Source organism: Aulostomus chinensis, chromosome 2 (assembly GCF_037954235.1).
Source record: "Aulostomus chinensis isolate RoL2024-O1b breed Wild chromosome 2, RoL_Achi_v1.0, whole genome shotgun sequence".
Taxonomy (NCBI): Eukaryota; Metazoa; Chordata; class Actinopteri; order Syngnathiformes; family Aulostomidae; genus Aulostomus; species Aulostomus chinensis.
In genome coordinates, this window is record NC_141321.1 from 5,295,647 (window position 1) to 5,367,194 (window position 71,548).

The window sequence follows — 71,548 nt, forward strand, 5'->3', positions numbered from 1 at the left end:
TCTTGATGGGGGGCCGCAGTGAGGACCACTGCTCCACCCACAACCTTCTTGCTGGGGGCCACAGGGAGGACCACTGCTCCACCGGGCCGCCTCTTCACCAAATCCCACTGTTTGCTTATTTGTTAATGCTAACCTAGTGTTAACTCATTAGCAGGAGGAGGGACTTGGAATTTTGTGATTAACTACAGTCAGCATGAACATTTCTGCTGCTCTGTTAGTTGTGGAGGTCCTGGAGAGGCTTGGTGATTTAACAACGTAGAGTCAAGATGAGTACAGTTGACCTCCAGGCTTATTTCCCTGGGTCAGATGCTGCTGCAGCTTTGGTCATGTGATCATTCTCACAGAAACAACTGGAACGACGTCTCAGCTCCCTCCGTCTTTTACCAACACCTTCAGAAGAAGACAGGCGCTCTAAGCGGGCCAAGACTTCTTTTCTCCGATACAGGAGCGAAGAACAATCGGCTACCAACAAGACCGATGGTGTGTTTTTCATCGGGGCACATTTCTCTTGATTACAATCCCAAAAGTCCTCAGGTTCTACCAGGGATTTAGCAGAGATGCTTTGATGGACTGGGATTTGTATCAAGTGAAGCTCTAATAAATTAACACCTGAATACATGATGGTGCATATCGAATTGTTCATAGGAACACTTTTCAAAAGGGTTCCACAAAACCCAATAGAGATGTTGTCTGAACCGTACATTGAATTCATTTACATTAACTTATTCACTTTGTGTCTGTCAGCTGAAGTGATGTCCTTGCCTCTCCTGGAGGGAATTTGAAATCTCACCAGGATTTCATTAATATTACTTCTTGTTCGTGAGATGGAAGTTCGCTCATCAAGCATCACATTTTTCTTGCTCCAGGCTTCAGACTTATTAACAAAAACGGAGGGAAGGTGAATAAAAATACAAATTCATGGAGGACATGAGATGACGAGTAAACACCTGCAGCCTGGACGAGGCCTCCAATGAAGAGATGTGGAGGAAAAGAAACAAGAACAGACGATGCGATATGACCGTCAACAGTTTACAAGAAATGGTTAAAAAATGGTTGAAATCAAGGTGCAGCACCAGTGTAGTCCAGCAGAGGGCGATCCAGGTGCTGTGTTGGAGCACAGCGGCTTTGAGGCTTGGTTGCCTGACTACAAGGTGGAGGTGAAAGTATTTTTACTCAAATACTAGACTGAAATGTCGGGGTGCAGTAATATTTGACTGGAATATTTGCATTTTAGGAGATGTTGTACTTTTACTTTGCTACATTTCAAAGGAAACATTGTACTTTTACTCCACTGCATTCATCTGAAGCCGAGAGGTTCCAGACAACTCACGCACTGTAACGTGACGGTGGTCCTGAGGCCAGCCACTGGAGAGACGATGTCTTTTCCACGTTTCAGTTTGGAACAGTATTTATTGAAAAAGCAGAGACCAGCAATGTCGAGAAAATTACCACAACAACTAAATTACTGTCATCAGACCTGAATATCTGCCACACACGGAATCCCTCACCCTGCAGAGACCTGCTGGCCACGGGGAAAAGTGGGACATGTCCCGAACGGCTGGTCCAGCAAAAAGAGTCCAAAAGAGGTTTTTTTGTTTTTTAAGAGGCCTGTATAATTTGTGATATACGCGATTATCTTTTAACAAGGTCGCACCGTAGCAGCCTACAGAATGACGTCACAGAGCAAGCAACATGCACAGCATGCTGGGCCAGCCTCTCTCTCTCTCTCTCTCTCTCTCTCTCTCTCTCTCTCTCTCTCTCTCTCTCAGGGAGGCTGTCCCCTGCGTGTTTACAGGACTGTGGGTGTCGGTGTATCTGGCTGTCCGTATCTCAATCAGCCTGAAATCCCAACATCACCCTTCAATGGTCACGGCAGTTCACAATACAAACAACCGGAACTACACCCTTTAACAAAAATGGAGGCGGTGTCAGGGGGGTGAATAAAAATGAACTCAAATCACAAAATAATAAATCGACAGGACTCACACACCGCGGCTAACAACACCACAGGACAAACCCAGTGTGCTGCTAGAACTTCCATCGGAACCGAGAACCCTAACCCGTCCACGCCTCTGGCTCCCCGCTCCTCTGAGACCGAGTCCAGCGACGGTGGCTTCACCTGCAGCGAGTTCACGCCCCACCGCCTCCACCTGCTCCCCCAGGGCCAGGCTTGGCCCCGCCCCTCTCTATGATGCGTGTTGCAGATCGCAGCCAGCCAGAGACTTTCTGCACTGGTGATTTTTTTTTAAAGGCAGCCCGACCCACTTGCATTTTACCCGAACCCGAACCCGGCCTGAACCCGTGGATCCCGTCGGGTTTGTCGATTTGCCGTTGAGAACTCGACCTGTCTGACCTGAGAATGGCCTAATTTTGCTGAAATCTGATTGGCTGTTCGGCTCTCATTCCGACTCAGTCAGCGTGAACGTGATGGATGGAAACAAAGGAGACAGGTGAGAACGAAATGGGTGGAGCCGACAAGATGAGCTTAAAGAAAATAAGGCTGCTACACCGTCTGGTTTTGACTCAGTCCACCATGTGGGTCGACATGACCCAGGACAGGGATTCGCACCTTAAGTGACCTGACATGACACCTGTGCAGCTCCTCTCCTGGGCTGAGTTGGGGCCCAGCAGGTCCCTGCACCACTCACATTTGTTACATGGAAATTGAGAGGTGTGAGGGGGACCTCTCCAGTCCACGTCCTGGTTGATGAAGTCACTCTGAGCGTCACGTATTCATGAATCATCAGCTGGCCTATGGAGCTGCTCTCACCTCTTGTTTATCCTCAGAGACCCCCAGGAGGAACGGTCAGATTCCTCTACTCCTTTGTGGGGGTTTTGTTTCAATCCACAGCTTCAGTCTGAGTCTCCCTCCTGCCTTGGATGGAAGCTGCAGTTCAAACGTTCCAGGACGCGTGTCAGGGCGAGGCTCGCTCTGACACGCGTCCTCTGTCAAACAAGACTCCAACTGTGAGCGATGTTGACATGTGGTTGTGTTTAAGAACAGAAACTTCCAAACAGCAACGTCAAGAGAGACCCCTGATAAAAGCTCTCTACTATGAGCTAAATCCATCCAGCTCCTCCTGGAGCTGCAGCCTGAGCTGCTGCTCCTCCTGCTGGACTGTCTCACCGCATCGCTGGCTCTCTCACAGAAGCTCCATCCTCCAGAAAACAGAAGGCTCCAGAGGAGGTGCAGAGGGTGGTCTGAGTCTCGGGAGGAGGTGCAGAGGGTGGTCAGAGTCTTGGGAGGAGGTGCAGAGGGTGGTCTGAGTCTCGGGAGGAGGTGCAGAGGGTGGTCAGAGTCTTGGGAGGAGGTGCAGAGGGTGGTCTGAGTCTCGGGAGGAGGTGCAGAGGGTGGTCAGAGTCTCCGGAGGAGGTGCAGAGGGTGGTCTGAGCCTCGGGAGGAGGTGCAGAGGGTGGTCTGAGTCTCGGGAGGAGGTGCAGAGGGTGGTCAGAGTCTCGGGAGGAGGTGCAGAGGGTGGTCAGAGTCTCGGGAGGAGGTGCAGAGGGTGGTCAGAGTCTCCGGAGGAGGTGCAGAGGGTGGTCTGAGTCTCGGGAGGAGGTGCAGAGGGTGGTCAGAGTCTCCGGAGGAGGTGCAGAGGGTGGTCAGAGTCTCCGGAGGAGGTGCAGAGGGTGGTCTGAGCCTCGGGAGGAGGTGCAGAGGGTGGTCAGAGTCTCCGGAGGAGGTGCAGAGGGTGGTCTGAGTCTCGGGAGGAGGTGCAGAGGGTGGTCAGAGTCTCCGGAGGAGGTGCAGAGGGTGGTCAGAGTCTCCGGAGGAGGTGCAGAGGGTGGTCTGAGCCTCGGGAGGAGGTGCAGAGGGTGGTCAGAGTCTCGGGAGGAGGTGCAGAGGGTGGTCTGAGCCTCGGGAGGAGGTGCAGAGGGTGGTCAGAGTCTCGGGAGGAGGTGCAGAGGGTGGTCTGAGCCTCGGGAGGAGGTGCAGAGGGTGGTCAGAGTCTCCGGAGGAGGTGCAGAGGGCGGTCTGAGCTTTGGGAGGAGGACTGCAGGAGCAGCAGTGAGTGTCTGCCTCCAGTGTGGGAGGTCCTCCACCATCATGGGCTCCTCGTCTGACTGGTTGTTGACTAATTCCTGCTTCAGCTGTGGAGACGTGGACACCAGGTCTGTCTTCTGTCTCAGGTGCTTGTCCTCAGTGGTCTTCTTCACCTCCTCACCTGCTTCTTCATCAGGGCCCCTGGAGCAGGAAGCGGGTCCTCCTCTCTAACTCCTCATGTTCTAAACGCTCTGCCTCATGCTTTTTAAACTTGTAACAGCGTTCTTGGTGTTTAATCAAACGGTCGAGGATGAGAACGTGTTTGTTCTGACCTCCACTTTTTACCAGTCAATGCACCTCCAGCCGCCGCCCCGCCCCCGACCAGCCTCACCCTTTCACCCCCGTCCCTTCAATCACTCTCTGGCCTGTGACCCTCTCTTGAACATCAGTGATGGCAGCAGTGACACAAGCAAGCGGCGGCTGAACAAATATCTGAGAGTGGCCCGTCGCTCGTCAGGTTTTAGGAGCTGAGACTCTCTCCTGCCATGGCTGAGTGCAGGTGTGAGGTCTGCGAGGAGACTCATCAGTTCTGATGGCGACGTATGAGCTCTGAGCACGGCGTAGCCCCGGGCTGCTGTTCTTACAGGGCCGGTTCTGTCGGCGGGGCTCGGATCATGAAGAGACACGAAGAAGTCCCCTCTGTGTTTTTGAGGCCACCTGAGACTCTGCTGCTCTAACACACTGAGCTGAGTAGAGAACCGTGTTAGCTCATAGCAACCCTCAGCAGGCCACTGCTACTTCCTCACTCACCTGTCCATCACACAATCATTGAGCTATCAATCATACACCTGCCTATCATGTAATCATAGACCTGTCCATCAAACGTCATGACTACAGGGTTTTCAACGGTCCAGATATTTTGACTGTTATCACCCGGCGACTCAGTTCCTTCTGCAGGAGCCTCATCAAGGATTTTACTGGCCAAAGTTCATGCAGGTCTTTCTTCTGGCTCACCGATGAGCCGTGTCCTGGACCGGATCTCCTCGTATCCTGGATCTGTGCCCTGGATCTCAGCTCTGCTCTTGATTCTATCTCCATCCTCTCCAGATACAACCTGGATAAGAATTTGATCCATCGTCCTGTGAACCAGACAAGAGGAGCTGGCTGCTAGTTAGCTTAGCACAATGAATCGCAGTGAATGGGAAGTGTTAGCATAGCTCAGTCAAAAATCAAACACAAGATCCTCCAGAAACATAAATGGCGTCCGTGCTGGGGAGGGTGATGTGTCCCTGGACGGGTTCACTCGTCTGTCACACTGCCTCTTCCAGCGCAGGCTCCACAGATGCCTCGCTGAAGTTAAAGAGACGAAGTCGGCAACTTTCCTGCAGTTGAACAATGTCCCAAGGCAGAAGTGCCGTGTGACACTGCTGCCTCTGCCTCGTTTTATTTTGACCGCATTCCCTACATGTCGAAGCAACACACACGCACGCACACACACACACACACACACACACACACTACTGTAATCAGTTTATTGGCAGAATGAAACAGAATGAATGTTGTGAGTTCACGCGTCCCAATCCAGCTCACCAGCAGAAACCATCAATCAGACACAGACGCCCCCTCGGGCTTCTGTTTCAGGGTTAATTGGATGTTTTTCCAGACTTTACATAGAAATGAAACAGGTGGATTCATCTCAACATTATAAAATACAACACAAAGTTACAATTGTACACAAATGAACTTCAAATTATTTGCTGTATGAACTAATTTTCATGGGTTTCTTATCTGCTGTAAAACAGAGCCTCGGCCAGTTGTTTATCAAGAGGTTACAGAAACAGTTCACATCTCAAACACGGCACCTTGAGGGTTAAACTGTGGTAGAAAGTGACAGCCACCTTTAAAAAGAAGTCAATTATAAACTGCAATCGATACCTTTGGAAATCAAGTACCACAAATGACTCTTTAGTATCTCATCACAACTATTATTTCCAGAATTAAGAAAAACCTGAAAACCACCTTTAAAAAATTCAAGGAGGAACCAGTTTCCAAAGACGACCCTGGCAATGTTTGGGATTCAAATTCACACAAAAATAATGACTAAAATTATATACAAAGTACTAAAAACATTTTACAAGAACTCAAAATGCTGGTGTATTAAAAACACACACATAGAGCAAACACTGTCGCCCACATCAGCCGTCCTGCAGGTCAGGGTTCCACGCCGCCACCACGCCTCATCTCTCACTCCCCTCATCCTTTCCATTCCTTTCCCTGATCCAATTTCTCTCCACACATTTTCCGCGTCGCTCCCTGATCCACAGCTCAAACTAAAAAGTCTCTAAAGTGCACCAAGGAAAACTGGACTGTCAAATAGAGATGGAAGTGCCTCAAAAGAAGAAGAATACAACAAATACAGAGCAAACACACATTATTTTACATTTGGACCAAATGTTTCACCAAATACAGGGTAGAAAAAATGCATGAGTTTGACTGTTCCCGTTTGTGCGCGTCCTCAGTTGGAGACGGTAACTGGGTCTGCTGGTCTTTAGTACTTCGGCACTTTGGTGTAGTCCTCCGTGTGGATGTTCTTGCACAGGCAGATGGACAGGATCATTCCCAGAAGCTGTCAGACACAAACGCCAAACTTTCATGAGTTCACACAAACACAATATTGACTTCCTAAGGTGAACATTTCCACGTGGAGCAGGGTTCAGCTCCGCCAGCACCACGGGCGGCTCAAGCCAAGGGTATCAGCTGAGCCCGGCTTGCTGCGGTGCTGATGTGAGCTGCATGATTGACACAAGTGCCTTTAACGCGGTGGCCACACTGACGCCGTGACGGACAGCTGTCAGAAACAGCTCTCAACCGACATGCTGACATTCAGGATGAGTCGGGAGCAGAAGTGTGGAGTACCTCGATCAGAGCCACCCCCAGGCAGATCCCCAGAACCACACCGATGTTGGTGAGGAGCCAACTCTCCACGCTGGCGGCGCAACCCTGATGAGCACACGGGCAGGTTAATCCAACGGCGCCAAGAATCAAGCTGTCACTTCAGGTCAGAGCGACGGAACCACTCACCGTGTCATACACGGGCCACTCCGGTGTCGGAGCTTCACAGAACCCGCTGTCGGAGAAGTTGCCGGGGCTGAGGGAGACGTTCTGGCAGGAGCAGGGAAACAGCAGCTGAGAGCTGTTGACGATGACCATGTTTCCATTCCAGTCCTGGCGACCGTTCCAGCCACAGCACTCCATCTGCAGAGACAGAGGACCAGAGGGGAGTGACCAGCAGCCCCCAGACCCTCAGGGGGGTTTGGGACAGAAACGGTCCCTCCAGACATCAGGACATGAACTCTGCTGGTGACTTTGATGGCCATTTTTCAGCCTCCAGATGAGATTTGAACACAAATAAGCAACAGTAGAAACAGGCGCTCTCCCTCTCTCTCTCACTCACAGGCAGCCCCAGTGACTCCCTCTCTCTCTCTCCCTCTCTCTCTCTCACTCACAGGCAGCCCCAGTGACTCCCTCTCTCTCTCTCCCTCTCTCTCTCTCTCTCTCACTCACAGGCAGCCCCGGTGACTCCCTCTCTCTCTCTCCCTCTCTCTCTCTCACTCACAGGCAGCCCCAGTGACTCCCTCTCTCTCTCTCCCTCTCTCTCTCTCTCTCTCACTCACAGGCAGCCCCGGTGACTCCCTCTCTCTCTCTCCCTCTCTCTCTCTCACTCACAGGCAGCCCCAGTGACTCCCTCTCTCTCTCTCCCTCTCTCTCTCACTCACAGGCAGCCCCGGTGACTCCCTCTCTCTCTCACTCACAGGCAGCCCCAGTGACTCCCTCTCTCTCTCTCTCGCTCTCTCCCTCTCTCACTCACAGGCAGCCCCAGTGACTCCTCTCCGCTGCCCCAACACACACACACACACACACGTTAAATATTAGAATGTGTGTGTGTATTTGTAACAACCTGTTCAACACACCATCCCTAAAGTTTGTAACCTAAAATAAGGGTGGAATTGTCTCACAGACAAAGACATCCAAAGTCCTGAACCCGTCAATCATCTCCAGCTCTCAGACTGTAACAAAATGACCTCAGCAGTTACTCACCTACTCTCATTACAGCTCCAAACAAGACCCGCACGGATCCTGGTAACTAAAAGAATCTCATTGGTCCATCACACAACCGTCACAGACAATAACAACCGGTGATATTTCTTCTGTCTCAAACATCTCCAACGGCTCAATTGTAATAGGGTGGATGTTCACCCATCACTTGACACATCCAACAGCAAGAACAAACGCACCTGGCAATCGACTGAAACAATAAAACAGGTCACTGATTTTGGTCTTGGCGATGGTTGGCGGCTACAACACCTAACCGCCAGAGAACACACACTTGACTCACCAGTCACCATCCTTACGCTGGTATTGACCTCTTCTTAACCAGGAACCAACCACACAAGATATCACTAATTCAGAATTCCCCCCATCGTTATCGCAGGCCGTGCTCCAGTCACATGCTAAAGGGACGCTGCCAATCAGCCCGAACACACGACGAGATGGCGATTCAACACATCCCTCCTGACAGGTCCAGACTTCCATGGTTATTTTAAGAGAGAGTGGGAAACAGGCAAGGCAGTTTGGAGGGGGAATAACTGCATTTACCATCAATAAAAAGAAGAAAGACAAGAGAAAACCAAACAACTAGAAACATGGAGCACAGATAAACATACAGAGGAAACCACACCTGAATAAGAAAATATCAGCTTCAACTCAATTTCAGTTCCACATTCGCAGAAACACAAGAAAATTTCAATCACAGCAACAAATCTGGTCAATATCTGGCGAACCAAATCAAACGGAATAAAGAAAAGCTACAATGTGCACCATTCAGGACTCAGCAGGGAAGCCTTCACCCCAAGAAATAAATCAAATATTCAGAAATCATGATGCTGATCAATATTCACTGAGAAAGGAGCCAAAACTGAAGGACCTCAATTCATTTCTCAACCGTGTCCAGCTTCCACATCTCAGCACAGATCAAGTCAACAGACTGGACCCAGTAAAGAACTCTCCACTGCTCCCAATCCAGTGCCAAACAATGAAGCACCAGGCCTGCTGAGCTCTACAAACACTTCCAGCCCATCTCCCCCACTCTTCATGAAAGCAAGAACTGAAATTCAACAAATTCCAAGATTCCCAACACACATGAACTCAGCTGCAGTTTCACTCCTCCCAAAACCCAATAAAGATCCAACCTACTGTTGAATTCATGTCCAATGTCCTTAATCAAAGTTAGAGTCCTCCCGTAATCCAGCCAGATGGGCTTCAGGAACGACAGACGAGCCTCCACGAACACACGTCGGCGCTTCCGAGTCATTTATTACTCATCACCTCAACAGGAAGACGCCATCACAGCCACTTCAGATGCAGGAGAAGCATTCGACCGAGCTAACTGGAAGTTTCTACTCCCACATTGGGGAATCATTCATCAACTGGATCGAGATTCTTTACTCTGCACCTTCAGCCACTGTCACCACAAATGGACCAGCGTCACCGAGCTTCACCTGACATGGGGGGACCAGGCAAGGATGCCCACTCCCTCCCTCCCATCTTTACTGAACCATGAGCTGCAGCCACACGCCGGAATCCAAACACTGCAAAAACAACATAAGAGCCGTTTCTATGCCGACGACATCTTATTCTTCCTACACAGCCGTTAAAATGATGAATCTTCCTGAGATGAAGACCTCTTCTCAATGACTCCCACCCAGCCCCCCCTCACCTGCTTAAAATCCTCAAATTCTGCTGGAAAAACAAAACACCAGGGATCGAGCTCACGACTCTCCAAAAACCAAAGCCACAAGGAGGTTTAGAGGCACCACATCTCTATCAGTACTTAGTACTCTATCAGCTCCAGGATATATACACAATAGTATACACACACCTCAGTCACTCAGGCCACACCTGGTTAGACACAGAACAAACTCTGTTAAGACACTCAAATCTCAGACATCCCATTTGTCAGCCCGTCCATCAAACGCCATCCATGTTTCGATGCAGTAACGATGGCTTCAGCTCTGACAGCCTGCTGGAAACTTCACCAATTCACGAACTCCTCCTCTGGGCCATCTAATTTCACCCCATCTGGAATAACCCTGACTTCCTGAGTAACAAAAAACACTCAACTTTTACACATGGGCTGAAAGGGGCATTGCACATCTTGGTGTGATGCTCTTTCTCCCTGGTCTCATTGGCCCACCAGGTCCAGGACTACGGCGTTGGGAACTACCAATATCTGAAATAGCTACAATTTAAATCATCTGTTAAATCAAAAATCAAAATCAGAGCCAGAAATCTGCATCTTCCCTCTGCAACCGCAGATTTAATTGATATTCCCTCCCCGAAGAACTCCTCCCATCTCACATCTTAGAAACACCCTATCTGATGAGACAGGTACCCTGGATGGCACCACCCTGGCCCCCAGCACCACCGTAGGAACCTAGCAGTTCTCTTTGACCAGGACCCTTTAACTCCCACATTCAACAAACCTCCAGGACGCCTTCTTCCATCTACGTAACATCGCTAAGATCAGACACATCCTGGCTCAAGAAGATGCAGAAAAACTAGTCCCTGCTTTTGTCACTTCCAGGCTGGATTACTGCACCTCCCTCCTACCAGGCTGGACTAATAAGTCCCTAAAGACTCTCCAGCTGGTCCAGAACGCTGCTGCCCCCCTGACTAGAACTGGTAGCAGAGACCAGGTCTCTCCTGGACTGCTTCTCTGGATGGCTCCCTGTCAGATTCAGAACAGAATTTAAAATTCTTCTTCTACCATCAAAGTCCTCAACAGTCAGGCTCCTTCATCCCTGACAGAGCTCCTAGTCCCCTACGATCCAGCTAGAACCCTTCACTCCCAGGATGCAGGGTTCCTGCTGGTTCCTAGAGTTCTAACAGTAGAATGGAGCCAGAGCCTTCAGCTATCAGTCTCCTTCATCCCTGACAGAGCTCCTAGTCCCCTATGATCCAGCTAGAACCCTTCACTCCCAGGATGCAGGGTTCCTGCTGGTTCCTAGAGTTCTAACAGTAGAATGGAGCCAGAGCCTTCAGCTATCAGGCTCCCCTCCTGTGGAACCGTCTCCCAGTTTCAGTCCAGGACCCAGACCCCCTCTCTAGGTTTAAGAGCAGACTTAAGACCTCCTTGTTGATCAGGCTTATAGTCAGGACTGCTTAGGCTGGCCCTTAGATCTGCTGCTATAGGCTCAGACTGCTGGGATCTCCCATGATGCACTGGGCTTCTCTCTCCTCCTCCTGTCCTCAGACGTGTTCCTAACTCCTCTTCTTCTCCCCTCATCCCAGATCCTGGTGCTGCTGGAGGAGGCTCCAGACCTGAAGAGGCTCCAGCTGCCACCCGTAGCTCCACCTGCTCACGTCCCCGTCTGTCCATCAGTCTCTCCTCCTTTCTCTCTCTCTTTATCTCTGTCCCTCTCTTTCCTTCTGTCTCTCTGTCCTCCTCCATTCTCTGTCTCTGTCTCTGTCCTGCTCTCCTGCTCTCTCTCCGTCCCCACTGATCCTGGATCTGCTCCACCTTCCTGCTGGTAAAGGAAGGTTCTGGTGGCTGCTGTTGCAGGATGTGCTGCTGATGGAGAATTGTTGGGTGGAGGTTCATTGAAGGAGGGAGGTGCTGGACCTGCTCTACTTGGACAGAGTCAGGACAGAACTTTGGTTGGGGTTTGGTGACACACAAATAAAATTGACTTGACTCCCCAAAATACATAAAATAATATTACAGTGCACTGAATCCAGACCTGTCCATCACCCAGACGCTGACTTCTGGACCCAAATCTGTAAAACATTAATTTCATGACTAAAACAGTAACCTACAACTCATACAACATAAAAGAAGCCACGGAATTCACTGCACAGGGCAAAAATAGAACGGGTTCACGTCAGGCTCACACTCACTGCACACAATGACGCAGACATCAGAATCCACGCCACCTGCCACTGCACACCCATCAAGACTTTTGGAGAGACGTCACTCAGTCACTGTCCCACTTCCCGGGCAGCCGCGTCCCGTTACCTCCCTCACTCTGCCTACTGGGAGACTTCTCAACATTCAGTCTGGACAAAGCAAACAGCAGACTTCTTCCTCATGAAGTGGAAATCAAGGACCACCGTACCTTCGGCTCACTGGAAAACCTGCGCACAGACAACATCTCCCTGGAAAACTCATCACCCCTTCAATAAAAACAGAACCTCCATCCTTGTGGTCCCAACCAACCGATGTTTCACTCCCTGAATTCATCCGCCTTATCTTTCTTGTCTGTCTGCCAATCGACCACATGAACACCCTCACATCCAGACACGGTGTGATGTCCTGAGGGGCTGAGCATCCTCTGGTTGTGATCATCAGTCTGACGCCGTGTGATGAGACTGAGTGAATCAGAACCTACGACTCTAATGTCATAGTGGTAGCCATGGTCATGGCGCACAACGATGACACAAAACTTCCACGGAAATCATAAACAAAGGAGGCGACTGGAGAAGAAGGGAGGGCAACGTGGAACAGAAGCTTCGCCAGAGAGCTGTGCTTGCTCCAGCAGCCCTGCAACACAAGCACGGTCGTTTCTAGAGCGACTCTGTTATCGACATGCCCAGCGTACCGCACCATCAACCGCGGGAAGAGAGGAGTAGACCTGCCGCAACAAGATGCAGACAGAAAGGTTGGTCAAAAAACATGGATCCACTTGATTAAAATGATCAATAACAGCAGCCGCTGTCGATCCTGAGTCTCCAGGATGATCCCATATTTGTGACACTGAGGTCAAGATGTGCCGCCCCTGGTAAAGGCCATCTTGGACCTTTTCTCACATTGGTACCAGTTACCACTGGGACCAATAACCAGAAAAAAAATCAGGGGGAGAAGATGTGAATTTTTTCGATTCATGGATCAGGTTGAACCATTTTAACTGTACGGAAAAAATGTCTTTTCTCATTTTTTTTGAAGAATTTCCAGACTTATTTCAGAGGAAGAGGAGCATTTCTGTTATTTTTGTACTGACAGCAGAAGTAGCAGCAGCAGTGGTAGTAGTAGTAGTAGTAGTAGTAGTAGTAGTAACAGTTCATTGTAGTATTTCTGCAGATGAGCGGTTCTACTCACATTCCTCTGGATGAAGTCCCAGGCCTGCTCGGTGGTCGAGTTGTTGCCTGGGTAGTTACTCAGCACCTTGGATACGATCTTGGACATTTCCTCATTTAACTGAAAGAAAAAAAGGTTTGCAGTGTTGATGGAGTGGATCTCACAGGACGCACAGGAAGAGGCTGCGTGTCCACAGGCGGTCCATGGGTGAACACACGGGAGCAAAACCGCTGCAAAACCAATCGACTCCAGCCAGCTGACACCGCCTCTGCTAGCAGAGCCCCGTTGTCGCTCACATCATCATTCCTATTGTTTGACACCGACTGGAGCACAAGGACGCTGGGGTTTCAGCGGTGACGGCAGACTGATCATCAAAACCACTGAACGGACTCAAGGAGAGAGGGATCAGTGGATCATTCACCACTTCATCAGTGGATCATTCACCACTTCATCAGTGGATCATTCACCACTTCATCAGAGGATCATTCACCACATCATCAGAGGATCATTCACCACTTCATCAGTGGATCATTCACCACATCATCAGAGGATCATTCACCACTTCATCAGTGGATCATTCACCACATCATCAGAGGATCATTCACCACTTCATCAGTGGATCATTCACCACTTCATCAGAGGATCATTCACCACTTCATCAGAGGATCATTCACCACTTCATCAGTGGATCATTCACCACATCATCAGCGGATCATTCACCACATCATCAGAGGATCATTCACCACATCATCAGAGGATCATTCACCACATCATCAGAGGATCATTCACCACATCATCAGCGGATCATTACATCATCAGCGGATCATTCACCACATCATCAGAGGATCATTCACCACATCATCAGAGGATCATTCACCACATCATCAGCGGATCATTCACCACATCATCAGAGGATCATTCACCACATCATCAGAGGATCATTCACCACATCATCAGCGGATCATTCACCACATCATCAGAGGATCATTCACCACATCATCAAAGGATCATTCACCACATCATCAGAGGATCATTCACCACATCATCAGAGGATCATTCACCACATCATCAAAGGATCATTCACCACATCATCAGAGGATCATTCACCACATCATCAGAGGATCATTCACCACATCATCAGAGGATCATTCACCACATCATCAGAGGATCATTCACCACATCATCAGTCAAGCTACAGCAACCAAACCTGACTTTTTCAATTATGAACACGAGTGATGATAACCTGATTATGGCGACCTATCACAGGAGGCTTACTACGTTGACTAATTAAAGATTGTATTGCAATACTATTGTTAAGACTTGAAGTATTCAGGTAAAATGCAACTTTTAGCAGGACAACAGCAGCTTGAATAAACCTGGTCAGAAGCAGCCTCTCTGTTCCTCCGGGTCCGGGAACGTGCCGCCTTCACCGCCATGGAAATCATTTACCATTCCTGGCAAGCGGCTAGCGTGGCTCTCTGCAGCCACGGATACATGCCAGCTCACGAATTATTGAGATTTCTTTTTTATGCAATGCACACAACAGCCAGAACAGGACTATGATGCTAGCCGCTGTAGCAACCTGGGCTGCTGCGCACGCTTCTGCACGTTGCCTCAAAGAAATCACCGCCGTCTGCTGAAGACGTTATTAGAGGGTCGCACCAGGGCCGTGTTTCCCTCGCCATCCTGCATAATTCCTCCTGCCGTGATTTTGGCATGTCAAGTGAATGCATGAACCATAAATTCTTGAATTTCAAGGCCAGATTTCCTTTCATGTTCAGGACTTGAGTTCCACCGTAGTTCTGGATGCAGACAATCTGGGTGGCTGTTGCTAAATCTTTCAGTGGGAGAGCCGAGGAGGGGCTCCAGTGAGCGAAGCTCCGCACGGAAACACAGATTTTTCCTCTTCACAGAGCAGCAGGAGGGGAGGTTCGTGTTGAAACTCATTTTGGCAGAGCGAGCAGGAGCTTCCAGCAAAACACAAAAACCAGATCCGAGAGCTGAATTCCTCCTTCAAATGAGTTTTTTTTATTCAAATGTTTGATGCGAAGACATGCAGCTGCACCAGGAATTCACGACCACCTCTGGGCCAAGAGCTCCTCGCTTTGGTTGCTTGAGACATTTTTAAAGTACAAATCTGAAAACTATGCACAAATGCCAATGAATTAATACTACGACAGCAACAGGCGAGACAAAGAACTACGTTCTCTCGGATGTACTGTAACTGGGTTGACAGTTACAGTAACAGTACTCCTGTGAGATGACAGTACCAAGCAGACAGTGTTTCCAGTTCTATTCCTTAAGTTGTATTTCTTTGTTTTTCTTGTCCGATACATCACATTCCTGAGCCTCCAAGGGTGTAGTCCATGCATAAAGATGCTACAGATGTGGAGCTAGCAGTCGATTTAGTGGCTGGAGGACCGACAATCGTTTATTTATTCAAATTCAGAGAAAATGCCAAAAATTCTCAGCTTCTTCTGCTCCCCAAATATGAATATCTAACGTTCCTAAATTCCACCAAACAACCCGATGTTCTTGAGTCTCACTGGATCACAGTGACGCCAGAATGAAAGCTCTTCAAAGATGCTGCTGATGCAACGACGGCGGTTCCCTGTAGGTGCTTGTTTGAGCCAATCAAGTCATTGAGGGTCGTTTGTAGCGGCCTGTCTTCACAGCATTTCCTGAAATTTGATAGAATAAACGATGAATCCAAGTGCAGCAAAACCGCTTGCACCTGATTTTCCTTAATGTGGGGAATCTAAGAGAGACAAACCCCACCTAGAAGGTGTGTTCTACCTTTCAAGCACTCACAAACAGGTGTCTTGGCTTGGTGCACACACTTGAACACATTATTTCATCTTTGTCCACGTCTACAGCGAATCGATCATCGGTTATTGATACCAAATACTTGTTCAACCATCTGGTCACTGAGAAGCTCATCTAGAAGAAGAACATGTGCACTGCAGCCACTCTTGAGCTCTGACTGGGGCTTTGCCCCCAAGTGTCAGATGCAAACACAAGCGGCATGTTTACCAGCAAAGGGAAAAATCTGTCGCGCTTCATTTAGTGGGCTGGTTTTAATCCCAGTCAGAACAAAAGTCTCCTATTGGCTCTGAGTATGGAAACCAACCCACCAAATAAGTACAACAGCTTCCTTTGTTGCTACACATGCTGCTTGTATTTGAATCATTCTGGCAAACAGACAGATTTGACGTGACAAAGATTCAGTGTTGGAATTATGAAGCTGCATTAATCATTCCAGACACAAAGACACAGGAAAATCCCCCCAGCTGCTGATCGAGGGACATCTTTCCCTGTTGGGAGAAGTCAGGAACGTGCTGCTGCAGGGAAACACAGTATATATATATATATATATATACTGTGAATACAGTATATTTTCAGTATATACAGAATATATATACAGAATACAGTATTGTATACTATTGAATACAGTACTGTATTCACAGTATATATATATATATATATATATATATATATATATATATATATATATATATATATATATACTGTATTCACAGTATATATATATATATATATACACATATATATTCTGTATTCACAGTATATATATATATATATATATATATATATATATATATATATACTGTATTCACAGTATATATATATATATATATATATATATACTGTATTCACAGTATATATATATATATATATATATATACTGTATTCACAGTATATATATATATATATATACTGTATTCACAGTATATATATATATACTGTATTCACAGTATATATATGTATATATATATACTGTGAACACAGTATATATATACTGTAAACACAGTATATATATATACTGTATATACAGTATATGTATACACACAGTATATATATATATACACACAGTATATATATATATACACACAGTATATATATATATATATATATATATATACACACACAGTATATATATATATATATACACACACAGTATATATATATATACACACACAGTATATATATATACTGTGTGTATATATATATACACAGTATATATATATATATATACACAGTATATATATATATATATACACAGTATATATATAGATAGATATCTATCTATCTATCTATATATACTGTGTGTATATATATACACACACAGTATATATCTATCTATATATACACAGTATATATAGATAGATAGATATCTATCTATCTATCTATATATACTGTGTGTATATATATACACTATCAATCGATAGATAGATATGGTTTAAACTGATCTATGTGTGAGTAGGAACAGGAAGTGACATCACTTACCACATCCTTCTGGAAGTAGATGAGCGCACCAGCCACAATCTGAGCGAGGAGGATGAGCAGGAGGCAGGTGAAGTACTGAGAAGAGAGGGCGGTCAGATACAAGCTCCTCAAACTAGAACCTCTGGGGGGGGGGGGGGGGGGGGACCTACACCTGATAGCTGGATAACAAAATTAGATTTCATGTGATATCAATGTCATCCCAACTGTCAAACTTTACAACCCAGCGTGATCAATTTTTCAATTTCTCCTAATCTTAATAGTTTTATTTTCTCTGGAAATGTTTGACGTTTTGTTGTTTGGACGCAACTGAACCTGGATTATTTTGAAGTATTGGTCATTAAAGTGAACCTGCTGGTCTTACAGGTTCCAGGCGAGCGCCACACCTACATTGCTCATGATCAAGTCCAGCACACATGAACACACACATCCACGCCTCACTCACCAGGCCCAGCAGACAGCGGATCTCATAAATGGCCCCCAAGCAGCCCAGGAAGCCCATGAGCATGGAGAACGCTCCCACGCCAATCAGGATGTAGCAGGCGACCTTCACAGGTAACGAGTTATCTGCAGGGACATGGCGAGGAGACCACATGAGGTTGCACCTGTCAATCACCTGCAGCACTTTTGATTGTCATGGTTGTACTTTGCGTGCTGTTTTGATTGACAGTTTTCTGTCTTGTAACTTTAAATCTCTTGTGCAGCACTTTTGTCTCCACCTTCTGGCAGTGACAGTTATTACAATCAACTATCAAGTCTCCGATGTCGTATTTGTGGCTGTAAAATGGTGGACGCTGTGTTTCAGGCATCTCAGTCCTTCACAATAGACGCATTTGGTCTGGTGACATTCTGAAAACCTAGAAGAGGTTCAGTGACTTCAACACGCCGAGCGATCAGCTTTCATCGGCAGGTTCAGCCAGGGTGGATAAACCGCGGATACGAGGGTGTGGCTCCTCATCTCCATATGACAGAAATGTGGTTGGCAACTTAGCACGTCAGAACGTGCTGTCAGCAACAATTATCCAACAACAAAATGGAGAATGTGAAAGCGGAACAAGATAAATCAAGTGCTTGCTGCTGCTGAGGTTCTCCCCGACGGCCGGACGCTGATCAGACCAGGCAGCTGCAGCGTTTACAGGCGGCCTGAACTGAGCTCCAACACTGATGTAGTATTTCCACACAATCTTCTGAAGCGGTTGGTACCGTTCATGAAAGGAGAACTCAGAAACCTTCATCACGGTCCCGCAGGACTAAAAACAGATCCATGATGATGACGATTGCACGTGTGTGAAATCTGGTCGTCTCCTGCCTCCTCAGAAGCGACCCACGCCGCTCTGTTCACGACTGCCATCGCCTCCACAGTTGACAGAGCTCAGTTGTGTGTCGGCTGCCAGGCAGTTTGAGCCACTTACTCACTCTGCTTATCTGTTGGCCAACAGATAAGCAGAGTGATAATGACCCCCCCACACACACACACTCGCAGGACAACTTCTGACTACCGGGGCTGCTCACTCGGTTCTACATGCGTCTCTTGAATCCATCTGAGGAGCTCTCAAGTCCAGCTGTTGCTGATCCCAGTGGCTCTGGCCAGCACAGTAACATGCGTGCTGATCATGAATCAAAGAAATCAGAACCACGTGTGGCTCCATTGTTCCACTTGTGATGTGCGGTCAGGGTCCGACATGATGCAGGAAGCTAAAATAGGGCTTCTTGTACTATTCAAGCCCCGGGGTGGGATTTAGGGATGTCTTTAGCAACGGAGCGTGACGCATCAACAACCCAGGCCCCTTTCTGTTTCAAAACATCGTGTCTGCAGAGGTGCAGAGTGCCAGGAAGAGGAACTGCTACTGTGGTGAGTCCTCCTGGCCTCAAGGAAACACGGGACCCCCCGGGGACCAGTGAACCAGGACGGGCAGCTTGCAGCTTCAAACCACGAGAGAGGGGAGCTCAACAACTTCACGATGGAAAATTAGGCCGGGGGGCAGCCTTCACACACATGATTCACACGTGTGCAGTATCAGCCGGACCAACCCTGGAGCACCGCTGCTGACCTACTGCACGGATGACGCCTGGAGCCTCCCGACAGGTACCAGACCACATTCACAGAGTTCTTCCCATTTGGTTTGGAGGTGCTTGTGTCTGCTGCGGCTGCTCCAGAGCCCTGGGGTGACGGTTCTGGCTGATACCTGGAGATGCAGTCTTGGGGGGCTTTGAGAACTGTCAGCTCCATGGTCACAAATGAACAAAAGGAAACACACTCAACCCTCTCAGTGTCCCTGATCAGACCAGTATCAGCAGATGCAGGATCAGAAGTACCGGACTTGGATCAGGAGCAAAAACTGGATGGGGACAGCGGGGGCATTTCACTTCTGACTGAGGTGGAGACCGGATCCTGCTGCTGCTGCTGCGGTGACTCAGCCAAGGTTCGAGCCCCACCAGGCTGATTTCATCGCTCGCATGCTGCAGCACCAGGCAGCTGACTGATTCACCCTCCACACCCACGTGACCGCCAGGCCCGTTCCAGCATCAATACTGCTAATGTCCACACACAAAGCTAATCTGTCCACTGTACTTCATCCGTGTACCACGTGCGGTTCATGTCGCATGACCACATCCCGGACCTTGGTGAAATCCTGGACCCACGTCCCCCCCTCGCTCCAGCAGACGGGTGACGTAGCGCCGCGTGGCTCTGTGAGAGTGTAGTGGTGAGTAAGGCGGTGAGCGCACTGGGCTGATGTGATGCATGTTGATGCTGCGCAGAGCAGAAAGGACCCAGTGTCTGTGGGGAGGACACCTGCAGAGAGGCCATGGACGAGGGACACAAGCGTCCTCAGTGATGCTGCCTGGTCTGACAGCGACGACACACACACTCTCTTACTGGCTGTCACACTTTCTCAATATCCGTCTCTATATTCCTGGAGGACGGCTTGCCTCTGCATCAACTCTCAGCTCTTGTCTCTGTGTCCCCCCCCCCCTTACCCTCCTGCTCCAATGGCCCTGACGCATCAAGACAGCGTCAGAACTGAAGGCCATCGCTCGCCTTGCACCGCTCACGTCCTCAGTATGAAGACATGCAAACAGATAACGACACACACTCATCGTCCGTCACCTGGAAAAGTAAAACAACCGAACCGCAGCCTGACAGTGTAAAGACCCACGGCGTTGCTGGCTCCGCCCACACAGCAAACTCAGGCCGCTAACATTTCTGACCACAAACAGATTTATCACCTGAAACAGTAACAGTCTGAAGAAAACTAAGCGAAACATCAAAAACGGAACATTCCCGTGAGTCTGAACTGGAACCGTAATCACCTAAGCCCCGCCCACTGCACTCTGAGCAGCCGAGCCTCAGCGCAGACATTCCCAATCTCTGTCAAACGGACACAATGTGCAAACCAATCAAAAATCAAGACTTGCTGTTTTCGTAGTGTTTTGGTTGTACGGGTCTTTGAGGAACGGCTGCAAAATAACAAAACAATCACTAGTTTTTAATTCCAATCAGAAATAAAGATTTTATTTGTAAAGGCCTTTTGTCCTTTGTCAGAGAGTGAAGCTGATTCATCAAACCAATAAAAAACCCCTCAACTCTAAGGCCACGCCCACTTCTGGTCTACTTTCATAAATAGAAGCATTTCTACTGCAAGCTGACCACCAACCAATCATCTGCTCATGTGTGAGAGAAACCAAATCTCCTAACCAGCAGGTGGCGGTAGTCTGCATTCGTCACTAACAAAAGGAAGATGGATGATTATAGATCTACAGACCATCGTCAGAGCGGCACGTTGTAAGGAATAAATACGTCAAAAGGGAATTCCTAACAGACCCGACTTCTCTCTGTGGGGGAAATGAAGGCAGCGTTCAGCGTGCGACCTTCTTGACTTGTCGTTTCCTTTCCGTTTCACTTCTTGAGTTCTGATTTGCTAATCTAAGCGCTCTCTAACAGACGGTCTCAGCTGACATTTCACATGCTGCTGCTGACAGGAGGCAACGACTCCAGCAGTGAGGGACCCACTGCAGAACCTCTGCGGAGACCCGCCGTGGTCGTCCTGTTCATGCGCTTCTGCTCGCTCAGACTGGAGGGAACCACGTTTGGCCTCACTTGTCATGAAAACTAGGAAGGGCAGAAGTACTTTGCTTGTGCAACTGAGCTGGAACTGCCCCGTCAGACATGATCCTGGGTCTGTCATTAATCACTTCCAGTGGTCTCACCTTCAGAATAAAAGCAAACATATTCTGTTATGATGAGAGTTTTTCATGACTGCCTTTTAGAGGCTTATTCTGAAAAATTCAGCATTTTTGTTGTTTGCCTTTCAGCAGCTATGTTAAAATCTCTCACTAGAGAAAGAGAAGGAAGCACGACAGAGAAAGCAATGAAGAGAGATTCCCTGCATGACTCAAAATAATCTTTTACTTTCACAAAGTCCAGAAAAGACCAAGCCTGTTGGACGCTTGTGAAGAACGGTTTCCTACGGTGGACCCGACACCTCTGCAGGCTTGGCACTGACCTGACCATCAACACCTGACCCTCACTGGGGTCACAGTGAGGGTCATCAGACCGAAGGTGGACAGAAGCTGGCTGGGACATGGATTTGTCTCACAGACAGTCAGAGACACTTTAACACAGTGGGAGCCTGCAGCCACAACTTGGCCCGCTTTCAGCTTCTTCAATAATGGCTCATCTGTGTTGGCCTGCAGGCTCACTACAAGTGGATCAGTGTGAAGGAGCCACTGGGAATTAATAGATTTATACACGTGTGGTCCGCTTGGACAGCGTTGTCATGCTGAGTTAAATCAGCAGGCAACAGAACGGAAACCAAACCTCAGTTAGTTTGTTTAGTTGATCAGAGCTCACTGCACAAGGCTGGTTATGATCTCTGAACGAGGAACCAAGTCAGTGGGTTCACGCGTGCAGCTGCTGGCTGAGGCGCTGCTGTGTCCCAGCGGGCTCCGTCCAGGACGGCGCTCCCGTCAACAATTCACACTATCAGAGAGAAGCTGACAGCTCTTGGGGCATCAGTTTGTCTCCTCGTCCAGGAAAGTCTTCTCAGTCGTCACTGTCGTGGACAGAGTGGGTTTTTGTGGAAAATGGGAGTGTTTTTGAAGTCTAGTGTGAGTTGGACGAACTCAATAACTGAACCTCCTCCAACATCAAGTAGATGTTGTAAATGTCAGCGTCATTTGGGTTTATGGGGATTTTAGACAGAAACAGCATGAAGCCCTAGAATATGACGAGAAGGTCAACCTGAGAAGAACACGTCGCAGTGACAAAGATGCATGCTGGGATATCTCTGCAGAACCTCCAGACACACCTTGATACCTTGTCACCTGTGATGGTGGAGACTCACGAGGCTACAGGTCAGGCACCGGAGGTTCCAGGTTTGAATGCCAAAGAGGGAAAATCAAGAATTGGAAATGAAAAACTGAAGGTGATCCTGTGTCTCTCATTTTGTTTTGTCCTCTTGGGGACTGTCATGTCATCCAGACTGACATCACCCGAAGGTCTGCTGACACAACGGGCAAGAACGAACACTGGTTTGGACTCAACTTTGAGAGAAATCACCTATTTTTTTGAAATTCTGACAGCAAACTTTCAATTCATTGCTCAGCCCCAGTTGGAACCGTTTTATTCTGTGTTCAAAGTGGCAGCTGATCAACTGAATCACTACTGCAGCTTCTACCGCCGTCACCCACACCATAGGAAATGAGGCAGACAAGCATCCACTTCCTATTTGTCAAAGATGAAGCGTTTGACACAAAACAAGCAGCAGACACACGAGGCTGAGGGACTTACTGAGGACAACGATGAAGCTCTGATTGTCCAGGAGGAGCCAGAGTCCGAAGCCCATGATGACGGCCCCCAACAGCTGCAGGACACACACACACACACACACACACACACACACACACACACACACACACACACACACACACACACACACACACACAGGGAACAGATATACATCACATTACAGCAGTCTTGCATTTATATTCTGTTAAAAAAGCAAAATGCCCTTGAGGTTGAGTTTTCTGGAGGTCGAAGCAGCCATTAACATCTGCAGCAGTGGCCATTAACATCTGCAGCAGTGGCCATTAACATCTGCAGCAGCGGCCATGAACATCTGCAGCAGCGGCCATGAACATCTGCAGCAGCGGCCATGAACATCTGCAGCGGCCATGAACATCTGCAGCAGCGGCCATGAACATCTGCAGCAGCGGCCATGAACATCTGCAGCAGCGGCCATGAACATCTGCAGCAGCGGCCATGAACATCTGCAGCAGTGGCCATGAACATCTGCAGCAGCGGCCATGAACATCTGCAGCAGCGGCCATTAACATCTGCAGCGGCCATGAACATCTGCAGCGGCGGCCATGAACATCTGCAGCGGCCATGAACATCTGCAGCGGCCATGAACATCTGCAGCAGCGGCCATGAACATCTGCAGCGGCGGCCATGAACATCTGCAGCGGCGGCCATGAACATCTGCAGCGGCGGCCATGAACATCTGCAGCGGTGGCCATGAACATCTGCAGCGGCGGCCATGAACATCTGCAGCGGCGGCCATGAACATCTGCAGTGGCGTCCTCCAGCCAGGAGGCAGCGGACCACTGAGCTGCTCCCAGAACTCCTGATGAATCTGGACTTGTAGATGAAGAATCCTTCCAACTTACCAGCCTCATCCAGGCTCTAGAGACCCCCTGCCCCCCCCAGGTCACAGGATAAACGCCTCGGCCAACTGCTACTGTAAATACTATCAACAGCAGTATATAAAATGCCAGATGGAACAATTACTTCAATACTAAAGAAACTATAGAAGCGACCCTTTTGTAGTACTTGTATCAACTTGCAGCACATTTACTTCGGGCCAGACCCACTGACTGAGATCAGTACTGCATTTTGTTTTGTTTTCCTTCAGAGCAGCTAGAAATACTCCATCTACAAATACCTTGAAGAACACACTGTGTATTTTATAATAGTACATTATCATATGTACATATGTAGGTGTTAAGGGAAAATACTCACAAAGAAGATGAGGTTGAAGAGGAACAGGAAGTACTTGGTTGCGGTCATGCAGCCTTTCCCCATGATGACTTGCCTGCAAACAAGAGAAGACGAGCAGATGACGAAGACGAAACATCTTCACCCAGGTGAGCGTTTGAGCTCCAGAACTCCCCGTTAAGAAGTCCCTTTTACTGGGAAGAAAGACAAACGTTGGATGTCTTTTGTTTGTTACTTTATCACATTTTTAAAAGTTCATTGAAATTAGAAATACAGTTTCAAATCTATGCCGTTGAGACGGGGCAGTCGTGAGTCCAGCCTGGAGGAGGGTGGAACCATCAGGAGACCACCAGCTCGGACAGGTTGCCGCGCTGTCCCGTGCACCTGATGGAGCATCAGCGCCGTCAGCCGTTGTTTAAATGGACGTTGAGACAAACATGACTGGAGGACTGACACAGAGAACCTGCACAACTGGGAAACCCCAGAACGTTTCAGTGACTTCTGAATGACAAGCGACTCTCCAGCGCTCTCCCTGGGGAGCAAGAACACACACACACACACACACACACACACACACACACACACACACACACACACACTTCATTCCCTACTTCCAACTGTCATGTTAATCCCGTCTGAATGAGGCTTAAACTGGCCTGGCTGATCATGATCAGGACCAGGAAGATCAAATCTGCAGGATTACACCCACATAACCAGTAAAACCCTAAATCTCAATCTGTGTGTGTGTGTGGGGGGGGGGGGGCATGCACACCAAGCTTCCTCTGATAGACAGTCACAGTTTCACGCATCGTCATACAACCAATTCATGTGAAGGATTTCCGTCATGCAGAGCTGGAGGCACCAGCTGGCAGTTGGCGGTCTCCACCGGCCTGGCAGCTGAACACAGGCAGACCCGCGAGGGACTCGGGATGTCGTCAAGACTCAAACGTTAACGAGGTGGTTCTGAATAACAGACGGAGGCGTTTGCAGTGATCGGTGGTGACCTCTCACATTTGGTGCTACTGGACATGTGCATGCCTCGATTCAAGCAGCTTCTTCACTGCTCGTTACTCAAAGGCAAAAATCCAGTCAACTCGACTGCTTTGAAACCTGGAATACCACAAATCCAACAACCTGCGTCCCACACACCCAGGACACGGAGCGACTCAACAATCAAACAATTAGACATAAAACCAGAACTGACACCACAGGACAAGCTCGAGAAACGTCAACGTGCAGCATCACAATTCCCCAGAGCCCGAAGGGACATGTTCAAAATGCCTCTTCTGCCCATCCAAACACTCTTCCTTTTGTTTAGAATGTTTAGAACAGACAATCACAACCGTTGGAGGCTGAGGGTTGTTGTTGTTGTTGTTCCTTTAAATGTGACACATTCCATCAGGACCAACTGAACACTGGCAGCAAAGCTCCTGATTCACAAACTGAAATTAATTATTTCTCTTAAGTCAGTAAAACTACTCACTCTCTCTCACACACACACACACACACACACACACACACACACACACACGCACACACAGAGCCAACTGGCTTTCATCATGTGGTGTGAGGGACTGATTAGATTCAACTTTATTGCCATTGCATAAGAAAACAAAATGCAGTTTGGCATGTAAGTACATGTGGTAGGTACATGTGATTTGTCTATAATGCAACAATCTCACAGAAGACACACACACACACACACACACACACACACACACACAAACCAGTGAACAGTTAAAGAATTTGTAGCTGCCTTGACCTGATCGGACCATTCAGGCAACAGCGGCCATGTTGAGCCGTGGACAGCAGCAGACCGTGTCCACCGCCGCCGCTCACACGCTGCCGTGGAAGCATTTCTGTTAGGACAATATGCAAAAAAACAAAAACAGCTAAGTGGGGACGTCACACTAACGCACTCTAGAGGAATCGCTGGTGATGGGGTTGGACATGACCTCCATGCCACGGCTGCGCCACCAGCAGCAGAGCCAAGTTCACTCAGTCTTCAGTAGCAGGACCCACAGAAGTGCAGTATTAGCAAAAAAATACACTCAGAAGGTAGCAGCTAGAGCTTTGATCAGGGGAAGTATCTGGCGTGATCGCATAGAACGCGTCGATGACCTTCACCTTCCCTGAACACAGCAGCCCTTAGTGACCTCGGCTCCTACGTCCTGCGACAGACACGACCTCTGACTGTCCAATAAATCCATGACAATCTGGGTGAAATATGGAGGCACGGCTCAATTTTTCCTCTTAGCAGTGAAGCCCTGCAGCGTGAGCACAGTGCCCGGGTACCCGACCCACATTCACTGTAAATGGGTTACTGTTACAGCACTCTTGTACCAGTTCACTGTCGTGTGTGTGTGTGTGTGTGGGGGGGGGGGGGGGGGGGGGCACCTGCAGGGACAACAGAGGAGGAGGATATGCAATGAGAAAGACTTTTTGGCAAACAGTCGTGCCAAAACCAGATGGAAGGTATTACAGAGTAGAAGTGCGCGGCTGGAGAGCAGGTCAGGGTTTGATTGTTGTATTTCTGACACACGGCCTTCTACTGCTGTCCCCACGTTTAGCAGATCGGTTTTCAATCCTGCAACTTTAAAAAGTTGTTGATATGAAGAGTCAGATTGTGCAAGAGAATAAAAAAAAACATTCAAAGTCAGCTGAGAGATTTGTGCTCTGTCCTTATATAGAGACCATGTGTCAGTTCCTCAGTTACAAATATACAATTTTGAACCGCAGTTTGTAATGAAATTAAAATAAAAATCAGTTATCGATGCTCATACGCACAAATTCAGGCTAACAAGGCTGTGCTAGCAGGGAGATTAGCATTCTCCCCTAGCAGGGAGTGCTAGCTCAAATAGGCTTTGGTTTCCCCTAAAGGGAACCATATCAAATCCCATATTTAACCACGACAGGACACATAAGAGCGCTGCATGTTGGGATGATTTAGCAACGTGGGGCTGTTGTCAACTAGCATACCTGGCCACTCGCCATGCTAGCTGGACCCCGCCGCTCACTGGCTGCCTGCAACTGGGTGGTTGTCGCTGTCAGCCCACGGCCAAAAATGGCGTCATCAGGGTTGCCAACCGTCCCGTATTTGACGCGCATGCACCTGTTTCAGCTCAAATAAGGGGCGTCCCGGCTAATACGGGACGGCTGGCAACCCTAGGCCTCATGTGGGTGGATCAGGTTTAGGTTTGAGTTTAGTAGTTACACGTGACATTAGCGGGACAGCTAACCCTAACTTAGCATGCCTGGCCCCCAGCCAGTAGCAGTGCAACAGCGGCAGCAGGGTTACCTCCTCATTCCCAGACTATTCAGCCCCCCCCCACCAGTCCGTCTGGTTTCTTTTCAAACTGCACATCAATTTTAAATTTCCTACATAATAAACGAGTTTTTTCCATCCAAACCTGCCACATTTTCATTTTAGTGTTTCACTTCTCCAGTACTTCAGTAGTTTTCACTCAAGCATATTTTTGCATCAGATGAAACGTGGAGAAAGGAAGAGGCTGGAATTACATGAGTGACTCAACTCCCCTGACAAACAAAATCTTCTAAAATATTTCACTAAAGATTTTTGCGTGTGTGTGTCCGCCGGTGACAGCCACAGGACAGACGCACTGCTCCTGGGCTGTCTGTCCATATGTCCGTCCCATTCTCATCAGCATAAGTTAACGTCTCTGGAACGCCTTGAAGGACTTCCTTAAAATTTGGTGGGAACCCCCACTCAGACTCAGGAGGCCCCCAAGCATGAATGTCATTGCGTTTGTTGGTTTTAGTTTTAAGCTTCTGTTGTTTCCCACAATATCACGGCTCAACGGGAAGCATCGCTCAGCTGTGGGGGGGGGGGGCATGTCGAGCCAGCAGGGCGACCAGTTGTTCAAGTGGTAAAACAGACAAGACACAACTGGTAAAAATGTGTTCTTTGCATACAATAACGAGTTTTGAAATTTTGGGCTATTTTGTTTCTTAACTTGTGCGCTTTCAGAATAATTGAAATCACATTGATGCGCACATTAGAGGCTGAAGTGGAGATTTAGAGGCGCTGTTCAATTTAGAAATGAATTCAGTTCTTGTTGTCCTACAAGTGGAAACTCATTCACAGTAGAGCATGCAAACCCAGCGTGATGAAGCCAGGACATCGGTCCCAGCAGTTGCACCGCAGTTACAACAAACAACAACAAAAGAGGGTCCGTTTGAGACGTGTTTTGAGCAGCAGCTGGTGAGTGAAGAGCAGCAGGAATGTACACGATGTTCCAATTCATCAATTAACCCCAACTTGGTGAAAAGCACTTCTAAAAACACAGGGACGATGATACTCATGACAGATGCTTGTTCCTACACATACAATAAACACACGACTGAGCAAAAACATCCAGGAACTAAAATAGAAACGTGCTATTCTAATCATTTCCACATTAAGCCTTCTGGCCTGTCTGGAGAACATTATGAAGGCAGTAAATATCATCAAAGGCCTTGTGAAATGGCACTGCAGTTAAAATCCGTGGAGAGTCGAGCTCGTACATGGTTCTGAAAGCAGGCCGTCGGTCCATTTGGACCAAGTCAGTTCAAGTCAAGTCAGTTTTAGTTGTATGGTGCCAAATCAGAACAAAAGTTATCTCAAGACTCTTTACAAGTAGAGCAGGTGGTACTCGGCGGTTTTGCGCTGCATTTTCTCGCAGGCCGTTTGAAGGCAGCCCCTTTGTGCACGTTGCAGCTGCAGGTGCCATCTCTGCAGGATCTCCTTCAGACATTCTGTTTTACTTCACATGCTACGGTGACGGCTTTGTTTCCACGTGGAACCAAACCAAATCCATTCCTGAGTTAAAGAATCACTGCTACCAGAAGTGCAGCTGGCGTGGACGGTGCAACACTCACTGGAAAGTCAAAGCCAGCCGAAACAAAGAAAAATAAGAAACAAGCAGTGAAAATGTAAAGAGGTCTTGACCTTCACTTGGATGAAGTGCACTTAAAGAAGTACGACAACTTTTTGGGAAGGAACAATTATTGTCCATCATTTTTAGTATCACACAACCAGACACAGACGCCTCTCTTCTTTGTGCATTACAGAGCTCCAGACTGCTGATGGCTGACTGCTAGTTAGCTTAGCTGCAGTGAAACACTGATAATCATCTCAAAAGTCATCAAACACTCATCAAAAATGGTCTTGGCCCGCATTCACAAATTTGTGCAATATTCTTCATATTCAGATGCGTATCTGGAACTACTTTCTGACTGGGGCAGTGATTCAACACAGCACCTCATAAAGTCAGCCACCGAAACAATCTGACAACTAGACCGGACAACTAGAAGTGCAACTGTTGCCACTAAACACCGCCAACTTTGTCAGAGAGGATGAGGAGAAGCACTTCCTCTGGGAAAACCAAGAGCCTGCAGGCCTCTGAAGCTGAGAGCAGGCGGGACTCTGACACTGCACTTCATCCCATAAAATAACATTTTGTTTTCTGGTGACTAATTGGCATAACAATACTGCTGTTCATGCAAGCAAAGACTGGAAAAAGTGTATTTGATGATGGAGACCCCCCGGACACCATCCGTGGTCTCAGGAGCCCATCCAGACTCTGAAGGGTTTCATGCAGGAACGTGGGGGCTGAACACAAGGACTGAGCCGCACCGGGAGTCGTCTCAAGGGAGCTGAATCAGTCACAGCACAGTACTGCACTGATGTGATCCGGTAGTACTGTACTGCACTGGTGTGATCTGGTAGTACAGGAGTGCACTGGTGTGATCTGGTAGTACAGAAGTGCACTGGTGTGATCTGCTAGGACAGGAGTGCACTGGTGTGATCTGGTAGTACAGTACTGCACTGGTGTGATCTGGTAGTACAGAAGTGCACTGGTGTGATCTGCTAGGACAGGAGTGCACTGGTGTGATCTGCTAGGACAGGAGTGCACTGGTGTGATCTGGTAGTACAGAAGTGCACTGGTGTGATCTGCTAGGACAGGAGTGCACTGGTGTGATCTGGTAGTACAGTACTGCACTGGTGTGATCTGGTAGTACATTACAGCACAATATTGCACTGGTGTGATCTGCTAGCACAGTATTGCACTGGTGTGATCTGGTAGTACATTACGGCACAGTATTGCACTGGTGTGATCTGGTAGTACAGTACTGCACAGTATTGCACTGGTGTGATCAGGTAGTACAGTATTGCACTGGTGTGATCTGGTAGTACATTACAGCACAGTATTGCACTGGTGTGATCTGGTAGTACATTACAGCACAGTATTGCACTGGTGTGATCTGGTAGTACATTACAGCACAGTATTGCACTGGTGTGATCTGGTAGTACATTACAGCACAATATTGCACTGGTGTGATCTGGTAGTACATTACAGCACAATATTGCACTGGTGTGATCTGGTAGTACATTACAGCACAATATTGCACTGGTGTGATCAGGTAGTACAGTATTGCACTGGTGTGATCTGGTAGTACATTACAGCACAATATTGCACTGGTGTGATCTGGTAGTACATTACGGCACAGTATTGCACTGGTGTGATCTGGTTGTACATTACGGCACAGTATTGCACTGGTGTGATCTGGTAGTACAGTACTGCACAGTATTGCACTGGTGGGATCAGGTAGTACAGTATTGCACTGGTGTGATCTGGTAGTACATTACAGCACAGTATTGCACTGGTGTAATCTGGTAGTACATTACAGCACAGTATTGCACTGGTGTGATCTGGTAGTACATTACAGCACAGTATTGCACTGGTGTGATCTGGTAGTACATTACAGCACAGTACTGCACTGGTGTGATCTGGTAGTACAGTACTGCACTGGTGTGATCTGGTGGTACAGTACTGCACAGTACTGCACTGGTGTGATCTGGTAGTTCATTACAGCACAGTATTGCACTGGTGTGATCTGGTAGTACAGTACTGCACTGGTGTGATCTGGTAGTACAGTAGTGCACTGGTGTGATCTGGTAGTACATTACAGCACAGTATTGCACTGGTGTGATCTGGTAGTACATTACAGCACAGTACTGCACTGGTGTGATCTGGTAGTACAGTACTGCACAGTATTGCACTGTTGTGATCTGGTAGCACAGTATTGCACTGGTGTGATCTGGTAGCACAGTATTGCACTGGTGTGATCTGGTAGCACAGTACTGCACTGGTGTGATCTGGTAGTACAGTACTGCACTGGTGTGATCTGGTAGTACAGTACTGCACTGGTGTGATCTGGTAGTACAGTATTGCACTGGTGTGATCTGGTAGTACATTACAGCACAGTACTGCACTGGTGTGATCTGGTAGTACAGTACTGCACTGGTGTGATCTGGTAGTACAGTACTGCACTGGTGTGATCCGGTAGCACAGTATTGCACTGGCGTGATCTGGTAGTACAGTACTGCACTGGTGTGATCCGGTAGCACAGTATTGCACTGGTGTGATCTGGTAGTACAGTACTGCACTGGTGTGATCTGGTAGTACAGTACTGCACAGTATTGCACTGGTGTGATCTGGTAGCACAGTATTGCACTGGTGTGATCTGGTAGTACAGTACTGCACTGGTGTGATCCGGTAGCACAGTATTGCACTGGTGTGATCTGGTAGTACAGTACTCCACTGGTGTGATCCGGTAGCACAGTATTGCACTGGTGTGATCTGGTAGTACAGTACTGCACTTGTGTGATCTGGTAGTACAGTACTGCACTGGTGTGATCCGGTAGCACAGTATTGCACTGGTGTGATCTGGTAGTACAGTACTGCACTTGTGTGATCTGGTAGTACAGTACTGCACTGGTGTGATCCGGTAGCACAGTATTGCACTGGTGTGATCTGGTGGAACAGTACTGCACAGTACTGCCGGGGTTTGATGTCGATGTTTTTTTCAAGCTGGTTTAAGTTTCTATGTTTGAGTCCATTTCTCTTGATAACCAAGCAAGTCGACTCCATCCGTTTACCAAATGTCACCATCACTCTGTTGTCCCTGACGACCCATGACAGGACTTGTTCACCCAATCATGCAGCTTGAATATTAACTTTTAATTTTTTCCCCCTACATCTGTTAATACAGGCTGTAGAGGCCAGGCAGTCGGACCTCTTCTCCTGTCTCACTATGTAGCAAGTACACACACACCCACACCCACACACACACATACATACACACACACACACACACAAACCTAACTTTCCCTAACCCTGACTGCCTAACCCTAACCTTGACCCTTAAACCTAACCTGAACCTGATTCTAACCTTGACCCTAAAACCAAGTCTTGACCTTCAAACGGCCCTATGAAAATGTGAGGACTGGCTAAAATGTCCTCACTTTCCAAAAATGTCCTCACTCTGTTGGTTAAATACGTGTTCTACTCCTCACTTTGTAGCAAGTACAAGAACACACACACACACACACACACACACACACACACACACACACACACACACACACACACACTTTTCCTCCCACTCTGGCTACCATCAAAACAATGGTGGCTTTCACACTAACAAAAGGAGAAACTGGACACACACACACACACACACACACACACACACACACACACACACACACACACACACACACACACACACACACACACACACAACTGCTCCAGCCTTATATTTTCTCCACACAATAAAAACACTGGCAGCCGTTTGAAAGCTACACCTCGTCACCGTGAGACGCCGACACACCTCGATGCCACATGGTAGACTGCTACTGCACCTCAACACCTTGATATTCTCGTAAAATAAAAGTACTCACATGGATAGAGTTCAAAATCTCAAACATTAGAATGTCTTGACTCCAGCATGCAGAAAGAGCCAGCCATGTATGTTGAGCTCACAGCTGATGGAGGAGGAAGTGTCCACAAACGTCAGGCTACACTCCAGCGCACCGTCTGGAACAACCCGCCTCTTCTCCAGCCTCCACGAGCACTCTGGGCTCTACTGTAAGCACTCGGTCACGCTCAAGCGTCGTTGGTAGATTCAAGCCAGCACTGGCACATTTCCACGCCAAGTGTCCTCGCCATTTAACCAGCTAGTGAACCTGCTCCACCTGCACCAACAGGTGCCCCAGTATATTCCTGAGGCCAGTCTGGTGTGTCCATGGAGCACTTGAGATAATGACATGAATGTTTGTCATCTCTGCCGTGAACTCAAGCCGTCAACCTCTGATAGTTTATGGGGTTTCGGTGCCTCCGTGATGTCGCGTGAGGCACCGGAGAAGCAGAGAGGAAGCTCATCTACATGCAAAGAGAGAGAGGTCAATCAGACTTGAGCAGCTTTTAAAACCTGCGTGTAAATGGTACTGTGTGGTGAACCCGGGTTCTGCAGGTCCGACGGTGTCGACGTGAACGACTGGAACAGTTCCTTCACTCCTGACCTGCTTGCGCCCGTCCATGAAACCTTTTAGGTAGCAGGTCAGAGACGTGTGAAGTCTGAGATGAAAGGTTAGGTGGTTTTGGGTTTGGATGCCAAAGGACCGCAATCAACTCACCAACCAGAGCACAGCAGCATGCTTCATCCAGGCGGGTGGGGTTCAGGAGGCCTAACAATGGTGGAACGCCGCCTCCGTCACGGGGCTGACAGCACAGAAGCTTTTCACAACAAATCTCCTCAAACCATCTCAGAGCTCATATCGCCGTGGACGATATCGCCTGTGATTAATCTGCAAATCTTAACGCACCGCTTGACTTTAATACAACAAATCATGTGACCAAATACGAGCGCAACTTCCCCCTCAAGTGCACCAACAGCGGAGGATGATAGCGAGACTGACACGTTTGACCTGACACACCATCAGGTTTTAGCCCTCAATTTAGGCAGGCAGGAAGCCAAGCTATGAGAGTGTGTGTGTGTGTGTGAGGGGGGGGGGGGTACTTCAGATGTTACTGTAGCTGATGTACTGTTAGTTGTTCCATCAACTAACTTTTTCCAAGTATATTTGTTTTATTTAAGTCCCAAAAAAATCCCAGCAGTGTCTTTTTCTCTTTTAATGGGTAAGATAATCTCCAGTGCAGTCAGCTGTTGTAGTTCTTGTACCTCCGAACAGGAAAAACTTCATCAATCTACTGCAGCAGAAAACCATCTGGCTTCTCTGCAACCATAGTGGTTGTGGGCGGCGCCAAGACCAAGGAGCCCTGGCACTTAAAGGTGAGAGGTGAGGCGCGTTCTACTCAGGGAACGTCTCTGTAGATTCAAGTTTGTTGTGAAGTTTTCCTGAGAGTTTGCAGGATCAGGGAACTCCCACGATCCCTCTGGCTGCTGATGGCTTCAGCTAGAAACGTTCCCTGACTTCTGAGTTCTGGCTGGAGAGGCGCCGCTACTTCCAGTCTCAGGGTGGCCAGGTTCCAACCTCTGACCACATCTGGCAAAATGTTCCATACTAACGTCTAAAACGACATCAGTTACGTAATGAAAACATGCTTCTGTGCTTCCTGAGAAAAATGATAGTGGAAAAGAACTGAACAAGGTTCTTTCTCTTCTTACACAGATCTGCTCCCACCAGCAGACACACGAGTCGACCCGCCGCTGGATCAGCAGACGACGTCTTTATGGCAGAGAGTGAAGAGCTGTACAGAAACGAGTTCTAGAACCAATCATTGCAAGCCCCTCACCTCAAAGTGAATGGTTAGTCTGTGGTTAACAGCTAGCTTCACGCTAAAGCTACACGTCATGTCGTATGTCGCGGGAGCATTCGCGCTTCAACGAACCCCACCTGGAAACAGGCGTTTCTCTTGGTGCTGAAAGTTGAGATTTACCAACCGTCCTTAAAGGACACGCAGAAGGAAGCCCAGACTTTTGATTGTTGACCGCGTCCGTCTGTTGGCTGTGACGGCGCGTCATGGAAACATCTGCACATTTCAATTGGAGGTAGCTCAAGACGTCGCCCTGAAATTTTCACTGGTTTGCAGAACTTTCTGAAGACTTCAGTGTTGAATAAAAAAAAATCATCTCCTGTTTTTACACTTGAATCCTTGCATGTCTGCCTCTGAATTCAAACGTGTCAAACAGCGTTTTCGTAGATTTCTAAACCATCACCATGGTTTTCTTAGGTCACATGGACTGGAGTAAAGACTGCATTTGTTGGGGACTCGTTTCAGCTGCAGATGAATCCACGATTTGTGTTCTAGTGAAAATTTCTGTCAGTGTGTGTGTGTGTGTGTGTGTGTGTGAGATTGAGTCTAAATAAACTACAGTGTGTGTGTGTTGATGGTGATGAGGGAACATGTCACCCGGAGCAACACTGAGGCTCATTGATGTGTTCTGAATTGTTGTTGGAGGAAAATGGCGCTCTGTGGCTGCGTGAGGAGCGGCATCAGGCCCGCACACACAGGCCAGACTTGTTAGTGGATCCTGTCTTTGTTGGTTTTGACCTTTTGATGAATTTTTTAGCTAAAAAAAGGAGACAGAAAACCAACAGACTGGAGTTTAAAGGGGAGAATTGAAACCTAACAAGCTGAGCTGGACACGTTCCACTTGTGTCGGTGTTTCTGCTTGTAGATCTGGAAATGTTCAGTTTTCCAGTCAAACTTTTGATCTTTGAACAAACTGTAAGTCCACTCCGGCACCAGCATGAACGAGAGGAAGGGTTTAAGTTTGTTTCCAACTCAGATGTTCATGGAGAGCAATGTTGATGATGAGCTGGATAAAGAAGGTGTGGCTCACTGGATTGCCACCTTCAGTCTGTGAGCTGTTTGGGCGCCGTTAGCTATGAGCTAAACATACGTGGCTGGCTCTTTCTGCATCGTGGAGTCACACAGAAGTGATGCAGGGGGGAGAAACATCCTCACGAGAGACTCCTAGCATAGATACAGAGTATCCTTGAGTATTTGACCGGTTCAATACACCTTGTGGGTCAAGTATCTCTTTGTAGTTTACGTCCTTCGGTACATTTGGCATGAAGATCCGACAGCAGCCATCTTTGAGAGCAAAACTGTGCGCCAGTTGGTTTGTTGTGGAGGAGAAACACGAGCAGGCGTCGCAACCTTATTTAATCCATAATTACCTCCAGGGCCATTCCAGTGAACAGGGAGAACAGGTTAGGGACTGGTGCGTCATCGCGGCTCACTGTCAGAGTTTGTACAAGAAACTTCCTACACTACAAACCTGCAGGCGTGGCGTCGAGCTAAACTCGTCGTGTTCAAGATCTCAGACTGTTACGCAACTCTTTGTGCAAAGATGCCCAGAATGCAGCCAAACGCGCTCGTGAGGGCGACTGCAAACAGGCGAGCTGGTTTCTCTCCCGTCTGACTTCTATCCAAACTTTAACCACCTCCAGCTGTGAGGTCCTGAATCCCCTCAACATCTCTCTCCTGCCGGCCGTGCATGGAAAGGTAATTAAGGTCACACTGGAGGAAGAAAACCCTGCAGCCCCTCTGATTTACAGCCTCGGATGTTGAGGAACAGATTCACTGATGGGGGGGTGGGGGGGGGCGTCAGCGACATCACGCCGCCATTCAACAGTGACCCACATTTCCATCTGTAGCACAGACCAGTCGTCATAAACACACAACTTGTAAGGGGGGCAGCGCTGAGTGGCTCGGCCCGCTGAGAGAGGGGCCCCATGGCCGTTTAAACTTATCGACCTTTTATCATCTCTCAATATGGGTCAGACTCTCCCAGTCCAAGCCTCTATGGTGGGAGGACTGGCTGGTCCCAGTGCAACGGGAATACTTGGGGCCATTCGACGGAACCAGAGACAAATCAAGGCGACAGTTAGATAGTAAACAAGTGTGGATGTTTATCACAGCAGCTGGGGTGTGAACGGTTCACCCATCAGCTCTGATGACAAGTGTGAGTGTGTGTGTGTGTGTCAGTGTGTGTGTGTGTCAGTGTGTGTGTGTGTGTGTGAGTGATAGAGATTCTGCACTTTACTTCATCTCAGTTGTCCCTGTGCTACTCACCACAATACAGTATCAAGGAACACTTCCTGCATTTTAGTGGTTTTTCCCCTTCAGTTACACGAATAAGGAGTCACAAAAAGGAAGCGAGTCAGGGCAGCCTGAGGTCTGCTGGTCTGTTGTGAGCAGCCTGGTCACAGCAGTGAGTCCCTGTGCTGAGGCTCACCAGGTGACAGAGGGTCTCTACACGACTCAGTTCATCACCTCTGATGTTGGAGTGAGCAGTCAGTTTGTCTCTCTCACCAGGAGACCCTCACGGCCAGACTCTGTCTCAAACCACGCGTAGTAAAACTGAACTTCGTATTTAAACGTCAAGCTACCAAGTTCGGTTCCTGGTGACGTTCACCAGTACCAGCAGAGGCGGGTTCTAGCAGTCAGGCTCGGCTCAGCACGAACCTCCTCCAGGCTCCTCGAGTGGATTTCTACCACTTTTCCAAATATTTTCTGACCTCCATTTTCAATTCCATGTTTGTTTCATGACTATCCGACCTCAACCACAAAGAGGACCCTGCAGCTGATCTGGTCCCAAGAAGGGGGTCCAAGCCCTGGTCCGAGAGCTGGTTCTGGATGAAATCCTGGCCTGACACATACAGAGGGCTGATTAGATCCAGACTTATCTCAACTGAGCCGGTCTACAGTTCACCAGCGCTCACGATCCCGACTTTCCCTTCAGCAGCAACTCTTTCCCCCTCCAACTAACTTTTAACGAGTCTGAACTCACGCGTCGCGGTCGTCACGTGCCGTGTTTTTCTCTCAGGAACCTTCCAGAGATTAAAACAAACTGCGCATCTTCGCTGCCACAAGTCAAGCAGACTGGCGCAAGACTGCGGCGGGACTGCGAGTAACGACACGCACTAATCCCGCGAGTCTCAGGCGCCACATCAGCAGCTGGACCCCGCTCAGCCCCGCAGCACCGAACTCTGCGAGTTCCCGCGAGCTCCGATCAATCGATGATCGATGCAACCGTGCAGCCACACGCGCCTCGTGCGCGTATCACTAGTTGGAAAGGCGGTCTCCGTGTATTAATACACACACACACACACACACACACACACACACACACACACAGCCGACGGGTACTTACTTGAGATGTGGCGCTAAACTGCGAGGGAAAGTAGTAGCGAAGAACTGTGCGTGTCCTGCGGGCTCTGCGTGGACTGGGTGACCTCCTCCTCCTCCTCGATGCGGACAACAAAGCAGCAGCAGCAGCGAGTCTGCGAAGTGAAGCGCAAGACTGGCGCGCGCGCGCGCGCGGGGGGGGGGGGGGAGGCTCCGCCACACGTGCCCTGCTTTAACCCCTCAGCCGCCGCCCCGGTCAGTTGATGACGTGCATGATGATGGTGTCAGAGGTTCTACAAGTGGGAGGGGGTCTCCTCTGGGGGGTCGGGTGGGAAGCTGGAAGAATATGAATCAAAGATGTAGTGAGGAACCAAATGTGTGAATGATCCTGACACTAGTGACAGGATGAGCAGGTGAGAGGGTGAACAGGTGAGAGGGTGAGCAGGTGAGAGGGTAGGAGGGTGAGCAGGTGAGAGGGTAGGAGGGTGAGAGGGTAGGAGGGTGAGAGGGTGAGAGGGTAGGAGGGTGAGCAGGTGAGAGGGTAGGAGGGTGAGAGGGTAGGAGGGTGAGCAGGTGAGAGGGTAGGAGGGTGAGAGGGTAGGAGGGTGAGCAGGTGAGAGGATAGGAGGGTGAGAGGGTAGGAGGGTGAGCAGGTGAGAGGATAGGAGGGTGAGCAGGTGAGAGGGTAGGAGGGTGAGCAGGTGAGAGGGTAGGAGGGTGAGAGGGTAGGAGGGTGAGCAGGTGAGAGGGTAGGAGGGTGAACAGGTGAGAGGGTAGGAGGGTGAGCAGGTGAGAGGGTAGGAGGGTGAGAGGGTAGGAGGGTGAGAGGGTAGGAGGGTAGGAGGGTGAGCAGGTGAGAGGGTAGGAGGGTGAGAGGGTAGGAGGGTGAGCAGGTGAGAGGATAGGAGGGTGAGAGGGTAGGAGGGTGAGCAGGTGAGAGGATAGGAGGGTGAGCAGGTGAGAGGCTAGGAGGGTGAACAGGTGAGAGGGTAGGAGGGTGAGCAGGTGAGAGGGTAGGAGGGTGAGAGGGTAGGAGGGTGAGAGGGTAGGAGGGTGAACAGGTGAGAGGGTGAGCAGGTGAGAGGGTGAACAGGTGAGAGGGTGAACAGGTGAGAGGGTGAGCAGGTGAGAGGGTGAACAGGTGAGAGGGTGAACAGGTGAGAGGGTGAGCAGGCTGAGCAGCAGCGACATGGGGGTTCAGGAGGGTACAGACAGGGCCGTGGTCTCACATGAACAAAGGGTGTCACTTCTCTTTCAGTTTTGCTTTCTGTCAAGAAAAATATCTTGAACACTTGAGGGCTCTGTTTGATGGGTGTTTAGGTGTGTGTGTGTGTGTGTGTGTGTGTGTGTGTGTGTGTGTGTGTGCGCGTGAATGCGTTTGAGTGTGTGTGTTTGTGTGTGTGTTCTCTCGGTCAATCTTACTCTTTAGTCAAGTGATAACAGATTTACTACTGATTCACACTGATAACAAGCAGGTGTGTTAGTAGGTGATGAGCCTCTATAAGCGCAAGCACACACAAACACACAAACACACACTAAACTCGGCATAACAGACATAAGACTGACAAAGATATAGAAACCAGCTGACTGAACTGGAGGCCTGTCTGAAGGACAGAAACATGGAGGACCATCATTTCCTTTATTAAACTCTGATAAACTGAAGTTCTTGTGCTGGGCCCAAACACCTGAGGACCACCTGATCTGATGAGACAGGTACCCTGGATGGCACCACCCTGGCCCCCAGCACCACCGTAGGAACCTAGGAGTTCTCTTTGACCAGGACCCTTTAACTCCCTCATTCAACAAACCTCCAGGACGCCTTCTTCCATCTACGTAACATCGCTAAGATCAGACACATCCTGGCTCAAGAAGACGCAGAAAAACTAGTCCCTGCTTTTGTCACTTCCAGGCTGGATCACTGCACCTCCCTCCTACCAGGCTGGACTAATAAGTCCCTAAAGACTCTCCAGCTGGTCCAGAACGCTGCTGCCCCCCTGACTAGAACTGGTAGCAGAGACCAGGTCTCTCCTGGACTGCTTCTCTGCATGGCTCCCTGTCAGATTCAGAACAGAATTTAAAATTCTTCTTCAACCATCAAAGTCCTCAACAGTCAGGCTCCTTCATCCCTGACAGAGCTCCTAGTCCCCTATGATCCAGCTAGAACCCTTCACTCCCAGGATGCAGGGTTCCTGCTGGTTCCTAGAGTTCTAACAGTAGAATGGAGCCAGAGCCTTCAGCTATCAGGCTCCCCTCCTGTGGAACCGTCTCCCAGTTTCAGTCCAGGACCCAGACCCCCTCTCTAGGTTTAAGAGCAGACTAAAGACCTCCTTGTTGATCAGGCTTATAGTCAGGACTGCTTAGGCTGGCCCTTAGATCTGCTGCTATAGGCTCAGACTGCTGGGATCTCCCATGATGCACTGGGCTTCTCTCTCCTCCTCCTGTCCTCAGACATGTTCCTAACTCCTCTTCTTCTCCCCTCATCCCAGATCCTGGTGCTGCTGGAGGAGGCTCCAGACCTGAAGAGGCTCCAGCTGCCACCTGTAGCTCCACCTGCTCACGTCCCCGTCTGTCCATCAGTCTCTCCTCCTTTCTCTCTCTCTTTATCTCTGTCCCTCTCTCTCCTTCTGTCTCTCTGTCTTCCTCCATTCTCTGTCTTTGTCTCTGTCCATCAGTCTCTCCTCCTTTCTCTCTCTTTATCTCTGTCCCTCTTTCCTTCTGTCTCTCTGTCTTCCTCCATTCTCTGTCTTTGTCTCTGTCCATCAGTCTCTCCTCCTTTCTATCTCTTTATCTCTGTCCCTCTCTTTCCTTCTGTCTCTCTGTCTTCCTCCATTCTCTGTCTTTGTCTCTGTCCATCAGTCTCTCCTCCTTTCTCTCCCTCTTTATCTCTGTCCCTCTCTTTCCTTCTGTCTCTGTCTTCCTCCATTCTCTGTCTTTGTCTCTGTCCATCAGTCTCTCCTCCTTTCTCTCCCTCTTTATCTCTGTCCCTCTCTTTCCTTCTGTCTCTCTGTCTTCCTCCATTCTCTGTCTTTGTCTCTGTCCTGCTCTCCTGCTCTCTCTCCGTCCCCACTGATCCTGGATCTGCTCCACCTTCCTGCTGGTAAAGGAAGGTTCTGGTGGCTGCTGTTGCAGGATGTGCTGCTGATGGAGAATTGTTGGGTGGAGGTTCATTGAAGGAGGGAGGTGCTGGACCTGCTCTACTTGGACAGAGTCAGGACAGAACTTTGGGGTTGGGGTTTAGCGCTGTATAAATAAGATTGACTTGACTAGAAGTAAACATGGTAAGTTGCCACACTCGGGCCAGTGTGGAGGACCGGAGCATCCCTGCATGCTAGCTGAGATGGCTCCTAGCAGTTAGCCGTCTGCTTCCGTATGCGTGGATGCTGTTGGTATACCAAATACATCAAATAGTGATTGTGAAACAGGTAATTTTGTGGGGTTGTGAGGGACCCTTTAAACCAGGGGTGTCCAAACTGGTCCAGGACAGCGCCGTGTGGCTGCAGGTTTTCATTCCAAACCAGTAAAAGCAACACCTGATTCTACTTAAACCCTGACAGAAATCAACTCTTGTATTTTGACAGTGATTTAAGAATTTTACAACATGTCGAAGGACGAATTCCTGGCGCTGAGCTGGAGTCCTGATTGATGAGATCCTGGGAGCAGAGCCTCGGGACCCTGGCTCCTCTTTGGGCAAGTAAGGAATGGGTTATAGTGTTTGGGTCACGCTTGTTCAGCACTCTTAAATAACCTGAGCATCAACTCACCCTGATCAATGCATGGTCAGTGTGTCGGTTCTGTTGCGTGTAGCAGATTACCGTCCCACTCCCAGTCAGTATTGACTGACCTGTCTGGGTGGAGGCGGGTGGTGGCAGTGAGGTCAGGGTCAGTCTGAGGAGAACAATGGTTCTCCACACACACCACAACAGCACATACAGCCAGTGTACGAGGGAACGTGAGCCGTGTTCGTGGCTGAAATGGTGTAATTCTACAGCCTCCAGTATGGAGAAGCTGTGATGACGGAGGCCAGACGGAGCTAAAAGTCTGATTGTTTTGAGTGTGACTGCAAAGTTCAGGCATCAAACAAAGTCAGCGACGTACGGAGAGGTCATCCCTGGCCTTCAGACGCTTGTGGAGCAGCTCTGGATCTGCTCAGACGCTGCCTGACCTCACCCAGTCAGGCCCACTTCTTTTGTCACTGTAGCTTCGTCACAAACGCTGTGGCCTGATCCGTCTTCCTCCAACCACCAAAGAGCAATGTCACATGCTGGGGATGAACTTTGATCACTGGCATTCACCTCAGTGATGCTACATGGATGGTACTTAGCTTAGCATGGAGATGTGACGCTTGAGGAAGAAACAGACATTTACAGGCATGTAAAATGATAAAAAAGAATACAGAAATATGAGCTGGTCGAGAGCAGAAGTCGACGTGGACGTTTTCTGTCTGTTAACTGGGCAGGAAGCAGTTAGCTTAGCTTAGCACGGGCGTAGGAGGGAACAGCATGGCTCGGGTTGATGACGCGGCCGTGTCAGGGGCAGGTCATTGTGTAGGTGCCAACTTCTATCTGTGGGGCACTCTTATGATACAAAGACGCCATAAATACTGACATTGAATGAACTTTCATTTGTAGAAACCCATATGAATAAATAATGGAGACGCAAGCGGATTGTGAGAAGGAAAGATGTGAAAGTGAAGTTTTGTCTTCATCAACCAGCCAAACGAGCACTCGCCAGAGGACGAGGTCACGTTTGACTTTGTCACTGTGAGCTGTCAGTTTAACAATTAATAAATCATGGATGTTAATCACATATACATTTAGCCCTCGTGCATTTAGGATATTTCAATTCAACTAGATTTGGGTAAATAAATAAATAATCCACCTGACCATCCCCTTCAGGGTGCAGGGGGTGGAGCCTATCCCAGCTGACATTGGGCGAGAGGCGGGGTTCACCCTGGACGTGTCACCTAAATAAATAAACATGTGAAATGATTCATAAAGGAATAGATAAACATTACATAAGGATCACCATGACAATCACAGGTATGAGCCACGACTGAACTCACGTACAAGCCGAGTCCACGGACAGGGTCAAGGGTCAGTGTTTGCCACTGCCCCAATTCAAGTGTCAGTCACGACGAGGAGGCGTGTGCCTGCCGCTGCCACCACCATCAGATGGAGTCAAACATGGCGTGTGGGCTGCAAGAGCCTCAGAGACGCTGCAGTCTGGGGTTGGAGGGGGATTCTGTTCCTGTGGGGGTCTTTGTGTGACGGGGACCAGCACTGCGGGCTAAACCATTCTAAATCCAGCGAGGCGATCGCCTACCTTCCGTGTTCACATGCCAAGTATGGAGGACACCAGCGGACTTTGAGGCAGTTAACATGATTCAGACGTCATGTTTAAAGTTTTGCCAACTCGACATGCAACACCATGAAATGAACAAGATTAGCTTTGTGAAAACAGGAGTTTTTGTAAGGCCGGACGTGCTAACGTTGTAAAGCTGCGGCCGCGATCCTGGAGAGCCAACATGGCGCGTTCAGTTGAAGCAGCCCTGCTTGCAAAATGGCCTCATTCCCAATCACCAGTTACGCTGCACTACTTTCTGCAGTAATGAGAGTTAAGTGGGTACATTTGTCTCTGCTTCAGACACTCAACTGTCCCAGGAATCATTTGTGACACTAGAGCACCGTGACAGAATCAACCCCCAAATACAAGTTCATCCCAAAGGCATCCATGCAGCTGCATACTTGTCATTGTGCCAACTGATGACCCACAAAAGTGACAAGCTTAGTTTAAGCAGTTTATTGTTGAGTTGCCACACTTTAGAGAAACAATTTCTGTCTGTCTTAATTACAAGAAAAACAGCAGTACAGGTGATTCAGCTGCATTTACAGGACATAAAAAAGGCACTTTATCTGCTGAGTGACGCTAAAAGCTCCAGACCATTGCTCCCAGTCTACCAGGTCAGAGCTGTGCTGACTGGCCAGTGGTGGAAGCCACTCGCGTACATGAGCTCCAGCAAAGTCGCCTCGAGTGCAGGAGACTAAACAGTACCATCATCACGCAAACTGGATTTTAGAACAAACCACAAGTTTAGACTAAAAACTACATTTTATTAAAAACGGATGCGTCTCCACGGGTTGTGGTGCAACATAAAGTGCAAGTGAACGTTCAAGGAAAGGTGTTGAGGTCAAGGGTCGCTGAGAGCAGCTGCCATGTTGCTGATGAGTGGCGACTTGAGCTGAGGGATGAGACTGATCTTCATCAGCTTGCTGCTCGAGTACTTGTTCTTGACGGCCTGCACACAAACACTCCGTTAGTGAGGAGTCACCCACCGACGCTCATCATGTAACGAACCAACCCACCTGGAACTTGGTCTTGCCCTCATTGACAACAACAACATTTTTGGCGATGTGCCTCATGATGGGCTTCAGGTGGGCCTCGTCGTAGGTGGAGTAGTGCTGCTGTGTGGCCGACTGGCGAGGAGGCAGAGACACATGAGCAGGAAGGGAGCAACTTCATGAAGTCAAAGTCTAGTAAATGCTAGCAGACGCACCCACGGCAGCCCATCCAGCAGCAGCTGAGCGAGGCACAGCGACGCCGCTGCGACCTCAGAGGGACGGTAGTGCACCATGTCGTAGTCGCCAAGGGTCAACTCCATCAGGTACTTGGCCAGTGTGTGTCTCTCTATGTCAGACTGGGAAAACCAGACACCACAACATTTTAAAACCCAGTTCTGGTCAGCTAGGGACTAGAAACGGACTTCAAACCCCTCCAGGTTCATAGGAGGGAGGCCACCTGGTCTGAGCGTTAATCTGCCTAAACATGATCCCTGTACGAGTCCACAGACAGAGACTCCAGGGTTACGGCAGTGACAGGATCCACACCACAAGTGCACAGACAGAAGCGCTACGGACCTCAGACTCAGAGTGAGTGGAACTTCAGTTCTAGTACTACAACCTCAGATATCAGAGTCATTCTGGAACTCACGTTGGCCACTTTGGAAGCTCGCCTGAGGAAGTGCAGAGGAAGAGGACGACCCAGCTGGAAGTTGAGGCCCCTCAGAACCAGCTGCTCCATCTCCAGAATCTGGGCCTTGCTGAAGGCGTTGTCCGTGATGTAAGCGAAGTCCCCCACCTCCGGCGCGTACATCTCCTCGTATTTGCAGGCCACCAGCATGGCGGTCACGCCAACCAGTTGCAGCTTTCTACGAGAGACCGGCTGGATCTGCAGCGCAGTGGGAAGAGAGTCAGTGAGGAGTTATAAGTCGTGTGGCGTTTAACGCTGTACCTGAGCCGGTTCCTACCTGGAGGAAGCGATCCAGGATGGCGACTGTGAGGTACAGAGTCTCCTGCAGCAGCTGGAACCTGGAGTGGACCTGGACCAGCCAGTCAATCAGGAGCGCCCGCATGCGCTCAGTGATTTCATACCCCTGCATGTAGTTGGCTCGCACAGCCTGCTGCACCTGCACACAGACCAGGACGTTTAAACCTGCCTCACCCCCCAAAAACCCCTGTAGGGTGTGGACTTACCTCCAGGACATGTAGATACTTATAGATGTCTTTGACATATTCTGAGCAGAGCTGTGGCATGTCTGCGTCCTGCGCGTCCACATCCTGCACAGTGAGCAGAGCCTGGGAGAAAGCCTGGCACAGCTCCTCCTCCTCCTCCATGGACACGTCAGCCAACGCTTCTGCAGCTGGGGGGATGGCATCTGCAGGGGCTTGGACCTGGACTGCTGGTGGCACCGCAACTACTGGTTTAGCTTTCTGGGGCCCAGGTGCTTTCGCTGCTCCCTTTCTCTGAGGGAGGGGTCATTTGGGCATTAATTGAACCATGAACTTGCCTGAGTGTGACAACACTGGTTTCATTGAAGCCAGTTCATTAAAGTTTCTTAGCCTTCCCTACTCTGAGGGTTCCCTTTCCTTTTAAGAGGACATGTGACCATGCCTGGTTCTTTTTGAGCAGGAAATATTAACAGACTAATGGGACATGGCACTCTTCCCCCAAACACATTTGTACAGCAACAACATTTTCCTTTACTGAACAAGCTGAGGGGTTTCCACAAAAACACCCGCACACCACCATCCCAGACCAGAGGTCCACGCAGCAGCAGAGGCCGCCCTGGGATGGTGGTGACGAGCCTGGAGCCTATCCCAGCGGGGGTTCACCCTGGACGGGTCACCAGTCCATCAGGAGCAAATAAGAGTTCAGTGTCTTGCCCAAGGACACTTAGACATGGTCACCAGGAGAAGTGGGTACCGAACCAGCGACCCTTGGGTTGCGAGCAGGCTCTCTACCTCTGAGCCACGCCTCCCCTGTGAGATTGTCATCTTAAATTGAATCTTTTAAACAGACAGTCCGTGTTCGTTGTTGCCAGAAGCATCTTTAGCTATCAGAGATGGACAGTTCAATACACCAGCCAACCTTTGTGTTGAGCGCAGCTCCGGGGCAGTTGGTGATCTCCCCGAGAGCAGCTCTCCTGGACAGCCCTGCTGCTGCGGCTTTACCCATCTTCACGGGGTTGTCCGCGCCTGGGAGCCGCTGCTGTTGGACACAGGAGCAAACACAGGGTATATTTTAGAATGAACGCGGGCAGGAACGAGCCAGAAACAAACCTGGAGACATTAGCATGGGCGACCTCAGGTTAGCTAAAGCTAACCAGAGAATAAACGGCAGTGCTGGCCAACGATGCTAACCTGGAGCACCATCAGAAGCTGTGCTCAAAAAACAAGAACGACTTAATTTTACTCACAATAGCACGAACGCCCGCGGACGCCATGTCAGCAAGGAGAGAGTTTACTCTGCGGTCAACGAAGCTCAACTGTCCGCAGGCAGGAGCTTTCAAATACAGCGTCGTCTCATCTGATTGGATGCAGCTCCGGCACGAGGCTTCTGATTGGCTGGAAGCACGGGGTCAAAGGTTAAAAGCGTTTTCATTGGTCTATACATAAACATACACGTGATTTCATATAGCTTTCATATGATCAATTCATATTATCTACGAATGCCGGGATGCTCAACCTTTGTTCCTCTGTGGGCCAAAACTCAAACAAAATGGTGGACTCGTCTTCTGTCTGCCTACCACTGCCGCGGCATGGTTCCTTCTTACCTAAACCAGTAGCTGCTCTTTCACTTCTTAATTAGGGCCCACATCATCATCGTCATTCTTACGATTCTTCATTATTGTTTTGTTTTGACACTTTTAGGCTCAGATCAGTTCTGCTATTGGCAGCCTCAGAGAACTACAAGCATGGCTGCCAACAGATGTGAAACTAAAAACTCAGCAAGTGTGAAATTCTCAAACTTTCAAGTTGCTGAAACTTTTTAATACCCATAAATTGCTGCAGTGCTGCATTTGTCCAACAAGTCAGTGATAATTCTGGTGTCTGTATCAAACCCTTGGAAAGACCACGGCCCACGAAGCTGAACGCTTTCAAATGAAAACAATAAAAGGCAAAGGGAAGAGGACACACCGCTGGGAACTCAGTCCCGGGTGTATCGAGCCACTCCAGAGGTACCCACGAACAACACGATGATTCATCCAGTTGCAGCCATGTTTGCCCAAATCTACAGAGTCCATCTGTTCCTGGAAATTTAGCTTTCAAAACAAAAATCCCTGTTTTCTCAGATACTTTAATACACTGCATGTCCAAGTATGGAGTAGAGTAACAGATACCGGGTCGGACATGGGTCTCCTCACAGGATTAGTTCTCAATGCATATATATATATATATATATATATATATATATATATATATATAAAATTTACAGTATATATATACAGTATATATACTGTATATATAAAATTTACAGTATATATATACAGTATATATACTGTATATATAAAATTTACAGTATATATATATATACACAGTATATATATATACACAGTATATATATATACATATATACACAGTATATATATATACACAGTATATATATATATACACAGTATATATATATACACACAGTATATATATACATATATATATATACACAGTATATATATATATATACACACACAGTATATATATATATATATATATATATATACCCTATATATATATATATATATATATATATATATATATATATATATATATATACCCTATATATATATATATATATATATATATATATATATATATATATATATATACCCTATATATACCCTATATATGTGTGTGAGGATTTAAACTAAAACCTCAAAACAGGATCAGGAGACGGGAGTCACAAAGAAACTTTATATAGTTTTCAAGTATTCAAAACTGTTAAATAAGTACAAGATGTGTTCACATGATTTACATATCGGACAATATACGCACTGCCCATTTTTAATTCTCTTTACAGGATTCCCACTACCCACGCAACACGCTAAAATGTCCGCAAACTATTCACATTTGTTTTTGTTGTTTTTTTACTTTTTGAATCGATGGGAGAACTCGACAGCTGTCTATTGGACAAAGACCACACAGACGGTACACCTGGAACAGTTTACAGTGCAGGATGGAGACGTCTGACAGAGGGGAGGACAGACTGAGCCAGGTTCAGATCGTGATTAGCTGCTGGTGATATGAACAGTACATATTAACACAAGAAAAGTGGGTTAACATTCATCTCAGTTGATCCCTTAATCTAGTGGGCCATTAAATACAATTCACACGACAAAAATAATATACAGAAGGACTGACGGGAGACTCTGAAGTGTAAATATTATCAAGGGGGAAGCAAATGGCTGAATATTTTTAATTTGCGTTACAAATTTGGTCTAAATGTGTCAGAAAGCTCTTTGTTAAGGCACCTAATGCTGTTGGATACAGTAGTTTTAACATTTTGCAAAAAACAGAAAGCTTATCTGCCCCTTTAAGAACACAAAAACAAGTTTAAATAAACTAAGTATGACTGATTGTAAAATGAGTATTTCTTACAGAATTAGGGCCTGAAGAAGTTAATGCTGCCATCCATAATAATGAAGGTACACAGGACAAACTTAAGAGTTGGTAATGAAACAGAGTAGCACCATAGAAAAATAATACAAGTTTCTAAGCTAGTAAGTGCATTTCAGACATGATATCAATCCCCAAACTTGTGTCGATGGATGTATCAGTACATCAGCTGATGGTGAAGAAACTCCAGACTGGACCGGTGACAAAACAAATCTCATAATTCTGCTGGGAAACAAGAGCCAGTCTTTCTGTACATTACTTTGAGAATTACACGTTTAAAAAGCATCTAGGTAGCCTTCACAAACGGACTATCATTCGGTTGTTGAAAAGAAATTCCACGCGTGCCATGTTAGCATTACAGAGTAGCCTCAACGCAAAGGTCCAAAGAACAGGAACAGGGAGTTTCTCCCACAACCCTTGGACTGAACTCAACCCATTATAAAACCTTGTGTGCTTTACTTCTTGGAAACCTGCAGTTTAAAATGTATTTACAGCACTGTCGTGAACTGCAGGGAGCTGAATTTCCGGAATTCTCTCAAGGTCTTCATGACTTCACTTGTACACTACATGATTAGAAATGAAGTGATTCTTAACCAAGGAAGCTACTGGGATAATGAGAACATGGCACTTGGATCCAAGCGGACTGACTGACAGATCTAATAATGCCTCTGGACCAACTGCACCACACTGGGACATCCAGTCTGGTTTGCCACACAAAAATTACAAATGAGAGAAAAATGAAGTTCAATAAAAACCTGCCTATGAGACAGAGGGGATAGTCACCAAACTGTACACTTTCTACAATACTCATGTCCATTATGAATATAACAAGTGCATCCACTCAAAGGATCGTTGACCTTAAAACAAACGGTTGTTTTTCACCAAGCACCTGGCCACATTTCTCCGAAGTAGTAGGGAACAAAAGCCAATTCCTGCATAGTATGTTGTGTAAATGCCACAAGAATGCGTAGGGCAAGTGCAACTTTTGCCTAGAAGCAACAAAATGCAACTTTTGCCATGGCAACGGTGACCTCTGCTGCCACGGAGCGTAAATACAGGACGCGGGCGCAGGCTGAGCGGGAAATGCAATTTAACACGGTCTTTCACCCAAGACGTACATTCTGCCTTGCAAGCACAGCAAGTATAGGCGTCTTGAGCTCAGTGACATTTTTCTTTGTGATTCCATCTTGGTTGTCTGAAGAAGCCTACAGCTGAAAGCCTGAAAGACAAAATGCACGCTTTGGTTCAGATGGCGCTCGAAAGGAAGTTTGGCTCAAATTGGAAGTGGTGTTTAAAGATGAGCCATAAGTACGGTTTTAATGTTGTGACCCCCCCTCGCCGTGCTGTTGTGGGGCAGTTGAAATCTTCCCAGAGTTGGGTGTCACTGGCTGATGCGGGTCATGGCGGGGGAGATATCAGGCGGCGCCCGTGCCTTCCAGAGCCGTTGCGAATTAGGAGGCCTTAAGGTTTGGTGGGGATTATCAAGAGTGTTGGCGTGCATGCAGGGGCAGGTGTGCAGAGGTGCAGTGGGACTGAAAACGCGGCCCATTGCAAGTCAGTGCACCATCGACTTGATTCGGAAGCTGTTATTCAAAGATCAAATCGTTGCATAATGTTGCTTTGAACCAATTAACTTAAAGCAGAAACACATCGATAAATGCAATTCAAGTGAAACACAGACATTTGTTTTAGGGTAACATCCCCTCTAGTAATGTTCAGATTCTCAATTTTTGAGCTTTTTTGTTTGTTTTTAAATAACTGTACTTCTTTTACATCAACACAACAGTTGATCAGCGGGTCATCTTTATTTACAGGGAAAGGAGTGATGAGCTCCACAACTTATGCATTGAGCCTCAGAGACTGATCCTCTCTCCTCCTGGAGGAGATATCGATGTCTATGGAGTCTTTACCCAAAATAAGTCGGAGGCGCTTCGCTGGAGGAAGTGGAATGAAATCATCTTCAAACTCATTGTCGAAGTAATCATCCTCCTCCTCCCCTTCCTCATCATTATCCTCTTCGGATGAAGGATCTGCCATGACCTTTTGGGTCCGATGGCCACCATTCCTGGCCTCCAGACTCTGAGCCATGTCCCCATTATAGGACATCTGGTCAGCCTTAATCTGGGATATTCTCCGTGCATCGTCCTCTCTCTTCAGCTGGATCTTCAGCTTGGTCGAGTTACTGTGGACCACAGGAGCAAAGCCGTTATTCAGTTTGGCTATGTATGAGCTGCCCATGTCCTTGTCATGGTCCTTACTGAACTTGATGCTAATCTTGCTGGAAGAGGCCGAGTTGACGGAAGAGGCAGAAAGGTTAGAGGAGCCAATGACATCATTGGGGTCATTGGTCTTGCTACTACTGCTGTCTCTCCGCCGGCGGAGCGTCAGTTTGGGGATGCCTGTGTTGTTCTCCAGGATCAGCTGAGCATCGTAGCGCGTGATCTGGCGCTTCTTCTTCCCCTTGTCCTGGGACCGGCAGCCGCTCTTACCCTTGTCCCTGCGGAGGGATTTGCTGCCATTGGTCACCCCATTGTAGTCCCTGTGTCGGTCAGAGAAGCTGAACAGCATATTCCCACAGTCTGAGTAGTTAGTGGTGTGACCAGCAGCCACTGGCATGAACGGCTCTCCGTACGAGTCCTCACATTTAATTGTCCGCTCGGTCCTGAGCCTTGTCAGCCGTTTCCGTCTGGTGCACGAGCCTCTTCTGGCAAAGCCAGGGTCCAAGGCTGGTTGCTCCAGTCCCATGCCGTGACGGAGATACTCCTCAATGTCTGTTGGCTCTGTTTTAATGACCACTCCACCAGGGACTGGGCTCAAGCCATGCATAGCACTTGGCTCCAGCTTAACACCAGCTGCTGTTTCCTGGGCCTTAACAAGGGTCCTGGTGGACCTGCGAGTTCTGTATGTTGAAGACTGGCTTCCCTCACTGCTTTGCACAACTGGGAGATAACCATTTTCCTTGGCAGCATGCCGAGTCAGGCAGCCCCGCTGGCCCAAAGTTTGCTGCACCAGTTCCTGCCCATCCTTCTCCTTCTTGATGGTGACACTTTTACACAGTGACACCTTTGAGTCCCTGAGACCCAGCTGGCAAGTCTCTCCTTTGGCCAACTCCTTGGGTTCTGCACCCCTCCTGTGACTCCGCAACTGGACTTTACTTAGTGAAGGCTTGGATTGGGATTTTAGTCTCTTTGGTACCCTGTTATTGTTTACACGACCTTGTTTTGAACTTGAGGTAGTAAGGGCTCTTGACAAAGTCTGTCTGGTTTGAGTCCTGTTTTTAAACTTGAGGCCAGATGATGATGATGATGATGATCTTTTTCTGGCAGCTAAAAGAAAAAGACAGAAAGTTGCCCATAGGTGTAATAATTCATGTACTTTTTCTCAGTGAGACTACATTTTTAACCAAATTCCAATGAATTCATAAGAAAACGAAGAGCATAAGTAAAGATGCCATCATTTATGAGCATGCGTCGGTTCTGGACATGATTGTAAGGCTGAAACATAAAAGCCTCCACTGTTATTCACATGTATACACAGAATTCATCAATGCAGTTGTGGCAAGCTGCCTTCACCATTCTGCACGGCCACAAGAGAATTCCTCTGTGGTCCCCATTCTTGTGTTTGGGACCTGAAATGTTACATCAGCTTGGGGAACTGCACGAAGACAGAGAGAACTGGGAGGGAATTCTTACATTGATGTGTTTTTGGCATTTCCTGAGAGTCTACGTCGGTGTGAGAGCCAACAGAGTGGCTGTCTGAACTCCTGTTTCCTTCTCCTAACTTCTTCAACCTGTTGAGACGCTTGTCTGTCTCCCGCAACCCGTACTTGCTGTTGATCACCGGCACTTCCACTGGCAGCCCAGCTTTGGATTTGAAAGCACCAGTGCCACGTCTGTAAAACAATTAAAATCGTACACACTTCTTTTCACTGATTTTAAGACACCATCACAAATGTTGATGTTTAAACGCCAACTACCGAAACTGTGAACAGGAAAAATTTTCATGACGTGCTAAAGAGGAGGAGTGAACAAGGTCCTATTGTGATCAATTACCAACTCTAAGAAAATGGCATGTTTTTTGATTTTTTTTATCCCTCCCTCCATTTTCCTCCTCTTATCCTGTTAAGGGTGGTGGGGGTGGAGCCTATCCCAGCAGCCTTCAGGTGAGAGGCGGGGTTCACCCTGGACGGGTCACCAGTCCAGGGTCCTGGTCACCGCGGGGAGTGATTTTTTTTCTAAAATCAATTACATATTAACTGATATTTAATAATAAGCCTGACGTTAAAGGTAGCAGTGGGGACTGAACCTGAAACTTCATGGAGGGCCTCAGAACAAAAGCAGACATTTCTGTGTCTCGCCTGTTGACTTGCTTTGCTATGCTTGCTAGCATCCTGGCAAATTAAAAAAATTACAGTACAAATACACTACATATTCAAGCATGTGTGTGTGAGTACTGAATACCTCACAAAACAACAAAAACGGATTAATATTTCAGATCATTTGTTTTTATTATTAGGCTTGTTCATTATTACTTTTATTATTTCACTCCACTATGGGCCCTGCTGGTATAGAAACTCATTTACTTTTCTGATAATGAATTTTTCCATTATATTGCAATCAAAATGGTACACCTACCGTTCACATGTGTAGCATTCGCAAAATTCATTATTTTCCCCAAAAAAGCCATCTCCATAGTAACATGATATTTCCTCTCCTGGCTCAATGTCCCTCAGAACCTTCACACAGGCCGTGTCCCGTCCTGTCGATACAAACTAAAAAAAAAACAGTCAACAGATCAAAGTGAATTTACGGAGTTCCCATGTTAACACACAATGTTTCTTGTCATCTTGGAATATAAAAGAAATCTACCTTGCAGTTTGGTCGACAATCTGAAAAAAATAAGAGGAGACAAGGGAAACGATTAAAGAGGTGTCTTTGTGATGAAAGACATGAATCCTCATGTCAGCACGCTGCTGCTGCACAGGCCCTCACGGATCGACCTCACAGACTTTTAGTGACCGCTGCAACTAAAAAGGCTTGATTTTGCTGCAGGTTTTCACAGAAATTCCAATGCACATTTTAAGGTTTCCTTTTTTTGGGGCAAAATTGAGATTTGAGAATAAAATGATTAACAAAGCCCTGAAGAACATCGTGACTTCAACTCTGCCACGCATCTTTCTGTCCAATGGCACCACACTGAAGAACTGCCGTATAAAAGACGTTGCTTTTTTCACCACCAGTGCGGCATCAGGGTTTTAGTCATGCCCCTGCTCGTCGGAATCCATGTTGGTCACTCTGCGGTCTGCATGCTAGGGAGTTGTGACCATACACACATGCTGTACACACAAAGACAGCTGGTGGGCATAGGGTTCACACACTCAGAGGACAGGTTGTTACGTTCACAGATGCACGCATTAACTTGAATTAAACCAAGCATTTTTTGCAGTTATGTTATCGCGAGGACCAACTTTGTGACTGCCATCAGATTAATCGTGCAGCAACACCTTCAGGTACACACAAATAGGTGTATGAGCTCATGAAAGTGCTGTGTGTCCTCAGAAAGAATGCATGAGCCAGTCTCCTAAGGTTGACTAGAAGCTAATGGTAACGGCTGGCTAACGGCAAAATTGTTGAAAGGGTACGTTCACAACATCTCACATCCACGTCTTCTTTATCCGGCCATGTGCTTGGTAATCCACAACAAAAACACACCACCACCACCCTCCAACAATGGTCTTGAGTTTTTTAATGCATTTTTTTTGGATTGTTTTGCTGTTAGCTGTCAACTCCTATAAGCCTGAAGCTAAACATACATGGCTGGCTCCTTCTGCATTCTGGAGTCAGAACAAAGGTGGGCAAGTGTGAAGATTCATTCCTGACTGTGGCAATCAACATCCAAGTCATTATCGGATGGTGTCGTCTTTTAGTCTTTCATTAGGCTACATCGGTCATCCCAGAGAAGGCAGTCGTAGTCGTATTATTCAGGATGCAAAGCGTGAATTATTATCACTTCTTCTAAGAGCTCAAACTTCATAGTTTTGAGAGTAAAAGCTTTCATCTGCAGTCAGCAGCAACATGCTGAACCTGTTGTTGGCTCTGATGGCTCAGCAGCCAGGCTTCAAGAACACCAAACAGCCAAGATGGTGAAAAAGTCAAGCATCTGGAGTAACTTCTGAATGAGCAGAAGTGACCCCATAAGCGCTGAGTGCCTGATCTACCAAACGAAGCTGGCATATCACAAAAACACAGAGTTTGACTGATCGCGCTGACACGTCATCACTACACATGAACCTGCACCGGAACACTGAGGTAAACAAACGACAACACGGACGTCATCGAGTCGCACGTTAGCGTTGTCGTTGCGTGCATTGCTATGTTGTCTCTTTTACAAAGCAGACAAACTCGGCGCAGATGGAAAATGTCTGAGCGCCACTGCAGCGAAGGAGGATGACGTTTTTGGCTCGACTGGAAGGGAGCAGCAGAAGCTACAGGTGAAGCCTGACAGGTGGCAGAGAGACAAAATCAGGATGTGACAGGAAGGTCGCGAGAAGCCTGAGACGACGCGGGTTACATTTTTCACACTGCAGGCGAGCTGCGTCGCTAAACACCCGGGTCGCTTGGCGAGTTGGTCGAATTGCAGAGTCGACCCTTTCAGAGTGCCAAAAAACCGTGTTGACCAGCATTTCTGGTGCAGTGTGAAGGGGCTTAAGTCACCACTGAGCCGTCACACTTGCTAGAAATTTCTATGGCAAATGTTGCTTAATTGGTACATATTTATTCGGTTAAACGTTAATTTTGTTGAAGCTTTGATGATTGGCAGGGAACTAAAAGCTAAACTTCGAAGCCCCAAAAACATGATCTGCAAAAGAACTGGTGCTGGAGGGAAACAGTTCCTCTGAGCTCCAAACACCTTTAACGTCTGCAGGACCATGCTGAGGATGGTGGCCAGTGCCATCCTGATTGCTGTTGTGTGCTGGGGCAGCACACTGAAGGTAGCAGATGCCAACAGACTTAACAAACTCATCCGGAAGGCCGGTGACGTTGTAGGGGCAAAGCGGGACTCTGACGCTGGTGACAGAGCGGAGGATGTTGTCTAGACTCCACACAGTCCTGGACAGCATCCACCACCCCTCCATCAAGTCCTGGTTCAACACAGGAGCACATTCAGTGCTGGACTGATCCCACCTCAATGCACCACAGAGCGCCACAGGAAGTCATTCTTACCTGTGAACATCAAACTCTTCAACTCCTCCCTCTGAGGGATTCATTACTTAACTGTGCAATACTCTTGTTAGAACTACTGTGCTTTGTAAATAGTTTAAGCGTATTCTTACTCTTACACTTTCTTATTCTTATTTCTTAAAGTCTGCACTTTCTAATTATTGTAATTTGTAACTTTATACTTACTTTCTAGTACTTCGAGAGCTTAATAACTAACAACAGAATTTCCCCCTGGGATTAATGAAGTATTCTGATTCTGAGAACACCTATCTGTGAGTACTTGAAAGACATAATTCAGTTGCTGGGTAAAGTACCAATTCAATTTGAAGATCTTGTTTGAAATTTTTGTCAAATAGCAAACCTCTGCAACTTGTGCGGACTTTGTTCGAAAAGGCTTAATTTTGTGCGACTGCACTACCCTCAAGGGAGTGGTTACAGCACTGACGCCGCCCAGGCAGGAGGGATTTGGGACTCGTACCATGATTGATGAAAGCAGCTGGCCCCAACCAGAGTTGTGCACAATTCTTTCGAGTGGAATACATGACACTGAAGTCATTCTCCCCATGTCGGAGAAGCAAGTTTTCTTCACTCTCTGAGAGCTCAGCAATGCATCCCACTAAGTATTCGATCTTGTCGTTTCTCTTCCTGTAAAACAAAACCAGGTACAAAAGGACATTACAGATTCTGTTAAAGTGCTTTTGCAGTACTTGTACGTGTCAGCTACCACGTAAGAGAAGAAATAGTTGGTCAGTTTCTGTGTATACAAAGTTAACACAAGCAGTTTCTCAACTTGACTCGCTGAGATTTTATACCAATGGCAGTATGACCTCACCATTCCTTGGTTGCCACAATTTTAGCTCCGTTTTGCTCTGATGAATAGCGATTACAAGGAAGAATCTCAAACCCACTGTCAGTGGCAAACATCCGCAGATACACAAAAACCTGTGCAAAAGACAAACAGAGTATTTGGAATATTTGTAAGGCTGATGATGTTAGATTATTACATTATGATCAAGATCAAATTTTACATGCTGCTTGAAGAGCTTTTCTTGAGATTTTGTCTTGTGGAGAAAAAGATTCCGGGACCAGTCCCCTGATGTCAAAGCTCTAAAAGCTTTCTCCAGGTTATCGTGTTTTTTGAAGCGTTCAATGATCTCCTTCAGCTCCTCTTGCCTCCCCTTAATTGGTCGAAATCTGCTGGGCAATTTCAAAGGCACAAGACAAAGATATGAATGTATAAGTCAGGGGGAAGAAGTCTGAGTACTGGAAAGAATGCTTCATGTGCCTGCGTAACCTTGCACTTCGACTGCAATAGAGCTCCTGACCTGGTGTTCATTTTGTGTGTTTGAAAGCCCAGGTAGGGATCCAGGATGAGGCTTGTGGTCAGGTCATCATTCTCACACAACTCCTTGGCAGTCATTCCTGAAGAGGGCACATAGCGCCTCTCTGCCTCCAGGGTGGCTGCATGAAACCCTGTAAAGAAGAAATACAAACAGATGAATGTTACAAGTGGAGTAACTGCTAACTAAGACATTGTTGACTTCCACCCATTTTACTCACTGCGGCTACATCTTCGGTTTCTGGGATGGACTTTGTTGTGGCGTAGGGACGCCCGCTGTGAATGCTGGGAGCGAGTCTGGCTCTGGCTCACTGATTGCTCGCTGGTCAACTTGTTTCCGTGTCGTCTGCCATTTAATACCATGTTCTTGGATTCGCCCAGCCACTTCATGCCCACAAGCCCCCTGGTCCAGTTGCATTTAGTCTCTGAGATGAAGGAACCCTCTTGAGTGGGGAAGACTGGGGTCTACAGTGTGAAATCTGGGAGCAGAAAACAACAACACACACAAATATAATCAGACAGAGGGACAACAAGCCAGGTAATCATGAAACTGGCTACATTCACTGCAGCAGCTGTCAAAGACAAAGAATGCAACTACCATCACTGTTGGGTGAGGATCGACCTAAATTCCTTCTTCAGTTCACACGTTAAACTAATTTGTCTTAAAGGGAGTAACCACGAGCTAATCTCTGATGACAGGTGTGGGATGAGGCAAAGGCGTTCAGGAAAAGCAGGTCTGCGTCTGGCTGGGGATTCATCCATCACACGCAGCCTATAATTCATTCAAAAGTGCCTCTGTCCACTTTGCACAACCATCCCATTATCTGCATACAGACGCTTCACCTCTGCCAATAAACACGAACAGCGTTTGAAGTGCATCTGCAGTATCCCACCGGAGACATCCATTGCAGCCCGTACGTTGCAGCGGGTGAAGTGCCCAGTGTGGGAGCACCAGTCAACATCCCTAGTGGTGACGAGTGTTGTTGACACTACGCGAGACTTCACATGCAGCCGAGTTGGAGAAACAATTTCAAAATGATCCTGTAGCGCCGCTTACTGGTAACCCGAAACTACATAGTGGGTCCCCACCGAATGCAACAGCAATATTCGGTGCTATCATCCGTGCATGTGAAATGTAGTTATTTAGAGGAGCGGACCGTGTGAACGCCTCGCTGGCCAGCACTAAATCGACGTCAGTAAAAGTGTAACATCACAAATGTTTAGACATCCATTGAGGCTTCGTGTATCTTGTCGTGTGTCGATGTGTAGCAAGTGACATCGTCCGATTATAACTGTAGCATGAAACGCTCCTCGTCGTCAGATCAGAAGCTAACGTTAGCCACCAAAACACGACACCCCACCACGATCCGGGAGGGCTGTGGAACCCCGGAAGGCCCCACCGACACTTGAGGCCGAGATCGCATCGGCGTTATCAATTTAGCCAACATTGTTTGCTAACAACTGCCCTCTCTCCACCCATTCGCTCGGTTAGCACCGGGCTAGCTACCACGGGCGACGCCAGAGAGATGCCCGCTCGGCCGCGGTGGTTAGCGTGCAGCAGACGCCGGCATGATGCCCTGACAATCTGCAACAAGAACAAGCAGGAACACTGACTGATGGCGATAAATACACATATACACACACGAACAGGATCAAGCCTTTAGATTGATAATTACATGTAGCGAAAATTACAATTGACCAACATATTAATAATGCACTCACTGCACATCTCAAGGCTTTTAAAATTTTGATTACGCATGCAAATCGCCAACTTTAATCCCCGGTATGTAATACCCATCATCTGCTATCGGAGCACCGTTACAACGTTACACCAGCGGTTCCTTTGCCATTTACGTTGCTTACTTCTGGGTTTGTTAGCGAGCAGTTCCAGCTAGCTATCAAACTTCACCTCATCAGGCTGCTAACTTAGCTTCGCCAGCTAGCACAGACAAAAACACATGTAGGCAAAAACAAAATGCCAGTTCCATCTCTTCATTGCGTGTATAAGACAGTGTATCATCCATAAGCAACTGCTTGACGGGGATGCCCGGTGGTTCGCTGCCCTCAAGTCTCCTTAGGTGCATGAAGTGGCAGCCTACCTGGAAACCACTGGACCACGGCAGCACTCACTCGCTAACATACCAACATTAGCTTAGCTTGTTTGATGTGGAAGCTACTGGCTAAATCTCTAATTTGTAAGCGTGTATTGGATTGACGTACATAGATTCTTGGACTTATCATCCTCGACAGTTTACCAGAGCAAAAATAATGATCGGTGGTTATGCATGATGGTGGCTATCAGTTCAATAAGCTTTTGAGAATTTTCACGCAATGGTATCGTTAAATGTCTTGGAGTCGACAACAGAGAAAGAACAAACACATGTGATAGTCAATGTGTGATTTTTCTCAAACGACCACGAAATAAAACAATACTCCTGGAAACTCACCCAAATTTGGCACGACACTGCAAATATCACAGGAAACACATTTTTTGGGGGAAATTAACATTAAAATTCAAGATGGCGGCCTTGCACGGGAGAGAAAGGCGCAGCACGGCTCTCCCAAAGAAAGTAGATCCAACGAATACGCAATCGTTCCAGCATTCCGACAAAAACACGCAGCGAGACAGGAGACGAAATGTGAAGCTCGAAAATTTGACGTTGTGTCTGACTTAGCCTCACTCCAACAAAGGTAAAAATAAATAAATAAATAAAAACATATGTATGTATTCCCTTGTGAAGTGGTTGTCGGACGTACACAAAAGTAGTGCTGCATAAACAAACCTATTTACGCTTCCTAAAGAATCCAACTGCAGCTCGAACTGGCGTCTACCTGCGGGCGCTCACTGAACCGCACCAGTGTGTGCGGGTTGGTTAGAAGGTTACACAAGTGAACTTTCCACCACAATTAGACAGAACAGAACAACTTCTTCCTTCTCCTCGACCATTGTTTTGATGCCTCCCCCCTGTCCACTCAGTGGGCTACGGTGGCCCAGAGAGCGAGACGCAGCACGAGCAAAAAACATACATGACGGAGCCATGAGCAAGACGAGGAAATCATATTTATTGATATCCACAACATTCCGAAAACACGCTACCAAACTGAAAACGCACACAAATATACACACAAACACTGCAAAAGTACACAGTACAGCATTTTGCAGAACCAGGAATAACAACACATTACTCCAACACGTTTAAAATCATACAAATAAATGTACACTTAATTACTGCATCGTTTGATTTTTTTTTGAATATACCATATATTTGTGTTAATATATATATATTTTTTTTCACAATGTTTCTTCAGTGGTGTGTTGTTCAAACTTGCAGTGTGTTTGTGTGACGCACGCTTGGGCTTTGAGTCTGCGCTGTTATTTGACCTGATTGCTCGGACTGATTCTTGCACCCTCAGGTGATGTTGAGCAGATGTGATGACAAAGTCAAAGTTGCCTCTAGCATGGTCGCCTCAAAGAAGACAAAAGTTGTCTCAGAATGTCCCATCAAGAGTGGAGGTGTGAGTGTCTGTTCAAAGGCAGAATGTTTAATTCGTCCACAGAGATCCTTGGGCTCAACATCAGAGACATTTTACAACCCCGCATTGGAACTATGGGACAAACTTCTGGGAAAAATATGAAAAATCTCTGAAATCAGCTTCAGACCTCAATAACCAGGGAAAATATTTCTCCAAAGCAGTTGACCATCCAAAATATAATCTCCACAAACACATTCTGCTGATGGAGTGGCCTGGTGGAGCAGTGGTCCTCCCGGTGGCCCCCCAGCAAGAAGGTTGTGGGTGGAGCAGTGGTCCTCCCGGTGGCCCCCCAGCAAGAAGGTTGTGGGTGGAGCAGTGGTCCTCCCTGTGGCCCCCCAGCAAGAAGGTTGTGGGTGGAGCAGTGGTCCTCCCGGTGGCCCCCCAGCAAGAAGGTTGTGGGTGGAGCCCCGGCTGGAGCACGGGGTCTTTCTGGGTGAGTCTCCATGTTCTCCCTGTTCCTGCTGGGTTCTCTCTGGTACTCCAGCTTCCTCCACAGTCCAAAGACATCAAGAGGGACCAGGTTAATCCAGACTCTAAATTGACCGTAGGCGTGGCTGGGAGAGCCAATGGTTGTCTGTCTCTATGTGTTGGTCCTGCCATGGACTGGTGACCTGTCCAGGGGGAAGGCTGCTGGGATAGGCTCCACCCCCACCACCCTCAACAGGAGAAGAGGGAGAACATGGAGGGATGGAGGGAGGGATGGATGGAAGGATGGATGGATGAATGAATGGATGGGTGGATGGATGGATGGGTGGGTGGGTGGATGGATGGCTGGATGGGTGGATGGGTGGGTGGATGGATGGCTGGATGGCTGGATGGGTGGGTTATGTAAATGTTTTCATGTTGTGTAGTGTTTTGCCCTCAGGGACAAATAAAATGATTGAATTGAATCGAGTTGCAGAACTCCTACAAAATGTTCACCAAACTAATTTCTAAGTCACTGAAATATCTTTGCAGGTCAGCATCCTGGAGTTTCTCCTCAGTATATTCCAGTCGGCCACGATTCGTGACAGCAGTCGCTCTTCTCGTCATCAGCAAATGTTTTGTTGGCTGAATTTATGTACATTCACTCACTATTAAATCCCTGCACGCAGTCAAGAAAGCGGTTCTGACTGTAGCTGATTCTAAAATCACAGTGTCTCATAATTTTCATGACAATTGTTATGCACAATCTATTCATGCAGACAAAGACCATTCTGGAGAAGAGAGCATTTGATGAATTATGACTCAGGAATTCAAACACTGCCTTCCCTCTGTATGCAAGGCAAGGCAATTTATTTGTAGAGCCCGTTTTCCCCACCAGTTTGTCTCAAAGGGCTTCACATGGCATCATAACAACATCCTCTGCCCCTAGACCCTCACATCGACTGAGGAAAGACTCCATGCTAAAGCAACTCGCTCATGTTTGGAGACCCTGGTTTCCTCTGGTTGGCTGGTTGGACAGTCAACGACATGTTCATTGTCTCATCAACTCAGGGGAAAGACGAGGTTCAAGTTTGTGCTTGCAACTTCAAGCTTGCTAGGTGGTAACTTCAGGCACCACATTTGAGCATCTGTCTATTGGTCTTTACGAATGCACAAATCTTCAGACATGCAATTTATGTCTCAATGCATACAATTGTTCATACATGTAAAAATGTTTCTATGGCTCATTTTAATCATCTAAAACTCAAACACTAACATCCATCCATCTATTTCTATCACAAATTTGCAGGATTTCACAGTCTGAATTCACATTTCATGGTAATAATTCCTCAAGACTTGTCTAAAATGTTGTGAGTCATTACTAATAATATAATTATTATTATATATTATATAAATGTATTTTCATAGAATAAAACAAGTAAATCAATCACCATAGAATTTTCCATCTATCCATTTTACGGTCAATTTAGAGTCTGGATTAACCTGGTCCCCTCTTGATGTCTTTGGACTGTGGAGGAAGCTGGAGTACCAGAGAGAACCCAGCAGGAACAGGGAGAACATGGAGACTCACCCAGAAAGACCCCGTGCTGCAGCCGGGGCTCCACCCACAACCTTCTTGCTGGGGGCCACAGGGAGGACCACTGCTCCACCGGGCTGCCTTACACGAGCATCTCCTCCTATAATGTAGAATTGATACTGAAACTCAGCCCACGAATGCCAGGAGGTCCTGGTCCTCGTGGGCTTGGGGTTGTTTTACTGAAAGTGTCAGAGCCTCATGTTGACCCACATCAGTAGGGGAACATTCATATTTAGACATTTTAGTTGCAAGCTACCATAACAATGTGTGACATAGATCATTCCTCTGAAGCAGAGGAACCCCAGAAACAATAGAAGGTTGGTCTGTTTTGGCTTGTTTTGATTTCAAGGTGCACATCACCATCTTGTCATGATCACGGTCATTGTTGCAGAGAATGAGCTCCTAACCTCTCAACACCTATTTCTCTAGTTGCAACATCTGCAGGATTGTCATCAGCACTGCAATAATTCCATTGTCGGTCTGTAAGACTTTGCATGTCTCGGACTCTGTTTTCTACAGCAGGTTCACACTGTTTGGCTGAAGTCTTGATCCATGCAAAGTTACCATGGAGTCTCTCCAGCATTTGACTCTGACCGGTGAAAGAAACCCGACGGGATCGAAGATGTACAATGCAGCTTTTCACAGCCCCCTCTTTGTGTTGTCCAGAAAATCCATCAAATTCCTTAAATCAAAACCAAACCGTCCTCTTCTATTCTCCATGTTCGTTGAGGAGTTTAAACACGTGATTTGTCCCGTTAGCATATCCAGCCAGTCTGTTTTCCATCTTGTCTGTGCAGTTGTGCTCCTTTCACAAAGCTTAATTCCTGCTTCCTCGAAGATCCTGTTAGCTTGGTTGAAGAGTTTGGCATGAGCCTCCACACGTAGAGCCCTGCTGGGGGACGCGCCACAGGGAATATGGTCATACGCATGACGGCTACATGAGTTCTCTTATGAGTTTTTGGAAACTCTTCATATGTCCTTGTCTCATTCTCTAATATCGGTCTGCTTGAAGGCTTTCGTAATATCAGCCACTGCGTGACACCACGTCACCTAGGATTCAGAGTGGGCGGGGTCATGAAGCAGTCATTCAGTGATTGACAGCCATCGACGAGGGAAGCAGGCATCAATCACAACTCTTAAGCTTTGTTGCTCATGACTTCTCTGTGGGGGAGATAATAGTGGAGTTACCGGTGACAACATCTTCCACTGTGCCCTGACTGACGTACTCCTGGATGATGTCACTGTACTCATCATAGAGTGGCACATTAGTTTTGAACTTCCGCACAAGCTGATCGAAACGTCTTCAGCAACGTTGTAATTAGAGAGTAGATCATTGTTTGCCATTCAGCCACGATAACGATGGACTTAGTTTCCCAGAAGGAGCTCAGTGTGGTGTTTATTTGCTCTTCCAGTCCAGCACTCACATGAAGAGTTCTGGCATCTGCGGGTTCTACTTCAGATGGTGCGATAAGCAGGAATACGGTTCCTTGGATTCGCCATCGAAATAAGAGTAGCCAGTGACTCAGAAAGACGCCCTACTTCTCCAGACAGATTCCCAGTATTGAAGCTTCTGATGAGGACTCTTGCCTTCCCATTCCGCCCATCGCTCCATGGCAGTGTACACCAGTTACACACCTCTGCACTCCAAGTCTCTGTGTATTTGTTCTCCTCCGACTGTCTTGGTGGAAGAACACACACGAGGCTGCCGCAACATCTAAATCAACACTTTGGTCATTTCTGATGTCACATAATATTTATCAGACTTTATCACAAGTGATGGTTTGTGGGGCACCAGACTTTTCCAGAACTTTCATCAATGCCTGAGGGGAGGTTTAGTGCACGGGAGATATCTCAGCGCACAGAGCTCCACCGACTCCCTCTGGCTAGTAGACAGCGAGCAAGCTTTTGTTTTATGGGAAGTTCCAATCAGAAATGTAGCGTTCTAAGGGAAAACTGTTTCTGGCTCTGATTCACAGGGAGACACTGAAATCACCACATCTGCTGGTTCATCTTCCTTGTGAATCCCCGTACATCATCTGAACACGTAGCGTCGTGGTAACGTCATTATGTTTTCACTTCGTATGATAGCCCTTGGCTACATCTTGATCCAAAACACACAAAACATTGTCCTTGGTTTCTCAACTTTTCTAATTTTTCAGGCAAAGACATTTCATTTCATTGTTTGGACAAGTGATCAGAGTCCTCTGTCTTTGTTCTTGTCATGCAATCAATGAACTTTTCATCATCATTTCAAGACCCCGTGCCCAAGCCAGAGCTCAGACCCGGAATGACCGCAACCAATAATTCAACATCAACAATATCTTTGAACATTCAACAAATTCAATATTCAACAATGTCAGTGCTGAGTGTTCACTCAGAGCCGGTCTCAGACCTCCTGACTGGTTCTACCCCTGAGGACAAAGAGGAGGAGGCTCAGGTTTGAGTGCCTCACATTCCCTGAACAGCTGAGCCTTCAGACGTCTCTGAAAAGTAGATGGAGGCTCTGGACCAACAGAGGAGAAGAGTCAGGCTCGAGATTCAGAGCCATGCTGGGCTGGGAGCACCAGCCGTCTCTCACAGGCGAGAGGGCGTGTAGACCTGGATGAAGGGTTCCAGGTAGGCAGGAGCCATTCTTGTCACTGTTTGGTGGGCAAAATCACAAGGGTCTGCACTGGAAGCTAATTCTTCCCCCCAAAAATGTATTTTACCTTTCAAGTACTCACAAATAGTAATAATTTTTTTCCATTCTGATCACTTCTTTGTGAGTCCAGAATGCAGCAAGAGCCAGCCACATATTTTTAGCTGGATGCTAACGATGATTGTCGGCTCACACATTTCAGGTTTGGTGAATTCAACTCTTTTGAGAGCACAAGCTGTAACTTCTTCCCATGTTCTGTCTCCACTCACAAAATTAAAAGCCACCACAAGGCTCATTATACTCCAGGATGGAGTCTACAATGGAGACAGGGCAGAAACCAGGACATAGTCTGTGACAGAGGCCAGGGCCTAGTCCAGGACAGAGGTCAGGAGCGGTGACACTACCAGTGCATGGCAGCCCAGTTGAGGTCACGACCGCTCCAGGGGCCGATATTGCCTTCATGTTTCAGTGTACATCCAGCTGACTGCCATATTTCCAAGTGTTCATGTTTCAAACACGGTGGGCGCTAAAAAGGAGCTAAATGAGCCTACAGAGGTCATCGAAAGTAGCACAAAGCTAACTGCTGCATAAGCAGCATAATTTGTCTTCAGCATAAGGTTAGCTTGATTCTTCTAACATTTGCATTTACATTTCAAAAATCATTAAAATGGTGAACTTCTGGTTATTTTATATGAAGATGGAGAGAGCCTCCTTTAGTAGCTTGGCAAAACCACTCGACCCCACTTCTTAACTCTCTCTTTGATAACACAGCCCTAGATGGGAACAGCTTCATCATGACAAAACAGTTGTAGTTGTCCTTTCAAAGGCTCTGACAGAGAAACTGGCCTCAAAACTTAATGATCAGTGATTCAGCCTGAGACCGGGAGAGACCTTTGTTCTGATTCTTATTTTAAGGCTCATCAACAACATCTCATAAGTGTGGCTGCTTCCCTCACTGAGAGACTCCTGGAAGCTTCCTGACCACCTTCTTGTCTACCAGAGAGTACAGTTGAGTGCACGCCACGGCCAGAGGGAGAGCTCCTGCTTTAAAGCCTTACATTGGTTACTCGTTTTCTGGTTTAGGAGCCGTAACGAGACTGGCACCAAAGTACAGCTGAGAAAACCCTTTATGTGTACAAACCGGAAAGGCTGCTTGGACTTGCCGCTTCTTTCTTTCAGCTGCTCCACAAAGCAGCAAAAAAGAAGAAAAAAAACAATCAGTGAAGCTGCTTTTGAGAAAATGTTGACATTTTTAAACATTAATTAAAAACAAATAAATTTGCTGTTTTTAATGTAGTCCCATCCCAGCAGCCTTCCCCCTGGACAGGTCACCAGTCCATGGCAGGGCCAACACATAGAGACAGACAACCATTGGCTCTCCCAGCCACGCCTACGGTCAATTTAGAGTCTGGATTAACCTGGTCCCTCTTGATGTCTTTGGACTGTGGAGGAAGCTGGAGTACCAGAGAGAACCCAGCAGGAACAGGGAGAACATGGAGACTCACACAGAAAGACCCTGTGCTCCAGCCGGGGCTCCACCCACAACCTTCTTGCTGGGGGGCCACAGGGAGGACCACTGCTCCACCGTGCAGCCCATTTACATAACCAACTTGTAATAACTTCTTGTGAATTATGTCATGTAATATTTTCATGGTAAATGGACTCATTTCTATACAGCCCCTTTCTACCACTGCACTCTTTACAGTGTTGCCTCTTTCACCCGTTCACACACTGATGTGGAGGCTGCCATGCAAGGCGCGGCCCGACTCATCAGGAGCAATAATGGGTTCAGAGTCTCGCTCAAGGACACCTTTTTATGTTCATGTCAGGTTTCATGTCGACTCAACATTAACTAGAGCTGTGGAAAAGAAAATCTCTGGGGAATTGGTTTGACATCTGGAGATGCATGATGGTGTGGTTGGTCCCCTGGGGGCCACGGATGGTCCACGTCTTTACAATTACATGGAGTTGTGGGGCGTGTCTCGTCGGGCCCGTAGGCCTGGAGTTTGACCCCTCTGTGTTTTCACTATGAAAGAGCATTGCAACATAGATGGTTCCAACAATGTAGTTTGATCTGTGAGTTGAGTAACTTTTAGCATACTGGAGCGCTTCTCAGAAACGACCACAGAGACATGAACTCTGTAGGCGTAGAACTTCACCTGCTAGCCTCCTCTACCCAGTAGTTTAGGATGTGTGGGCTGCAGCAGACTGCTTCACTCTGGAGGAAGCCAGCTACCATGGAAACCACCCTTTCACCCAACCATCACTGGTCTTGTTTGTAAAGAAAAGTGTGAGCTGAGCTGGAAGTCTGCCCAGCCAAGTTCTTTTTTTTTTTAATTGTCTGTGTACTACATATATTACATGATGCATTTTTACCCCAATGTGTTGGTACTTGGAGTGTATTTCATGGAAGGAGCAATTCATGTACTGTCCACACTGGAGTCCAAAATATTCCACAGATAAACTCAGGTGAGGCTTGTCTGCAGTCACCTAAAAGACTTCATTCATCTCCTGATGCTTCAAGCCCTTCGGCTACTACTAAACATCTTGAATATTTGCCTTGAATATACATAATTGGGACTGTGTCAGAATAAACTACCAGTGTGTGTGCTCATGGTGAGAATGTGTTGGCATGTGTCACTGCTGATTCTAAGAGTTTTTAGAGGGGTTACTTCCAGGGACGCGACCTGTTGCTGACCCCGCACTCACTCACACTCCCTGTGTGTTTGTCTGTGGTTAAACTGAAGCCGAACAAGGCCACTGGCCCAGATGGCGTGGCAGCCCGTGTCTTCAAAGCCTGTGCTCTCCAGACTCCTCGGGGTTGTTTAAATTCCTCTTAGTCACAGGACTGCCCAAATCTTAGGAATTCTCAACAAGTAAGGCCGAAACCTAAAAAGCCTGGTGCAAGCCATCCTGAAGATTTACATCCGATTGCTATAACCTCAGACTGGGGAGCGAGTTGTGGTGGATCTCCAAACCACCACCGTGTGAGCTGCTCCAGTTGGCCCAGGAGAGCAGCAGAGGCACAGAAAATGACATGCTGATTCTGCTGGATTGAGGGTCAAAGCAGCTTATGTTTAGAGGGGAAATAGTGCAGCTTTTACTGTATGAATTATTATTCTCTTGAAAAGGTTGCGTGATCCTAACATGGACAAGACCCTGATTATTTGGGATGAAAGATTTCCTTTCCTGCCACCCTCAGAGGGTCTGTGTTCATGGGACTCTGGAGAGCTTGCAGTGCACCACAGGCGAGCGTTCACTCACCTTTCCTTTCCCCATTGTAGATAAATTTATTCATGTTTGCTTTAACTGTAGATTAATCCATACATATATATTTGCTTAAACTGTAGTTAAATTTATACATATATTTACTTAAACTAGAGTGCAGGAAACACAAGGCAGTGAAGCACAGACCAGATTGTATAAGAGTGGACAGGTGAAAGGTCACAACAGGGAATAGCAGGAGTGTAGCTCATGCTAGCATCACTCCCTCAAGCTAATTAAGTCAGAACAGAGTCCACAGAATTTCTACGGTAGCAGGAAGTAGTGGGAGTCAGAAGTAGACAAGAGCAAGGTGGTGGATCAGGAGAGAGGTTTTGATCTTCACAGCTGCAACAAGAAGTTTACGATGGGAACAGATGGTGCTGGCACGCCGTCAGACGGAAGAATCTGCAAAAAACACGAAGATCAAAAATACACACGTGCACGCAGAAGCAATCACATCAGCACCTCCTTGTATCACATAAAACTGGAGAAGATAGTTAGATTGTTGGACTTCTTGCCCCAACGCCAGGGACGACGCATCTGCGTATGCTGACTCCAGGACAGGGAGACGATCTCCAGAGCTCTGGATTCTTTCCTGTTAATCTGAATAAATTCTTTTGAGCCAACTGGAAGGTGTCCTCTCCGGATTTTGAACAGCGCAATATAGACTGTGGGTCCTTCTGATTGATTAATGATGACTTGTTGAAAAATTCCTACAGAGAAACTTGGTGACCCCGACGTGATATGAAGGAAGGACATCGGTAACTCGGTCGATTGACGACCACCCCGAGTGACTTCGGACTTCTCAATTCTCTGACGGCGCCGATAAAATAAGGTAAGCAGTCACCTGTTGTATCGAAGTACTGCCATTGGACAATCCAAATTAAGAGAATTGTGAAGACCACCGTCATTCATAGTGAATTGGACACATCAAAGATTAACAGAAAAGAAATGATCAAAGATCGAAGAGAGGGTTTGACTTTGAATTAATCGGAGAGAGGGTCCGAGTTAAAATGTCGGAGTGAGGGTCCGACATAAAAGGTCGAAGAGAGGGTACGACTTTAAATTAATCGGAGAGAGGGTCCGATTTAAAATATTGGAGTGAGGGTCCAATATAGTGACATAAATGGTGCCAGTGGGTTCGAAGCCCGGGGCAATAGAGTCCCCCGAATATATGAATTGGACAGCGGTAAATTGGCGCTACGGGCTTGGCAGGCTTAAGTGTCGGAGTCCATTGAGTTAACAACTCATAAAGAAGAAGTCACAGAAGAATAAGAGAAGTAAAAGACGTAAAAAAAAAATACGTGCACGGGGAATTGTGTGGGTGGTTTCTGAGGCATCCAAAACAGACGAAGTGGGAAGAATAAGTAATGAGACTGTTGCAGTGAGTAACATCCGCCCCTCAGTAAAATCGAGTGGTAGAAGCTTGTTGGGAAAACTGCAACCTCTCTGATTAAAATTACTTACCCAGTCTGTGTGTCTCTGGGGTCTGTGGGAATTTTGGGATTGGACACTTGGTGAGGAGTCAGTAAAATTCTCAGACCTATGTTTCCTCAACGCACTATCTTGGATAGCGTAGAAGCAGATGAGGAGAGACAACTGAGGAGGACAAGATCCACTGACACCTCTACAAGTGTGTGTGGCCACATTTGAACTGTGTTGTGTGATTCTAATTGTGAAAGACCATGGCAAACAATGATAAACTTAACTGTGAACAGTGGGAGGTGTGGTGGAAAGGCCTAATATCGCAGGCGATATCTGGCTATTGTGGTGATGACAAGGGAAAGAAAACATTGAGACAGAACATTGATGAATACACTAAACAATGTAAAGGACAGAAGTGGTGGGGAGTCGGTGGACTCCAGTGTATTAGGGACAGATTGTGTGTGGATGAGAAGGCGGCGTATGATGAAGTGATGGATCATGACAAAGTGAAACCCGGCAGATTGAGTCGGAAGAAGCATGCTAAAGCAGGTCAGAAGAAAGATGAGTGGAGAGCAATGTTGCATTTGATGGCCATGGCAGCCGGAACCAGGTGTCACATACAGACGCTGAAAGGGACGCAGGAGAAACCTCCTCCGTACTCAGGTCCGTCGGCACCTCCAGCGCCTGCGACAGTGTTGCAGATGCCTGTTATCTTGGTGACGGGAGATGTGCAGGTGGAGTTTGAGGAAGAGGAGGATGAGGCCTCCGGTGGACAGGGACAGTCAGAATACAATGAGGTGAGAGAGCAGTTAGAAGAAGC

General features: G+C 47.5%; 3 protein-coding genes across 7 annotated transcripts; all 3 read right to left on the reverse strand.

Annotated features, from left to right (window-relative positions):
• Window positions 1-5,503: 5,503 nt before the first annotated feature.
• LOC147268865 (CD82 antigen-like) lies at window positions 5,504-38,528 on the reverse strand. The gene is made up of 9 exons (XM_086193231.1): window positions 38,386-38,528; window positions 24,442-24,514; window positions 23,212-23,284; window positions 17,866-17,987; window positions 17,424-17,498; window positions 13,140-13,238; window positions 7,067-7,240; window positions 6,902-6,985; window positions 5,504-6,611 (listed from the first exon to the last, which is right to left on the reverse strand). The coding sequence occupies exons 2-9, from the start codon at window positions 24,502-24,504 to the stop codon at window positions 6,534-6,536; spliced, it is 768 nt and encodes a 255-aa protein (XP_086049357.1). The 5' UTR covers window positions 24,505-24,514; window positions 38,386-38,528; the 3' UTR covers window positions 5,504-6,533.
• Window positions 38,529-44,449: 5,921 nt separating this feature from the next.
• Window positions 44,450-47,268, reverse strand: ccnb2 (cyclin B2). Its single transcript, XM_086193243.1, has 8 exons — window positions 47,113-47,268; window positions 46,785-46,904; window positions 45,890-46,159; window positions 45,664-45,822; window positions 45,348-45,584; window positions 44,914-45,054; window positions 44,723-44,833; window positions 44,450-44,655 (listed from the first exon to the last, which is right to left on the reverse strand). Exons 1-8 carry the CDS (start codon window positions 47,137-47,139, stop codon window positions 44,548-44,550), a joined length of 1,173 nt encoding a protein of 390 aa, XP_086049369.1. The 5' UTR covers window positions 47,140-47,268; the 3' UTR covers window positions 44,450-44,547.
• Window positions 47,269-48,590: 1,322 nt separating this feature from the next.
• Window positions 48,591-60,864, reverse strand: kmt5b (lysine methyltransferase 5B). 5 transcript variants are annotated; one of them, XM_086223855.1, is made up of 10 exons: window positions 60,649-60,864; window positions 58,087-58,344; window positions 57,852-57,999; window positions 57,555-57,723; window positions 57,359-57,468; window positions 57,005-57,171; window positions 54,175-54,194; window positions 53,941-54,077; window positions 52,999-53,198; window positions 48,591-52,632 (listed from the first exon to the last, which is right to left on the reverse strand). In XM_086223855.1, exons 2-10 carry the CDS (start codon window positions 58,253-58,255, stop codon window positions 51,146-51,148), a joined length of 2,607 nt encoding a protein of 868 aa, XP_086079981.1. In that variant the 5' UTR covers window positions 58,256-58,344; window positions 60,649-60,864; the 3' UTR covers window positions 48,591-51,145. The 5 variants fall into 5 exon arrangements, with proteins under 5 accessions (XP_086079981.1, XP_086079971.1, XP_086080012.1 ...); XM_086223845.1 differs by lacking the exon at window positions 60,649-60,864 and adding an exon at window positions 60,313-60,597; XM_086223886.1 differs by lacking the exon at window positions 60,649-60,864 and adding an exon at window positions 60,313-60,591 and having other exon boundaries at window positions 57,555-57,720.
• Between the last annotated feature and the right edge of the window lie 10,684 nt (window positions 60,865-71,548).

Excerpts from the sequence above, each read along its gene's own strand:
- ccnb2 (XM_086193243.1), bottom strand. The coding sequence starts at position 47,139 with ATGGCGTCCGCGGGCGTTCGTGCTATT. Across the intron at positions 45,823-45,889 it reads AGTATCTACATGTCCTGGAG|GTGCAGCAGGCTGTGCGAGC; the intron begins GTAAGTCCACAC and ends GTCTGTGTGCAG. Across the intron at positions 44,656-44,722 it reads AGGGCAAGACCAAGTTCCAG|GCCGTCAAGAACAAGTACTC; the intron begins GTGGGTTGGTTC and ends GTTTGTGTGCAG.
- kmt5b (XM_086223855.1), bottom strand. The coding sequence starts at position 58,255 with ATGAAGTGGCTGGGCGAATCCAAGAACATGGTATTAAATGGCAGACGA. Across the intron at positions 57,469-57,554 it reads AAAAGCTCTTCAAGCAGCAT|GTTTTTGTGTATCTGCGGAT; the intron begins GTAAAATTTGAT and ends TCTTTTGCACAG. Across the intron at positions 53,199-53,940 it reads GAATGCTACACATGTGAACG|ACGTGGCACTGGTGCTTTCA; the intron begins GTAGGTGTACCA and ends ATTGTTTTACAG.
- LOC147268865 (XM_086193231.1), bottom strand. The coding sequence starts at position 24,504 with ATGGGGAAAGGCTGCATGACCGCAACCAAGTACTTCCTGTTCCTCTTC. Across the intron at positions 17,499-17,865 it reads TCCGCTGTCTGCTGGGCCTG|TACTTCACCTGCCTCCTGCT; the intron begins GTGAGTGAGGCG and ends CTCTCTTCTCAG. Across the intron at positions 13,239-17,423 it reads TCTACTTCCAGAAGGATGTG|TTAAATGAGGAAATGTCCAA; the intron begins GTAAGTGATGTC and ends TTTTTCTTTCAG.